Source organism: Phragmites australis, chromosome 5 (assembly GCF_958298935.1).
Source record: "Phragmites australis chromosome 5, lpPhrAust1.1, whole genome shotgun sequence".
Classification (NCBI taxonomy): Eukaryota; Viridiplantae; Streptophyta; class Magnoliopsida; order Poales; family Poaceae; genus Phragmites; species Phragmites australis.
In genome coordinates this window covers 16822830-16894657 of record NC_084925.1, presented here as the reverse complement: position 1 = coordinate 16894657, position 71828 = coordinate 16822830, and the positions used below count along the sequence as shown (strand labels likewise).

General features: G+C 46.5%; 3 protein-coding genes across 4 annotated transcripts; all 3 read left to right on the top strand.

The window, feature by feature from the left end:
• Positions 1–1269: 1269 nt before the first annotated feature.
• Positions 1270–3978, top strand: LOC133918854 (SNAP25 homologous protein SNAP32-like). The gene is made up of 6 exons (XM_062362939.1): positions 1270–1522; positions 1644–2189; positions 2759–2852; positions 2975–3102; positions 3216–3313; positions 3623–3978. The coding sequence occupies exons 2-6, from the start codon at positions 1713–1715 to the stop codon at positions 3720–3722; spliced, it is 897 nt and encodes a 298-aa protein (XP_062218923.1). The 5' UTR covers positions 1270–1522; positions 1644–1712; the 3' UTR covers positions 3723–3978.
• An 8040-nt stretch (positions 3979–12018) lies between these two features.
• On the top strand, positions 12019–13457 carry LOC133918855 (uncharacterized). The gene is made up of 2 exons (XM_062362940.1): positions 12019–12930; positions 13009–13457. The coding sequence occupies exons 1-2, from the start codon at positions 12769–12771 to the stop codon at positions 13303–13305; spliced, it is 459 nt and encodes a 152-aa protein (XP_062218924.1). The 5' UTR covers positions 12019–12768; the 3' UTR covers positions 13306–13457.
• A 29854-nt stretch (positions 13458–43311) lies between these two features.
• Positions 43312–63615, top strand: LOC133918853 (uncharacterized). Of its 2 annotated transcripts, XM_062362938.1 has the most exons (5): positions 43312–43620; positions 44027–44425; positions 46604–47021; positions 62824–62897; positions 63011–63197. In XM_062362938.1, exons 1-5 carry the CDS (start codon positions 43422–43424, stop codon positions 63046–63048), a joined length of 1128 nt encoding a protein of 375 aa, XP_062218922.1. In that variant the 5' UTR covers positions 43312–43421; the 3' UTR covers positions 63049–63197. The 2 variants fall into 2 exon arrangements, with proteins under 2 accessions (XP_062218922.1, XP_062218921.1); XM_062362937.1 differs by lacking the exon at positions 62824–62897 and having other exon boundaries at positions 43318–43620; positions 63011–63615.
• Positions 63616–71828: the final 8213 nt, after the last annotated feature.

Here is a 71828-nt window from a genome sequence, read left to right as displayed (position 1 = left end):
TACACATTTATGAAGTTCAAAGGATGTCGCTACGAGGAGGAGCTTACTTGATGAACTTTGATTATCATATTTTAGACTTAGAAGTATTTATGTTATATACCAAGAATGAATCATATTGATGATTAATATTTTGAATTTACCATAAAGCTATACCACTTTATTGTTTATAATCAAGTAGATCATTATAAAAATATCATGAACATTAATGACTATTCATGAAGAATAGAACTTCTAGAAGAGTGTATGACTGAGAAAGTTAAGTGGTGTATTTTTTTTCCTTTTGAGAGTTTTTACTTTAAGGTTTTTTACATGAGGTTTGTAATGAGGCAACATGTGCAGTGCAATTTGAGTATACTATATACTCTTTTCTACTTGTTTTTTTTCCCATTGGGTTTTGGACATAGTTTTAATGAGACATATGCATTGTGGCAAATTGATCTATCATTGTAGATCACCCCAGGGGTGTTGAATTTCTAAAAAGAAAGGATAGTGAGCCCTTCTACTAGGTATGAGCTACTTTACCTACTCTTACTCATGGAAAGGGGCTTTCCCACGGAGGAGACACCTCAATATAATATGAATTACTTATTGAAATAAAGTTAAGAAATCTCCACCATACATTGTGCTTCTAGTTTTTATTCTACTTTGGGTTTTGGGTTGTGTTAGAGAGTCGAAGAAAGAAAAGTCCTAACCACCGATAACGGTATTTAACAGTCTCAAGACTATGTGGTAATACATGAGGCGGCCTATAACACAGTGACATTGTCACATATTTGTTTTTATTTGTTGTCACATAATTTCGTGTTACAACTTGGCCGCTGCAACTTGCAAACAGAATTGCCTTGACTTTCAACATTTGACAAATGAGTCACTGAAAAAAAAATTTGACAAATGAGAAACAGGTAGAGTTCAAGAAAGAAAAATAAAGACGAACTATTTTCTAGAAGCGCAAGACTTGCACACCCAATCCCCTGTTTCCTACCATCTCTGTACAATAAAGAAAAGAAAGGAGAAAAAAACATTAGCCAAATTTCACGTTTGCTTCCGCTGACTTTCATTCCAAATCAGCCGCGATAAAGCAAAAGGCCTCAAGCGATTCCACGTTGAGGTTGAGCACAGCAAGAAAACCTTCTCAGCTGATCAGCTCTCGTGCCGTTCTACCACCCGTGCCGTGCCGTCCTTGACCCGGCCGCCGCCGCGTCGACAGCACAATGCTAAACGCACCAAATGCTAGGCCGCGTCGCCTAATAATTTTCCAACAAGAACCGCGTGTGCGCGAGCCGGATGAACCGAACAGAGCGGCCCGTGTTGTCCGGGCGCACGCGATCGAGCGACCGGGTCCTTGCTTTTACCGCTTCCTTCCGTTCGAGCGTGCATACCCGACCCCGAGGATATACTACTTGCTCCTCTTCGTCTTTGCCCCACTGTTATATTTGCCGCCGGCGCCGTGAAGTCCTCCTGTGTGCTCCAGTTCTTGCCCGATTCCCAGCCGCGGATCCCGATCTTGCCTAGCTTCGTCCAGGTGTTCGATTTCATCCTTTTAGCTTGTCGTTGTTCATTCCTTTTTCGTGTCCGTTGATTCGTTCTTCGGTGTTGGTTTTTGACTGACGATGGGTGAAATTTGGTGCCTCGGTTTTCCGCAGAAACTGGGATTTTCCAAAAGCTAACTGCCATTCCCTGTTGATTACCTGCCGCGGCATCGAGATTTCACCATGAGCGCGACGAGATCGTTCTTCTCGTCCAGGAAGAAGGCCGCCAACGGCCCGGGCGCCTCGCGGGCCAACCCGTTCGACTCCGACTCCGACGACGGCGAGAAGCATCAGCAGAGGCCAGCCAGGGCCTCTTCCGTGCCTCCCCCGGCCGGCCAGCGGGATTCCCTCTTCGGCGCTGGTGAGAGGGGCGGCCTCTTCTCCTCCTCGTCGTCGGCGATGCCGGTGTCCGCGATGAGCAGGCACTACCGTAACGACTTCCGCGACGCCGGCGGCCTGGAGAGCCAGTCGATGCAGGAGCTAGAGGGCTACGCGGCGTACAAGGCAGAGGAGACCACGCGGCGAGCGCAGGGCTGCGTCAGGATCGCCGAGGAGATGAGGGACACCGCCTCCAAGACCCTCGTCACGGTCCACCAGCAGGGACAGCAGATCCACCGCACACACATGATGGCCGTCGACATCGACCAGGATCTCTCCAGGGTAAAATTTCTGCTCAATTTGTATTCATTAATTCACCAAGATAGCTTATTTTCGTCCAAAAAAAATGACATGTGGCTTAGTCCTGCTGAAGTAGGGGATTCCCAATTGCAGACTGGAAGTAGACAGTTTCAGAAATCCTGAACTCGATGACCAACTAGTTTCAACTTTCTAGAGGGTAAAAACAACTTTAGAAATTTCTTCTTCACTTCCATTTCACTTTCATTGATTAGATTGTACTACTAGCAATCCTGCTGAAGTTGGGGATAATGACAGCACTCCCAATTGCAAACCAGAATTAGACAATTCCAGAAATCCTGAACTCAGTAGGGATTATGTCTAATAACAGGTGATAACTGATTAGTTTCTAGAGGGGACAGGATGCTTGTTACTTTGGATTATGTCTAATAACAGGTAACCCTGAACTCCTGCATGTACGAAGATGCTTGTTACTTTGGATTGTAACTGGCTAACTGCAAGTTGCAAGTCTGTGGTGCTCCTTTGCACATTGCTGACATGTTAGTGACAAGGGCTGAAGACTTAATGATGTCCTTTTTTCACACATTTTTCAGAGTGAAAAGCTACTGGGTGACCTTGGGGGCCTATTTTCCAAGAAGTGGAAGCCAAAGAAGAACGGCACAATCAGGGGTCCTATGCTAACTAGAGGTAATTTCCACTGTAGCCTTTAAACTAGACTGCAAGAACACTAGCTGACAGGAGAAACTTGTACCGTGTGGTATTTGTAATGTGCTATTTGTAACTAAAACGATGCAATGATACGGATGCAGATGATTCCTTCATAAGGAAGGGCAGTCATTTGGAGCAAAGGCAGAAATTGGGGCTGGCTGATCATCCGCCTCAATCAAATGTGCGCCAAGTCTGTTCTGAGTCCACATCAGCGCTCGAGAAAGTCGAGGTATTGCAGATGGAGCTGTGGATTATTACAATTCCTGCTCATGGTCAAGTCTGGATTTGGTAGATGTCCTGTCCTAGGTATGTGTTTTATGATAATTTGGTTGTTTTGCGTAGGTGGAGAAGGCAAAGCAGGATGATGCTCTGTCTGACTTAAGCGATATTTTGACCGAGCTGAAAGGGATGGCCGTTGACATGGGCTCTGAGATCGAAAGGTAATGTCACATTTCATCCTTTTTCCAGATTGATGTGTGGATATGTGAATTAACCTTTGCATGCTTTAGCTTTGTATGTCTAGTCAATCTATAGTCATGTAAATTACAATCTTTGGTGTATAACAATTCTAAGTTTCTTCCACTCTTTGATTTTATTAAAATTTTCTTCATATCATAATAAGGAAAGGCAACGGTTCTAAACAAAGTGTCTGCAAAGTCCATAAGAAAATTACATCTGACAGTTCCTATGGTGGTAGCCTTTATGCAGCCATGAGTGTGACATGCTCTTTGTATATTTGTTGGATTCAGGCAAACAAAGTCAATGGTTGATGCTGAGAAGGATTATGATGAGCTGAACTTCAGGGTCAAGGGAGCAAACACCCGAGCTCGGCGTCTGCTTGGGAGATAAAGAACATAATTTCTTCTCTCCGAAAGATCCATATAACATTGGCAAATCTTTGGGGTGCTCTCGACTCCTCTCTTTTGCAGCTTATAGATCATTAAGTCTGATTATTTTGTGCGTCATATTTTGATCAGTATGGTTGGTTGTGGACATGTCAGCATTTATTGTACTTGTACATATGCTATAGACTGTCATATATTCTGTATGTTTTACTCTTTTTTTGTAATCTACCAATTGTTTAGCATTGCTTGAGCTTCATTTACATGGCTTACCTGGAAACTTCACCTAATTAGAAACTCTGGCTTCTTGGGGACATAATACTGATATATAGTGATGTTGCATTTGTTATGGTCGGTATGACCTATAGCAGGCACATGTAGCAGAAGTCGGCTTGATGAAGATAAGTTAGAGACTTCAATTCGGTGGCTAGAGATAGAGTCCAGTTCGGTTATTTAGATGGAGTCCAATTCGGCTATGGTAGATAAGCTCAAATCAATTTATCTGTTAGCTAGGGTAGTTTGAATCAAGATTGATCTGTAGTGGAGTCAGTTTGGGACTCTTTAAGTTGGCCAGCTAGGGTTAGGTCCTGGTCGGCTATATAAAATCGACAATAGCCTGTATTAGGGGTTACTTAATAAGAAGTCTCTATTCCCTACCTCTCCCTCTCTTAACCTATCTCTGTCGCCGCCCCTCTCTCTGTTATCTCTCTGTCGTGGCCACCAAGAGGGTGACCACGGCCCCTGCTCGATGGCAATTCAAGCCCTAGCCTCAGGTTATGCATAGCTACAACCTCAAAAGGTCCGGCACTATCAATTTGGTATCAGAGATGCTAGGTTTCGACACCGGGAAGAGCTCCAGCTCTTAGGTCATCTAAGCTTTAACCAAGCTGGTGACTGACATGCAGAAAGACATGCAGAAGCAATTCAACAAATTAGTGCAGCAGGTGGCTGTGCTCGACAAGCGTTCCTTGGAGACTGCAAGCTAGCTGGACGCACTGTAAGTCAGCACGCTAGCTAGTGCACAGGGATGGTAATTTTACCCGTTTACCTGATTACCTGAGGGTATATACCTTAATAGGGCCAGGTTTGTTTCTTATTTATTTCACGTGGGTATGTTCGTGGGCACAAATCGCTACCCAACGGGTATACGAGTACGTGTATGGGTAAGGCATACCTATACCCATGAAACCTAATTACCCATCGATATATGACATGTGGGACCAGCTTACCCCAATACGCCAACAGTACAACTCCAACCCGCACCCCCACCCCCCGGTCGCCACTCGCACTTACAGCCCACTCTAACTCCCTCCCGAGACCTGCCCTTCCCCACTCTGCTAGGCACCGCTCCTCCCCAATCCATCACCCCAAGCCGTTCCTCCCCACTCATTTGTCGTCTGTGTCACCCCGAGCCACTCCACTGAGCACCGCCAGTGCCTAGCCTCGCACCTTCCCACCCCGAGCCGCTCCGCCAAGCGCCACATGCCAGGTCCAACCCTGCCAGAGCCACGAGCTATGATCCACCGTCCAAGAACCATCACCACCCAGCCCAACCCATCCCCGCCCTGAGCTGCGCAACGTGTCACGCCACGCCATCGTCGACGGGTAAATGGGTATACCCGCGGGCAACGGGTACCCACAGGCGACGGGTTTGGTCCCCTGTCTTCGCCCGCGGGCGCTCGCAGGTATACCCGTGAGCGAAGCAAAAATTGGCGGGTACGGGTATAGGTGAGCATTACCCGTACCAGCCATACCCGATTGCCATCCCTACTGGTGCAATTATTCCTTCCGCAACGACAACCCCACAAGCGGCCATGAGTGTCACTTCAAGCATCCTGCCATTGCTGCAACAACCCCCTCCCCAATTGCTATCCACCACCACCATCCAACATATCCAATTTCCCCACTCACCATCGCCCATCCCCACTTTTCTGCCACTCCAATTTCCACTTGTTTTGTAGGTCAGCAGCACCATGGACTATGGTCATACAAGCAACAACACCGGTGTTCCTCGTTTTCACAAGCCTGACCTTTGATGGCAAAGAGGATCCGCCTAGGTGGCTGAATCATTGTGACTTCTTCTGCAACCAATGCACATTGGAGAGCGACAAGGTCTAATTGGCGGCCTATCACCTTATCGGCATCGTCCAACATTGGCAATATATGCTGGAATGTGATAATGGCACGCCCTTCTAGGCGCGCTTCAAGGAGATGTGCCATCTTCGTTTTGGACCACTTCTTTGGAGCAACCCTTTAGGCGAGTTGGTGCGCATGTCCTTTCCTTCTATTGTTGAAGCTTACATGGAAAAGTTCGAGGCACTTCTGTGTCGCATCAACCCTCTCTCCGCAGCACAGTAGGTCCAACTGTTTAATGCAGGTTTGCTAGATCGTGTTCGCATCGATGTTGAGCTTCAGGACCCAAAGGATCTCCAGATGGCGATGAGTTTGGCATGTGTGTATGAACATCGTGCCCAGGCTACGGATGGCTCTGCTTCGACTACGCGCTCACTAGGCCTGCGGATCAAACCAACTGGTGCCACCACTACCATTGGCGCCTAAGCCACCTAGGGCACAGGTATCAGGCCCTGGCACCACGATGGCAACTTCGCTGTCGTGCCGTTTTTGTCGCCTATCTCTAGCAGAATTAGCTGAGAGGCACAAGCAGGGGTTGTGTTATAATTGCAATGAATAGTATGTGCAAGGCCATCGCCATCAATGCCTCTTCTACATCGAGGTGAATGACTACAACGTTGATGACAGACAGATGACAACCCGTCTGAGTGCGCTGACGGCCCGGTCGTCTCCCTTCACACGCTCATGGGCATCTGCATAGAGGAGACGGTGCAGCTTCATGTCATTATCATCAACCAGGAGCTTCTCGAGCTGCTCGACTCCATCTCCACCCACAACTTCATCAATGAGTTGCTAGTTCGTCGCATCAGCCTGCCGATCAGACCACGTTCCAGCCTAAGCTTTGTGATTGCCAATGGCGTCAAGATGGGTTGTGTGGGTCTATGTGCCAACCTACCTATACGCATAGACCTAGAAGACTTCACGGTGGATTGCTACACCATTCCATTGGGCGGCTACAACGTCGTCCTAGGGTTCAGTATCTGTGATCCCTCGGGCCGATCTTGTGGGACTTTGACGGCCTCTGCATGTTGTTCTAGCGTGGTGACCATCGGGTCTTGTGGAAAGGCTCGGGGTTCATCGGCAAGATATTCAGCGGATGGGAGCTGATGGCATCTGCAGCGATGACTTGGATGGGCTACTGTAGGACTTTGATAGATTATTTGTAGAACCACAAGGCCTACCTCCATAGTGCTCTTGTGGTCATAGGATTCATCTATTGCTAGACATAGATTTGGTGCATTGCGCTCATATCGCTACCCGCAACTGCTGAAGGATGAACTCGAGCGGCAATGTGATGCTATGCTATCCCAAGGTACCATCTGTCCTAGCAATTCAACGTTCTCATCTTTGGTGCTCCTTGTCAAGAAAAATGATAACACATGGAGGTTTTGTGTTGATTATCGTGCACTGAATGAGTGGACGATTAAGGACAAGTACCCTATTCTGGTGGTGGACGAGCTTGGCGAATTACACAGTGCACGCTACTTCACCAACATCGACCTTCGCTTTGGATATCACCAGGTGCTCATGCACCCCAATGACATCAAGAAGACGACTTTCTGGAAGCACCACGGCCACTTCAAGTTCTTGGTGATGTCTTTCGGTTTAACCAATGCACTGGCGATGTTTTAGGCTTTGATGAATGATGTGTTGCAGTCGTCTCTGCTCCCATTTGTAATAGTTTTTGTTGATGACATTTTGATCTACAGTTTGTCTTGGTCGGTCCATCTACAACATGTTAAGGTCGTCTTCGAGCTCCTACGTCACCACTCATTGTTGCTCAAGTGCTCCAAGTGCATGTTTGCCTCATCGCCAGTCGCTTATTTGGGCCATATTTTCTTGGCTGACAGAGTGACCATGGATGGCGAGAAGGTGCAGGCCATGGTCGCTTGGCCGCACCCTCGCTCTACTCAGGGCCTTTGCCACTTCTTGGGCCTCACTGGATACTACTGCAAGTTTATCTTGGACTTTGGCATCATCGCAGAGCCACTGCTGAAGCTCCTAAAAAAGGAGGCATTTCAATGGTCGTCAGAGGTGGACTCAAAATTTCAAGCTCTCAAGGCCTCCCTCTCTAGTGTGCCAGTTTTGCAGTTGCCAGACTTCGACAAGCTCTTCATCTTCAGTCGTTCATTCGCTAGTTGCCACGTCAAGCTCATAGCTTTTGAGCTTGAACTAATCGGCCTGGTACAAGCAGTTCATCGTTGTCGTCCCTATTGATGGGGGCGCAAGTTCTATATTCGCACTGATCATTACAACCTCAAGTTTATATTAGACTAGTACTTGTCAACCATCCCATAGAATTAGCGGATCAGCGAGCTGTTCGTGTTTGACTTCACAGTGAAGTTTCGACCTAGGCACCTCAACACTCTAGCCGATGCTCTCTCCCACCACGACACCGACCAAGGGGAGCTCTTAGCCATCTCGGGACCCATGTTTCATATTTTCAACGACATTCGTCATGACGTGAGTTCAACGTTGAGATGGTGGCTACACGCGACAAGATTAACGCTAGTGAGTTCAGCGCACCATGGCAGTTCATCGATGGTCTGATCATATATTGCCACCATGTATTCGTTCCCACGTCATCCAATTTGCTATTGATCCTACTGCAAGCAAGCCCTACACCAGCCACAAGGGGATTTAGAAGACACTTCATTGATTGCGGACTGACTTCTATGTCCCGCATAATCGACAGCTTGTCTGTGACTTCATCCGAGCATGTGTGGTCTGCCAGTGCAACAAGATGGACCCAAGGCAAAGCGCGGGTGGCTGCCATTGACAACATGATTCGTGAGCATGACAAGTTTCTAGCGGCTATCCAGAAGCATCTTCTTCAAGCTCACTAGTAAGGCAAGAAGTACTACGATGCTCAACATCGTGAGGTGGTGTTTAGTGTGGGCGACTGGGTTTGGCTCCATATTCTCCATCTCTAGGTGTAGTCCCTATCCTCACACCCACCAGGCAAGCTCGTGACCCATTTTGTTGGACCATTCTAGGTAGCCTCAAGGGTGGGTTCAGTGGCATACTGCCTTTGTCTTCCCGAAGGCGCCCGCTTGCACGATGTGTTCCATGTGGGCCTCCTCAAACGTTATCATGGCACACCACCAAAGGGTCCACCAACTCTTCCATCTATTGAAAGCAATCGGGCTATTCCAGTACCTACTCAGTTGCTTCACGCTAGTCTCTAGTGTGGCATTTGGCATTCTCTGGTGCGATGGGAAGGCATGGAGGTCGTTGATGCTACTTGGGAGCCAGTGGAGGAGTTTAGGAAGACCTACCCAGCGGTTCAGCTCAATGATGAGCTATTTGTCGAGGGGGAGTGATGTTATGGTCTGTAAGACCTCTAGCAGGCGCACGCAACAGCAGTCAGCTTGATCAAGATAAGTCAGAGAGTTCAATTTGGTTTTGCTTCAATTTGGTTGCTAGAGATAGAGTCCAATTCGCTTGTTTAGCTGGAGTCCAGTTCGGCTAGGATAGATAAGTTCAAATCAGTTTATCTATTAGCTATGGTAGTTTGAATCAGGATTGATATGTATTGGAGTCGATTTAGGATTAGGTCCTAGCCGGCTATATAATGTCAGCAATAGCATGTATTGGGAGTTAATTCATAAGAAGTCTCTATGCCCTACATCTCTCTCTCTCTCTCTCTCTCTCTCTCTCTCTCTCTCTCTCTCTCTCTCTCTCGCCGCCCCTCTGTACCAGGAGGGTGATCACGGCCCCTGCTCGCTGGCAATTCAAGCCCCAGCCTTGAGTTGTGCATAGCTGCAACCTTAGAAGGTCCGGCCCTATCAACTGGTCTGAACCTGACAGACATACTCTGCTCACCGGCAATTCATAAGAAGTCTTTGTGTACTTGGTTAGTTGCATATATAGGTGTATGTTTGTCAGGTTCAGACCAGTCGAAGCCTGAAATCGAACCTTACATGGGGGAATTGGAGAGAAATTGGGGAAAGGAAGGGAAACTAGTTCTAGGGTTCTAAAAACTAGCTTGTTACAACAAGCATTTTAGATGGTTAACAGTAAAATTCAATGAAAGCAACAGTTTAGGCGGTCCTAACGACCCTACCCTAATTATTGAACGACTTAAACACCGTCGGATCAAGCGAAGCGGTATCCTTTTCTTCCCACCATCCGATCTATATGCATGAGTTCGTTTTCTTCCGAAAGCTTCTTTGAACTTGCATCTGCTTCACTAAGCCTGACAATGTCACGTACCAATACAAAAGTGAAGAGATAGGAAAGAACAAGCGTTTGGGACAGTATGCAATCCCGCCGTGCTTGCGGTATAATTTATATATAGCACAATATTTTGAGGGCATTTACAATAGTCCACATTAGTTGTCTCGTAGCCGGCTTATAACATTAACACGTTTGATTTTTATGATGAGGAGGAGAGAGGGAAATAGTTGTTTACCAAAAAAATGGTCTTTGAGCGAGTTTTTAGTGTTAGACGATGGCGCATGCACCACTGCAGCTTTGTCATCTCTATTGAAGTCTTGGAGACTAGCAATTGGTTGGGTCCATATAAAATTGAGTAATCATGGGTCACTAAGAGACAACATATTATATAAATTGTCTATTAAGTCGTGTTAAGATTACATAAAAGCAACGGAATAACCAATGAGACAATACCATCGTAGATGGCATAAGTCATTTTTTCCTAATTTGTTCTATTTCTTCCTCCGGTAGTCTAGTGAGACTACATCTATATGTCCATATAGGAGGTAATCCATTGGCATTCTAGCGTAATAGTTAACAACATATACTTCATATATGCACCCAATTAACTGCAAATTTAAGTTTTTTTTTAAAAGATATCATAAAAAACTTACAATATTTTCCTTGTTACAGTTGACACTCTGTTTCGACTACCTCCTTTGTTCATCTGCTGCCGATCGAGATGAAGAACAACAGATGTTCTATGGGTGCAGAAGAGGACTTGGTTCTATTGTCTTAAAAACATCTGAATAATATGGGTATGCATTTTTTTTTCTAGTTGGGAGGTGGCTAGTCTTTATTGTATCTAGTTGGTGCAGATACTCTTAAGCACAAGTAGACGACGGTTTGAAAATTCTTGAGTCCTATAAATATAAATAAAAGAGGCAAGTTGAAAACTCTTGTGTTATTGTTTCCTCTTCAGAAATAGATGTCTCAACTATATTCTTGCATTGTCTTGTAATAGCAGGAGCATGTCTTTCTTAACATGGTTAGTTAGACATTGATCAAGCGTATTGTTATAGTTAGACATTGATCAAGCGTATTGTTATAGTTAGACATTGATCAAGCGTATTGTTAAATGAATTAATTTTATGTGCACTGTTGTTCTTACTGCTAATAGTGGCGACATTGTCGGTTCGTCACATGGCATCAAGTCATTCCAATGATGTTGCGTTGAGAAGACCAGGCAATCTCTCGAATGAAATACTATTTCAATGGGTCTGTTCGGAAATGCAGGTTTACTTTATAATGTAGTTCAAGTTTGTACTAAATTCTACGAATTTAATAACAAAACCTAAAACCTAAACCCTAAAACCTCCTTTCTAAGCATGCCCTAAATTGCTCAAATATTCTCAAGCAGTGCAATTTCACTGTTCTGAAGACGCACCAGGAGCTCTAATACTAACACATCATCTCTCCAGCTGCCCAAGCACATCAAAGGTCATGTTCCACATAATCAAACGGGTCCACCTGTAAGTGACCAGCTCCTCCGTCCGATTGCCAGCTCGGTCCCACCGAAAACCCTAAACCCCTTTCCTCCCAAACCAGGGGAATTTAACTATTTGCCACCGTACCGGATGGCGCACTCCAAAATGCTACCCTACTGAATTTACTCTCCCATTTGCCACCCAGGACCATATTCAGCGGTGCTGATGAACAGTACCCACTATAAATAGTACCCGAGAGCTAAAAAAAGCACTAAAAAATGTGTTGATTTTTGTACATGTTCTATATTCATAAGCAACCCATTTTAACTGGATCCACTTAAAATCTTATGTAAAATTCAAACTAAAATTCCCCAAATAGTGCTACTTTTGTAACTTTTAGCAATTTTTAAGACCTCACACAAATTCCCGAAAAATCTGGAAAAATTCACTCTATTCCTCTAATGTGATGTACTAATTTCTAAAATTATCTCCCACCCTAGGTTATAAGGTGAAAAAGTGAATTTCTTTGCAATTATAGAGCATGTAAAAAATTAGTACAATTAATAAATAGGCATTACAAAGGAACGCACTTTTTCACCTTATAAACTAGGGTGAGAGATAATTTTAAAAATTAGTACATCACATTAGAGGAATACTAGTGAATTTTTCTAGATTTTTTAAGAATTTTTGTGAGGCCTTAAAAATTGCTAGAAGTTGCAAAAGTTGCACCATTTGGGAAATTTTAGTTTGAATTCTACACAAGTTTTTTTAGGTGAATCTAGTTAAAATGAGTTTATTATGAATTATAGAGTATGTACAAAAATCGACATATTTTTTGTACTTTTTTAGCTCTCAGGTACTGTTCATAGCAGGTCACCGCTGAATATGGGCCCGGGTGGCAAATGGAAGAGTAAATCTGATAGGATGACATTTTAGAGTGCGCCATCCGGTAGGATGGCAAATAGTTAAGGAGAAATTGTTGTCATACCATCAAAACCGAACCGTGTTGCTCTTGTACCATTATTTTTTCCCCGATTTCAGTTTTAACACTCGATTTCTCTCCATGCTTGCCTTGTCTAGCACTTCGTCAAAACTGCCTCTCGCGACCTGTTTTGACTCCCCGTTCAGATCTGAGCTACTCTTCAACCTCTTGCTCCCCTTTGCTCTCCCCGCTATGCTGCTCCCACTGCTCCGTGCGTCCCAGCCTCCCTCCTGGCACCCTGCTCTGCCCCTCTGCCCTGCTCTACTGCACTACTCTGCCCTCCCATTGTATCCATGAAGCAAAGCACAAAATCTGCCAGTAGTTGTTTGCATAGGTTGGTGCTAGAGCTGCCACTCGTTCACTGCCCGTATTGTGGGATTCAGCTGCTGGAGGCCAAGTCTCGCAGCATGGAGAACTCAGGTCGGATTTACTACAAATGCAAGAACAACCAGCAGGTAAGCAGTTTTCTTTGATTTTGGTAAATTTGGTCCTCTATATATTGTCTTGAACTGTTGTTTCCTGTTCTGATTTAGGTAATTTGTAGATGTAAATTCTTCCGATGGAAGGAGGATTATGAAGAATACATCAACAAGTTGCGTTGGTCTGGAGCGATTGCAGCAACACAAGAGAAAGGATGGCTTGTTCATGAGGACAAAATTGGTTGTCTTGAACAAGCAAAACCTAAAGGAAAGGGAAAACTGAAGGAAAGCATCAACAAGAATGGCAATGCAATTGAAAGGATTGTTGTTGCACTAGAGAAGTTAGTTGTGCTGGTAGTCATATTGGTGTGTGTATTGGTGTGCAATGTGGCCGTGAATGCCAGGAGCTAATGTGAATGTAAATTGATGCATGTTTGTGCCATATGGCTATAATGAATGGAAATGCATATTTTTGTTTGAGACTTCTCAAAATTGCTAGCATTTGTATGCAGTTGACAACATACTTGATGGAAGGTTAACTTAGCACACAAAACATAATTTAAGCTAAGGTTTAATCTGAGCACAATTTGTCTTAACTGAGCTCATACCATGACATAGTCTTACATAAGATAGCACACAATAGAATAAAGTTTTACACATATGGTGTTACATAACATTGTCTTAACTAATTCATCCCTTCTTTGGGGCTAGAGATCCTATCTGTCTTCTAGTCACTGACCCTAGGCTACATGCAAGAGTAGAGCTTCTGGTTGACCTTGTAGGTATTGTAGCAGCAACAACAAAAACTTTCATCCGTTTCCTTGGTGTTTCTGGAGCAGAATTGCTCCTTTTGCTTGGTTTAGTCTTGCCCTTCTTGTTAGGCCCATGAACACAAGTTTTGGCCTTCTTTTTAGCAATTCTCCTACAAAGCATGCAATGCAAACATAATTAGTTAAGCTCTTGGTTAGTTGCACAAAAAGTATATGCCTTGAAATTTTTTAACCTTTCAGACGTATTTGTTGGCCAATAAGGCAAGGTATCAGGATGTGCCATCTTGTTCGTGCATCCTCTAGCAATGTGGTCATATTGTTTGCACCTAGAGCACACTCTTGACTTCACTGTTGATTTAGCATGTGATCTAATTCTTTTCTTCCTTGGCCTTCCTACTTATCTATCAAGTATGGGTGGCAGCATATGAAATCTAAGGTCTATCGTAGGCCAACATGACTTTTCTGTCATCAGTGTGAGAACACCTGAGTATGTTGCTCTAAAGAAATTAGTTGAGTAGTACACAGAAACAAAATCTTCAAGATTCAAACTTGAGTCGGAGAAGATGATTGCAAGTGCATGAGTGCAAGGTTTGCCACTCAGTTGCCACTGCCTGCAAATGCAAGTTGCTTCAAGCAAATTAACAACTCTCCAACCTTTATTGCCTTTGGTCATCCCTAATACTTGAGTAGCATATTGTGATGCAAATTCTACTCTGAAGTGCAATCCGTTGCTTTTCTTGTTTAGCTCCTTGATCACATGTGGTAGAATTTCTCCTTGCAGATTGATAGCAATCTTATATCTATTAGCAATCTTGATCATTATCATTGTTATAAGGGTGTATAAAAAGCTCAACTAGTGGGTAGTCCTTGATCTTTCTAATCTAACTGTTGAAGCTTTCAGCTAGGTTATTGTTCACATACTCAACTTGGCTCAAATATGAGAACATGGATCTCGACCAAAGCTGTTTGTGATTCTCTTGCAAATATTGAATAACATCAGGTCTATCTTTAGCTACCAACTCCATATACTCATTATGCTTATCCATTGGTATATGCCCATGTTGCTGGCCATATGTGTTGCAGAATAGCACACTTGAACTTTTTCTTGAAGTTAGCTAATAAATGCCTAAAGCACTCCCTATGCTCCACTCCAGTATTGAACACCTTTGGTATTGCTAACTCTAGTCCCTTATTTGCATCACTGTGAATTACTAATCCATATGGAATATTGTATTCCTTGCAAATGCACTTCTTTAATTGAAGAAGGAACCACTCCCAATTATCTCCTGTTTCCTTGTCAAAAATACCAAAGACAACAGGAAACAATCATGTATGTCCATCAAGTGTTGTTGTTGCAGCCAGTTGCCCAGCGTACCTTCCTATTAGATGAGTTGAGTACACTGTTAGATAAGACATGCATTCCATCAATACATGGCTTAAATCCACAAATAATCTCTTGAAGTACACAAGGCCTTCATCCTCATACCTTTTCCACCTCTATTTCTATTACATTGCCAGGGGACTTGGGCTCCACCTCTGCCTTGAAACTCCACAATGCCTAAAAACTATTCTCCCAGGCTCCTTGTAGCATGGAAAGAGCCCTTGATATTCCCTTCTAAACCATATTGTAGTCCAACTTAATGTTGTACTTGCCTTCTAACTCTGTCTGGAGCATCTTAGCACCAAGAGTTGGATCTTCCCTTAATATATCCATTGATCTCTCTGCAACCCAAGCTTAATTTGCCATTTTCCCTAGTTTTTTGTTTGTTGATCCACAATTATGAGCAGAAGGTAGCCTCTTTATCTGCATAGGGAGTACATGCGTTAGCATGCGGTGCAACAATATGAAATTGAACCTAGAAGCAGATCAACAAATGGAAATTGAACCTAGATGCAATCAATACTTGAAAAGTGCTTTTAGGCTTCAAACTAGAAGCATGAATCCTCCACTCACACAGCTTGTTAGTGCATTTACCTCTGAACCTATCACCATCACTATATTCTGTGTTAAATTCATACTCCTCCCTTATCGCATTTTGTCTCAAAGCTAGAACAAAAAAAATCTTTGTTTGGAAAGGTAGCCTTCAGCTTGATCACAGGGTTCTCTTTGTCATGTACAAAATGGGGAAATATTGGATTACCATTGTCATGCTCATCAGCCTCGTCCACAAGATGCTTATCCACAGGCTGGTCATCAATCTACACCTCCAAAGGCTCTGGATCAAATAACTTGTTTTATTGCCCCTCTTCATTAATGCCAATTTTATTACCGATGTAAAGAATATAGGGTCCCCCATCGGGATGGCTTGTAACGACTGGTTTTGACATTATCCGCTTTCATTCTCCAGCCTAGGCCCACCGCGACCAGTCGGCGCCAGCACGACCATGGCACTGGCCTTTGCAGGATTTCCCACAACCAACCCTTGCTGGTCGCAAGGCAGGTACTCATCTAAGCTAGTCAAACCTCATTTAATGTCGCTACTCACATCGTTTTCCTTCCCTAGGCAATTCACCCCGGCTGAGGCGGCATGGCCGACGCAGGGCTACCGTGTCCCGTCCCGCAACATTAATTCTTACAGGACGGGACCGCAGACGCAACAGGTGCCGTGACAAGCGTGCTTGTGAAACCGGCGATGGGATAATGCAGGCCGGATGACCTGGGCGCGACAAGCGAAGATGTGTCCAATGGATGGGATGGGCATTGCAGTGCTCCAGGGCAGTCACAACGCATATGTATCCTCTAATGATAACTTACATTGGCCGTCTAGGTAGGCATGGGTCTATTTGATGGGCCCACGTGTAAGACTCCTTTCCTCCTGGGCTATAAGGGGAAGGGAGTCTGCCTTGGGAGAGGGAGGCCAGAAAAAACAGAAAGGAGAAACCATACTCAATGAGAAGAATACACATAATGTAGGGCTATTACCCTAAGGGGGCCTGAACCTGAATAAACTCTGATGTTCTTAGATTAGCACAAGCACATCCCCCAGAACACAGATCACGCACCCGCCATCCAATAACCCCAGAATCACTGTCAGGGATTAACCCTCGACATTTGGCGTGCCAGGTAGGGGGACGCGTTTTTTAGTTCTGGTAATTGCTATTAATTTATTATGGGCTACCCATGTTCGAATCCTCGACGACCGATGAATCTCATCCCAAGGATTTGGGTCGCTGCGAGGTGTTATTCATGGGATACAACCCAGATAAACCTGATATGTTCCAGATTCAGGATATTGGATCAGGATCCGAAGGCTTCGGGATTCGATGAAGAGTGGTAGAGGCATCCATGTTCCCACATCGACGGGGGCTCATGGACTGTAAGCCCCGGGGGAACCAAACTCATCAACGGCAGCCCCACCCGGAAGAATGCTCACCGCGTCAGGATGGCCAACACCCAGCCCTGTGGTGCAAACTGAAACCATCAGCCAGGTATGATCCGATAGGTAAAAGAGTACCCAGAAACTAATTGGGTGTGTTGTTTCTTCAAGCAGGTTCAACCCGAGGACGAACAAAAGGGTACACACTTTGCAAGTGAGGAACCGTCCAGATAATATTCTAACTAATCACTAGAATATCATTATTCATAATCACAACCTTGATGATTAACCAGAATACCATTCCAGTAGTCGCGACATGTGTTTTGTGCTCAAGATCAGAACACATGCCTTTCCAACATATACATCACATCAAAGCTTAAGAAAGAGCAGATAATTAACATTATATTACAGTTCTTAAGCATGCAACAAGTTATTACAATTTACAGCACAAGAGAGCTAGGAGGAGACTAAAACATGCTCAACTCCTAACCAGCAAAAGAAACTAAGCAGCAGAAGACTAAAAGCTAAACAACAAAAGGAGGATGGAACCATATTCTCTTAGGCTCCATCACAAAAGCACGACAACTGAGTAGGATGCACTACTCAAGCCCACCACCACCCTCAGTAGGCGTGAAGTGGCCAAAACCATCTCTTCCTCACCTGCAAAATCTGTAGAGCAGTTGAGTACGAAGGTACTTGCAAGACTTAATCCATATAGTGTACATATAAATAAACCGACTCCAAGGATCATGCATTGAACTATTAGTAAGGAAACGGCCCCAAGGTTAAGTACATTTAATATGCTTAAGCAACCTAGACATATATGTGAGCACCTATACTTAACCAATATAAACTGAAATGAGCTCGGTTCCCATAGCTTCATGGAGGCTCCTCCAGATAGGGGTGGAAATGGATGGCAGGAAATCCGAATTATTCGATTCCGTATCTGTTAAAATACAAATATGGATATCCGTATCCGTATTCATTTCTGAAATGGATACTAAAATGGATATATCCGAATTCGTTTTCGAGATTCGGATTCAAATGTGGATATCCGAATTCGAGATATATCCGATTCGTATCCGTATCCGCCAACTAGGGAACCAAATTTTGCTAAAGTTTTAGAAATTTCAGATATGAATGAAATTCCAACCCAATCAAATTGGAACAAATTTCAGTCAAATTTCATCAAATTTCAGTTAAATTTGATCAAAAATTTAAATTTCCAACATGAATATTAAACAAAATTTCTAAAATTCTGGCCCAATCAAATTAGAACAAATTTCAGTCACATTTTATCAAATTCCAGTCAAATTTTTTCAAAAATTTAAATTTCCGACCTGAATTTCGAAGATCGAGTAGATATCCGAATGCGGATTCGTATTCGAACTATCCGATCCGTATTCGTATTTGAGGATATCCGGATCCGTATTCGCATTCGGATTAAAATGTGGTAAATCATACTATCCGAATTCGATTCCATGCGTATTCGATCCGTTTCCATCCTTACCTCCAGAAATGAGAAGTGAATTGAGTGCCTCGATCCGAAATAATCTTCTTCGGAATCCCATGGAGGCAAACAATCCGAGTGAGATACAACTCCGCATATTGCTTGACCGAATACGTGGTCTTGATAGGAAGGAAATGAGCAGACTTTGTCAATCGGTCCACGATGACCCAAATCGAGTCATAACCTTGAGAAGTCCTCGGCAATCCGGTAATGAAATCCATGCCAATCTCTTCCTACTTCTAGGAGGGAATGGGTAAAGGCTGGAGCGTACCGACCAGCTTGAGGTGTTTGTCCTTAACTCTTCGGCAGACATCACACTCAGCAACATATCGAGCGATTTCTCGCTTCATGCAAGTCCACCAAAAACATGGGCTTGAGGCCTTGATACATTTTTGTGCTTCCTCGATGGATGGATAACAAAGAGTCATGAGCTTTATCCAGAATTCTCTTTCTCAATGCCTCAACTTTCGGAACCACTAGTCAGTTCCCAAACCATATGACACCTTGATTGTCCTCTAAAAAAACACGTGGTCTTGCCTTCCTTCATCTTATCTCTAATTCAGGCCATGCCCATATCACCTCTCTGAGCTTGGTTGATTTCATCCAAAAGGGTGGACTTGATCTCCAAGTTAGCAAGAAAACCATCTGGAACCATTTCAAGTCCAAGCCGGCGGAGTTCATCACAAACTGTGGTATTTCCAGGCTTGACCACAAGGCAATTGCATCGAGCCTTCTGGCTTAAGGCATCGGCGACCACATTCGCTTTGCCAGAATGATAATGAACTTCCAGCTCGTAGTCTTTGATCAATTCGAGCCATCTTTGTTGCCTCATGTTCGGATCTGCCTGAGTAAAGGTATACTTGAGTCTTTTGTGATCTGTATAGATACGGCACAGATTCCCTGGTAGATAATGGCACCAAATCTTCAGAGCGTACACAACCACCACAAGCTCTAAGTCATGAGTTGGATAGTTCTCTTCATTCTCTTCATGACACTTCAACTGTCGTGAGGCATAAGCAACAACTCTGCCCTCCTACATGAGGACACGTCCGAGGCCTATGCGAGAAGCATCGCAATAGACGTCGAAACCTTTGCCCACATCAGGTTGAGCGAGAACGGGAGCGGTCGTGAGCAGTGTCTTCAAGGATTGAAAAGCTAACTCACATTCACTTGACCACTTGAATACACTTTCCTGCTTCAACAACTCAGTCATGGGCTTAGCGATCTTGGAGAAGTTTTTGATGAACCGACGGTAATAACCCGCAAGTCCAAGAAAACTCCGGATGTCAATGACATTTCTGGGCTGCACCCAATTGAGCACATCTTGCACCTTGCTTGGGTCAACTGCAACTCCATTCTCTGACAATACATGACCTAGGAAGGCGACCTCTTTGAGCCAGAACTCACATTAGCTAAACTTGGCATACAATTGGTGATCTCAAAGGCGGCCAAAAACAACACGGAGGTGATCTGCATTCTCTTCCTCAGTCTTGGAGTATCTAAGAATGTTGTCGATGAAAACCATGATAAACTAGTCAAGTTCCTCCATGAAAACAGTGTTCATCAAGTACATGAACAATGTCGGGGCATTCGTCAAGCTAAAGGACATGATGGTAAACTCATAAAGACCATAACGAGTCGAGAAAGCCATCTTCAGAATATTCTCCGGTCGAACCTTGATTTGCTGAGAGCCCAATCTCAAGTCAATCTTCGAGAAAACCCGAGCACCGGTCAAATGATCGAAAAGAATATCGATCCTGGGAAGTTGATACTTATTCTTGACAATGACTTCATTCAGCGGGTGGAAATCAACACACATCCACAGGGTACCATCCTTCTTTTTCACAAAGAATGCCAAGCATCCCCAAGGAGAGGAGCTCGGACGAATAAACCCCTTCTATAGTAATTCCTTCAACTGCTTCTTTAGTTCCACTAATTCCTTTGGCAGCATCTTGTAAGACCTCTTCGAAATCAGGGTTGTACCAGGCAAAAGATCAATCGAGAATTTCACTGCACGATCGGGTGGCATCCCTGTCAACTCATCTGGAAAGACTTCAAGAAATTCACAAACCATAGGGATATTCATGAGATCCGTGGTGGTGATGACTTTCAGGGCATAAAGACAAGGATCGACGTCTTCAAGCTTCAAATAAGCTCAGGTGCCAGATAAACCATTAAGGATGATAGTCCGCTGAGCACAATCTATGACTGCATTGTTCTTGGTGAGCCAATTCATTCCTAATATGATGTCTATCCCTTTGGAGTCCATCACTAACAAATTCGTACTAAAGGATGTGTCATTAATAACAACCGAGCTCTGGGCACACACTGATTAATAAGAATCTTAGCTCCAGGTGCGTCTATGAGATAAGGTGTAGGGGGTGGCGCTAACCATCAGCATGTGCCTCTGTGTATAACTTGTCACTATGAAACAGTGAGAAGCCCCAGAATCAAAAGGAACAACTGCAGGAGTGATGACAGAATTAAAACTCATAAACAACGTACCCATCAATATGTTGTCACCCTTGTGAACTCCATCAGTGGTGGTGTGGCGTGCTCGACCATGCTTGGGGACATGCTAAGCCGTGGAGGCTTGACGAACGGATGGATGAGGTAGTGGTGGCCTTGGAGCAGTCACCGCGGCTCCCGGCTTCGTATGAGGGAAATCCTGTGCATAATGCGTGATGCACCCACAATTGTAGCACGGGCCGCCGGGGCCACCAGTCACACTCGCTTGAGAGCAAAGAAGGATGGATGCCGCACCACCCACATCGGCCATGGAGTAGTCGAGGCCAACATGTGAGATAGTGGAGGCTAACCCTCCGTACGCGCACGTTGACAACTCCCGCCCACGGAAGGCGACGGAACCCTCTTGCGCTTGTTCTTCTCTTGGTGATTCTTCAACTTGAACTCCACCATGAGGGAGGTGCTCACTAGCTTATTGAAGTCAGTGAACTCATGCGCCAACAGCCAGCCTTGCATCTTGGAGTTGAGGTTGTTCACAAAGCGGTATTGCTTTCACTCGTCGGTGTTGACCTCATCCTAAGCGTACTGTGCAAGGTGGTTGAACACCTACACATACTCCATCACCGATCTGCCTCCTTGCTTGAGGTCCATAAACTCCTGCCTCTTGATCTCCATAAGGCACATAGGAATGTGGAAGTAACGGAATGCCTAGAGGAACTCTGCCCAAGACACCCGATGATTGGCGGGGTGCATGGTCAAGGAGAGTGAGCTTCTAATTTATAGTCTGGAGCCAGTGGTCACCATCCAGAGGATCCTCAGCCTGTGAGAATGTGGGGCAGCTGAGTCAGTAGAAAATCAGAGAAGTCATCTTGGCGCCCGGCCCCACCTCCTCCATGAGGGGCCGTGTTGCGCATGAGAGCCTCGAGAAGCGCCATCTGAGCTGGACGGTTCTGCTCAATTTGCATGAGCACATCCTCCATGCTCGGCGGTGGAGGCGGCGGAGGGTTGTTCTCAATCGAGGCCTCAGAAAGCTCACCCAAACTGTCGCGGGTTCTCATCCTATTTTGGCGATAAGTCGAAGAAAAGAATGGTCAAACTCCGACATAGCATATTAGCGTCAGCAGGACACCAATTCCCAACGATGCACACTAAGTCACATCAGTGAAAAAATGCACGCTCAAATGTGCGGAGAGTCTGCAAAAATGCGAAATGTCCTTAAAAATCTCTGGAATCTCCGCATTTTTGCGGAGGATCCGCAAAAATGTGCGGAGTGTCCACAGTTTAGCAAAAACTTCAGACTTAGATTTTAACAGGGAAAATGCATGCTCAAGTGTATGGTGAAAGATGAATAATGGAACATGAAAATATCCTCGATCCTTGTTTCTGTTTCTTTCCCGAATTTATCTCTCCCCAAATAATGATCACAACACATACAACACCTTTCACAAGAAAAGAATAAGTGTTCACGCGAATGGTGCTTGTGCAACTCGCCACACAAGCGACATTTCATATGTGATTGTTCACGTATTCACTTCCTATATCATCTCCATACGGGACGCACCGGGTCCCTACCTCGCACCGATTGAGCCTTCGATACTAGCCGCTATCGGGATGTGCCAATGCAACATGATCAACAATAACATGATGATAAGGAATAACACAATACAAACACAAACATCTTATGTGCAGCAACCAAGAACACATTATACTTAGGGGCATAGTATAGCAAGTTTATACCACCATTAACCTACAACGAAACTTTACGATGGTGCGCATGGACAGAAAGCATGCTCATGACCGAGAACGCGGTATTTCAAAATGTTTTTACACCCTCCAGGGGAATACTCTTTTACCCACACAACACGAGCACCATTCAGCTTGTGCCACTCGCTAAAGTGCACACAAGAGGGAACTCGTGACAACCTTTCCCAATAAGCCCCAACTATTTGATACATGCATCACTCAGCGCGGAGGTATCCATAACTACTGTCGAAGCAAACTAGATACCTCTACAAGCCCGCCCGCTCACACCGTCGATGTTTAGGCCCAAATGATCACAACTACAGAGGTATTCAGCTTACCTTACCATTACATCAGCATGTGATGAGTATGGTAAGTGGTTAAGCCAACAAAGGCCAACAGTCGGTGCTTAACCGATTCAAATCGATCTACGGTATCTGGGCTCCCTCCTGTTGGGGATGATCTCCCGCCCCCCCCCCCCCCTCTTCGGAGGGTACCTCGAAGTCTATTGGAAATATCGCGTGCTTAACACTGCAGCTTTGTTTCAAGGACTTCATCTGCAAGCGGCGAAGATCACGAAGCGCCATCGATCGAAGGGTGTAGGCACGCCCCGCATCTTCGATCTCTCGTACCGGCGAAGACGAGGGCGATCTTCGACCAAAGGGCAAAGTCCATGCCCGCGGTCCTGAACGATCGCGGCGGGCGAAGATACGAGCGGACCTTCGCTCGAGGGACGAAGGCCATCTGATGGACGTCCGAGTGGAGAAGGCTTCGGTACATATTCAGAGGCAGAGATCACTGTAGGACAGTGGGCCCATTTTTGGCCGTTCGGGTAGGGTTGTAATTATATAATTATGCTCACTTGTACCATAATGCCCCTGGATATTCCAAGAATGTAGCAGGTGAAGGGGTAGGATTTGTAAACCGCACCTGTGGTGGCCGAGTACGGGCTATAAATAGGGCCGCACTGTACCCGGAAGAGACATCGAAAAATTGTTCCACCTCTAACACGTGTCACTCCGAGGACCCTTCGATATCACTGTAACCGAAGGCCCACCTTGTCTGGGATTTCGGTCCCAACAGTTGGCACCGTCCGTGGCGATCAAACACTTCGATGACATGCCACCCAAGAAGAAATCGAAGCCAGCCGGAACAATGGAAGCATTGCCGGAACCTTCAGCCGCAGATGGGCCTTCGACCGAAAGACCCCCTTCGGCCATGCCAGGATCAAGTAATGCTTCGGCCGGTGGAGCTTCAGGCGGACGAGAGCAATGTTGTGGGGTTGAAGTAGCGCCACAAGGACCCAGTGATGGCCGCCACGGCGAAGCAGTCCGGGTTAATGCGGAGCTGATGCGGGTCATGGAACCAATTGATCGTGCACACTTCAAGCCTCCGGCAAAAGAAGGCGAAAGGGTGCGAAATGAAGAATGGGAAGACCTTGATGACTTCACAGAGTATGAAAATGAGGATGAAACAAATGAAGAGAGAACAGCCAGGCAAAAAGCCGAAGAGTTGAAAAGGCAGATAGCGCAGAAGAAGCGCATGTTAGATGGCCTGGCAGCAAGTCAAAAAGCCACAGAATATCGCAGGCGGCAGATGAAGCTAGGAAAACGTTGGAAAAAATCCAAGAGGAAATCGATATGCTGCACCAAGCGGAAGGCATCTCTCGCCAGGTGACGCCGCCGGGAGACAAGGCACGAACTTCACAGGACCTTCGGCGGAGGTCATCCACGGGAGACCCAAAGTCCCCATTGGCCATGGATCTGCAAAATCAGCCATGGCCGCCAGGGTTCAAGATGCCTAGAGTGGTTATGTTTGACGGAGAGTCAGACCCAATGGAATTTGTAATGAGCTTTGAAGTGGCTGTGAAGTCTACCGGAGGGGATGGTACAACACTGGCGAAAGCCTTTGTATTGGCCACAAAAGGGATAGCAAGATCCTAGTACTCGGCGTTGCCCCCGTGATCCATATACTCATGGGAACAATTGCGTAGTGCACTGTACAGCAATTTCTAGGGAAATCAAGCAGATAAAATTACCACTACCGACCTCTTCGCACTGAAGTAGTAACCAACAGAAACCTTGTAGAGCTACATGCGCCGCTTCGTGCACATACGTTGTCAAGCAAAGGGGCTGAGCGAAGATACAATCATCGATGAGGCAATACAGGGCATCAGAAGAGGGCTATTAGCTGGAAAGCTCACGAGAAAAGACCTGGAAGCGTACAAAAGCTGCTTAACAAGATGGAAGAATACTCAAGATCTGAGCTCGATCATCTCCGAAGGAAAAACAAAATGGCAGCCTCCAAAGTAAAACCACATACATTAGCCAGAGAGGCAGGCAGTAGCAATCCTAGAGACATATTGCACCATCCAAGAAAGCCCGAAGTTTCTGACTATTTAAGGCAAAAAGAAGTCAATCAGATTAACTCTAGCCCGTTCGAAGTCACTCAAGGGGCAAGCAAAGCTCACAGTGCGGCCAATAGAGGAGGCCGAGCCGGTAGGGGAAGAGGCCGCGGAGGCTGAGGAGGACAGGTCCCGCAGGACCTAACAACGTTTTACTGCGAGCTGCATGGCGAAGGAGCTGGCCACAGGACCAAGCAGTGCCCGCAGGTTGTGGCTATGAAAGAGAGCTTGGCGAAGCAGTCTCTTGACCACGCAAGGACCGTACACCATGCAGCAAGTTTCGGGAGAAGCGAAGCGTGGCAAAACCACAATCAGAACATGGCGTTTGCAAATCAGTGGCGACAGATTCCTGCACCGCAGTATACACCTGCAGCCTCGGCTCAGTTGGATCAAACGAGGCAAATGAATCTCCAGGGGGACCTACCTCCACCACCACCGAGACCTGTGATCGAAGCACCACCAGAGAGTAGCAAGTCCGTGAACACGGTAAATCGTGGATACAATGTGGTGTTGGCCATCTCAGGGGGATCTAACCAGCAGACAGAATCTAAGAGACAACGGAAAGAATATGTGCGAAGGGTCAACCACGTCGGAGTGGGACCAACGTACATTCATTCAAGGTGGTCAAACATTCCCATTACATTCTCGCAAGAGGACATGAGGGTCTTAGACTACCCACACACAGATGCCTTCGTTATTACAGCAAACATCTCGGGAAATGAAATGCACAGGATCTTAATAGATGGAGGAAGCTCAGCGGATATCATCTTCGCTGATGCTTTCGACAAAATGGGACTGCATTGAAGTGACTTGAAGCAAGCTGGATCACCGTTGCTAGGCTTCGGCAGAAATACAATCAACGCTCCGGGAAAGATAATAATCCCAGTGTCGTTCGGCGAAGGGACGAATTTCCACACGGAAGATATTACCTTTGATGTGGTCGACATTGATTACCCATACAATGCGATATTTGGTAGGGGAGTCCTCAATACATTTGGAGCAATACCGCACCACGCGTACTTGTGCATGAAGATGCCTGGTCCTAAAAGCGTCATAACGGTATTGGGAGACTAGCGAGTGGCCCGACAAATCAAAGTGGGAATAACTCTAGGAAGACAAAATGTCCACATGATAATAGAACCTTCGACAAATCGGGAGGAAAGTTACAACCAGTCGAAGATAAGCAAGGCAGTGAAGGCTGCACCAGAAGGAGCAACCAGAATAGTGCAGTTACATCAAGAAAAACAAGATAAAAAAGTCACCATAGGAGCGGAGGCCCGGGCGGAGGACCAACAACAATTTATAATGTTCCTCCGCAGTAATGACGATGTCTTCGCTTGGTCCCCTAAGGACCTGGAAGGAGTAAGTCGGGAAATCATCCAGCACAGCTTAAATGTGGATCCCAAAGCGAAGCCAAGGAAGCAAAAGCTTAGGAAAGCTTCAAGTGAAAGAGAAGAAGCAGCGAAGGATGAAGTGAAAAAGCTGCTCGATGCTAGAGTCATACGTGAAGTAATGCACTCAGAGTGGCTAGCTAACCCAGTGTTAGTAAAGAAAAGCAACGGAAAATGGAGAATGTGCATCGACTTCACAGACTTGAACAAGGCTTGTCCCAAGGATGACTTCCCATTGCCCAGAACTGATCAGCTGGTAGACTCCGCGGCTGGTTGCGAAATGTTAAGATTCCTAGATTCATATACAGGGTACCACCAGATATGGATGGCAAAGGAAGATGAGGACAAGACAAGTTTCAGAACCTCCTTTGGCATATACTGCTTTATGAGAATACCCTTTGGCCTCCGAAATGCTGGCACAACCTTCACCAGGTTGGTGCAGACAGTACTAAGTTCACAGCTAGGGCGAAATATCTTAGCCTATGTTGATGACATAGTGGTCAAGAGTACCAGAAGGAGCCAACATCTCGAAGACCTGCGTGAAACCTTCGGAAGCTTGCAAAGAGCAGGGCTAAGGTTGAACCCAGAAAAATGTGTCTTCGGAGTACAATCCAGAAGGCTACTAGGGTTCTTGGTGTCGAACAGAGGCATCGAAGTGGAACCCCACAAGATACAGGCGATAATAGATATGAAACCCCCACAAAACAGAAAGCAAGCTCAACGCTTGGCAGGGAGATTGGCGGCATTAAATAGGTTCATTGCAAAATTTGTCGTTCTTCAAAGTATTAAAAAGCTCTGACCCATTCAGATGGGATATGGAGCAGCAAGTAGCCTTTGATGAATTGAAAAGCTACCTAACAAAGCTTACAACACTGTCCAGCCCTGATCCAGGCGCGGATTTGTTGTTATACATAGCGGCATCCCCTTCGGCAGTCAGTGTTGTACTTGTGCAGGAAAGACCCGAAGACAACAAATTGCGCCAATTCCCAATATATTATGTATCAGAAGCTTTGGCAGGCCCAAAAAAGACGTACACAGAACTGGAAAAAGTAGCATATGCACTAGTGATGGCATCCCGCAAGCTTCTCCATTACTTCACGTCTCACAAGATTACAATACCAACTTCCTTGCCCCTTCGCGACATGTTTGAGAACAAAGAAGCCATTGGAAGAATAGCAAAGTGGGCCGCGGAGGTCGCCCCATTCATGACTGTTTTTGTGGCAAGGACATCGTTGAAATCGCAAGCATTGGCAGACTTCATGGCGGAATGGACTCCGCTAACCGAAGCCCTGGATCAAGAACTGCTAGAATCGGTCTGGATAGCATATTGCGACGGAGCCTGGGGAGCTACAAGAGCAGGAGTTGTGGCGATATTATCCTCACCTTCGGGCACAAAGCTGAGATATGCCGCCAGATTAGAGTTCCTCTCTACAAACAATACGCTGGAGTACGAAGCGGTCCTCCTCGAACTTCGCAAGGCAAAGGCTTTGGGCTTCCGAAGGGTGCTGGTTAAGACAGACTAAATGGTCATAGCAAGCCAAATTAACAAGACATTCCAGGCAAAAGACCCAGAGCTGGTTAAGTACAGAGCAGCGGTGCGAAGAATGGAAAAATACTTCCTGCGATTCACAGTTAAGAGTATATCAAGAAATGATAACTTTGAAGCAGATGAGCTAGCAAAAGCTGCTTCGCAAAACCTGCCTATACCATCAAATGTTTTCTACCAGAAGCTGAGTGAACCAGCCGCTGAGGACACTTCGAAGCAATCATGTCCTGTCGCGATGATCGAAAGCGACGATTGGCACTCTCCAATATTGGCTTATCTTCGTGGTCAAGGCAACATCGAGGACCATGTCGGGGAAAAGTGTATGGCCCAGAGAGCTAGCAACTACAAAGTTGTGGAAAACAATATGTACAAAACCGGAGTCTGTGCACCATTTTTGCGATGCATATCCCAAAACAAAGGACAGAACCTACTAAAAGAAATTCACAGCGGGTTGTGTGGTTCCCATATGGGTACAAGGGCTTTAGTCGGAAAAGCATATAGACAGGGCTTCTATTGGCCGACGGCGGTGAATGATGCGGATCACATGGTCCGAAGTTGTCAGTAGTGTCAGTTCTGGGCGAAGGGGTCAAACAGACCCTCGACGAAGACACAACTCATTCCACCGATTTGGTCGCTAAGACGGTGGGGAATCAACATTGTTGGCCAGTTGCCACCTGCTCCAGGAAATTTGCGATATGCTGTAGTTGCGGTCGAATACTTCTCCAAATGGGTGGAGGCAATGCTACTCATAAGCATAACATCAAGAAACATATAGAAATTCATATTGCAGAGTATCATATGCCGCTTCGGAGTCCCAAGCGAAGTAACAGTAGAGAATGGCACTCAGTTTGATAGTGCCGGTTTCAGGGATTTTTGCAATAGTCGTGGGATCAAAGTAATTTTCGCGTCCGTATACCACCCACAGTCTAATGGGGCAGTTGAGAGAACGAACATCATCGTCTTCGTTGGTGTCGCGAAGCATCTGCAGGGGCTGCCAAAAGGGAAATGGGTCGAAGAATTGCCTAAAGTATTATGGTCATTAAGAACAACGGTTGCAAGACCAACCGGATTCACGCCATTTCGCCTCCTTTTCGGCGAAGAGGCAATGACCCCAGAGGAATGCAAAACCAAATCATTTAGGGTCGGACACAAACCAGAGCAAGGCGAAGAGTCATCGTCAAAGGATGCCCTCGAGGAAGTGAGATTGCAAGGCGTCGAAAATCTGGGCAGGTATCAACAGGAGACAAGAAAATGGAGAGATAGGAATATATCCGGAAAAAACTTCACCCCCGGAGATTTGATGCTGCGAAGATTCAGTACAACAACATCGGTGGGAAAACTATAGAGTAAATGGGATGGTCCTTTCTTAGTCAAAAGGTCGTTAAGACCTGGCTCATATCATCTAGCTAATATGGAAGGTGAGGAGCTTCCACACACTTGGAATGCAGACAATCTCCGCAAGTTCTACGCCTGAAAGTCGGCGGCCAAGACGAAGACTTCTATGTAATTTTTCTTTATGCAATCTTTTCATGTAATCAAATTGTAAGGAAACTGCACTCTTTTCCTTACAGGGGAACCCCTTCGCTAGGGGGTGAGGTTTTTAACGAGGCAGGAACCCATGTAAACATATTGATATAGTAATACCCCCAGAAAATACTGCTTGTTTCGAGTACTAGTAATTTATCATCGAAGTGTGCCAACCTAAGGGTGGAATGGCGCACCAATCGACGACTGGAGGGCCGCACGTGGACGATGCAAAATGAGGTGCAAAGTGTCAACAAAAAAAGACGTACACTTTCGACCTTAGGAAAAACAAACCTTCAAAAAAAAAAGGAGAAAAAACAGTCGGGGGCTAAGTGCCTGCCCCGCACCGAAGGAAAAACAAACCTTCGGAAGATAAGCCGAAATGTCATCCGACCTAAGAAAAGGTGACGCACTTCGAGCAGAAGTCGGGGGCTAAGAGTGCCTACCCCCGTACCGAAGGAAAAACAAACCTTCGTAAGATAAGCCGAAGTGTCGTCCGACCTAAGCAAAGGCGATGCACTTCGAGCAGAAGTTGGGGCCTAAGAGTGCCTGCCCCCGCACCGAAGGAAAAATAAACCTTCAGAAGATAAGCTGAAGTGTCGTCCGACCTAAGAAAAGGTGATGCACTCCGAGCAGAAGTCGGGGGCTAAGAGTGCCTGCCCCCGCACCGAAGGAAAAATAAACCTTCGGAAGATAAGCCAAGTGTCGTCCAACCTAAGAAAAGGCGACGCACTTCGAGTAAAAGCTGGGGGCTAAGAGTGCATGCCCCCGCACCGAAGGATAAACAAACCTTTGCAAGATAAGTCAAAGAGTCGTTTGACCTAAGAAAAGGCAATGCATATAAAAAAAGGAAGGAAAACAAATGACTAACGCAAAAGCATCTGATCAACAACATAAATTTCTATCAACCGAAGTTACCTGCGACCAAAAATCGGGGGGGGGGGGGGGGGGGGACGGCGTTTGAGAAACTATTCCTGTGCAATCGCAGGTACCTGCGGTGAAAAATCGAGAGGACGATGTTATTCGGTACATCGTGGCTGACGCGATGCCCCATATGAATAATGGAGAATGCCATTCGCCAAAGATAACACCGCGCGAATAATCGATGAGGCGTTCCTAAAATCTGGAAACATCGTAAATCGCAAACATCACTTCGAGCGCGGTGCTGCCGAAGTGCCCCAAAAGGAAACAAGTGATAACGTAAATACAAAATTTATTCCGCAAAGCGGTCAACATCAGGATTAACAAAATCCTTATACCATTGACTGAAAGCAAACTGAAAAGCAATGCCTTCGCTTGCGTGAAAACGCATGGTTGGGGCCAGTGGGGCCCCACATGAGTCGAATATGATGGAGGTGCTCGAAGACCATCTTCGCCGCCGTCGTGTTCTATTACTTGCGAAGAAGGGCCGCGGCAATAGCAAAGCTACGGCCGATGCAGGAGGGGCTCGTCGTCTTGAGGCTCAACTTTTGGCTCAAGGAGCATAGACGAACCTTCGATGTTTCGCCTCGTGGTACGGCGCAAGTCGTGCTCAGCTCGGTGATTAACTAGCGTCGAAGGGCTAAGAGATTTCCAAAACACCTTCGTCCTAGTATTCATAGCATCATACGCTTTACACTTCGCATGCCAATACCGCTCGAGCTCGACATTGGCATGACAGCGGTGAAAAGACTCCCAGCAAGACCAAGACACATAAAAATTGTCCCTCGTCATGGTAAGGGGGACAACCTCTTCGGCTACCTGCGCAGTGTCTGAAGGGAGGACCTGCGCAGGGAGTGCAACAAGTCAAAAACACTTCATAACAAATGTAAAATATATTACGTCACCAATGTGCATTACATTGCCCGATCACAAAAGGAAAACTAAAAAACAAAAGGATGCTTCGCGCTGAATCATCCCACCTTTCCAGTATCTTCAGCCATCGCAGTTGTTGCTTTAGACGAGGGATCATCCCTCGCCTTGGCCTGCAAAAGAGATATTTTATTACAAAACAATAATAATTATGTGGTACAACCAAATAAGAGAACAAGCAAAGTAAATCAACGCACCCGCTGCCGGTTCATCTTCGCTTCTCGAAGAACGAGCTCGCGACCCTGTTTGCACCAGTAGTTGGTGGTAAACGATCGGGCGGTGCTCTTCGACGCCCTCGTAACGGCCGAAGTTGACAAGTCCATGGGATACTGGAAGGTAGGTTTTTGAAGAGCAGTATGATGGTCACAGCCCATCATTTCAATCGATTGCACAAGACTCCGGGCAGCGACCATCGCGCTAAAGTCGTCGTAAAGCTGAGCAGCAGGGAGAAGGCTTCCGCTGGTTTCACTGATCCAACCTATAAGTCCTCCCAGCCCGACGAGATCAATTGTTGGGGGAGTCGCCGATGCACCAATACCTTCGAAGGTATGGCTAATAGCTTCGCATGCGGGGACTGCCTTCAGCTTGAGCTCCCTAATCACGTTCAGAGCATCTTCGGAGAAAGCCTTCGCCTTCGCCTTGCAGCTGCTGCGCCTTAGCTCTCTCCGAGGCACAAAGCGCTTGCAGGTCACATACTTGCACCTCGAAAGATTATAGGTTTTGGTGCAAGCATTTCACTTCATCTTCAGCGACTTGCTTCTCCGAGCGAAGGGTGTTGAGTTCCTTTTCAAGCTGTTCCAAGCGCGACTCAGCATCCCTCGCTCGACGCGATAACTCGTGCTTCTGGCCTTCGGCTTTTTCGGCGCACTTTTGCAGCATATCAATATGCGCGTGTGCGCTCCAGGCACGGGCTTCGAATTTCTCTGCTTGCTTGCGCTGAGCCCGCGATAAAAGCAAAGCCTGGAATGTCACACATATGTGAGCAAAATACCAAGTACAGCAATAATATCAGAAAAAATTGGTATACCTTCGCAATCGCCACGTCGGAAGCGTCGAGGAGCTCGTTGGCAGGTTTCTGGCCGAGCAGGATTTCAAGCTCGGGGAGGACGAAGGTGCTGAAAATCTTCTTCGCATCATCGACCTCCCCGGCGCTTGGTTCGAAGGAGGAAGGCTTGAACGCCTCGGGCGCTATGGCCTTCACGTCAAGCAGCCTGCCAAGGCCCATCAATCCCTTTCCGCCACGGCGAGGTGCGCTCGGGGTCAACGCCTCAATCCCAGAAGAGGAACTCAAGGGAGAAGACGGCGAAGAATATGCTACCACTTCAACATTATCGGTTCCTTCAACTTCGGTTTCCCGAGTGGTAGCCTCAGGGATTGTTCCCATCTCTGTCATCTCCTCGTCATCACTCAGGATTAGCGTTGGAAGGTCCACGCGCGAACAAAACAATGACTTCGAAGGCCGGCCCTCCTGGGTGCCTTCGGGAGTTTCCCGCCTGGGCACATCACGCGACGCGGCGGAACCCTCCGGAGATGTTTCCGCATGGGCAACATCGGGAGCAGCTTCGTGTGGCCTCTTCTGGAGGGCAAGGGCCTTCTACGTCCAACCACCCTGCGGTGATCGCTCAGGATGTTTCCTTTTCATTGAAGGACCACCAGCAACCTCTTCACATGCATCTGCTGCCGAAGACCCTTCCCTAGCCCCCTCAGCCGGTGGAGGCCTTCGGCCTTTCAAGATAAGAAAGGCCTCGGTATTCCAAGACTCGATTGAGTCTTCGAACGAGGCCTTGTTCGGCGCACAACTGTGCTTCACCCGGTGTAAACTTGCCGACAAGCATCACAGCTCTGGCCTCCACTTCGGCCACCGACAAATCTGGAAAATATCAAAACCAATAAGCAAATAAGGCTGAAGATATAAATTATATATGAATGTTTTACAGGCAATAGCATACCCGTGAAGCCGTGCACAGGAGGGTGGGGCCGGCAAAGCCCCTCGGGCCCTTTTTCCCCAAATTCCGGGATAATCCAATCCCGGTTGTGGGGCCAAACCCCAGCAGCTATAAACTCTTCCACCAGGTCGCAAGTAGATAGATATTTCGCGCACCTAGTGAAGGCCTCGAGAGCTGTCTGTTGCGACGCTTTCAATCGCACGGCTGGCGCGCAGTTTCTCTTAACCTCTTCGCATTTCAACACGAGACATTCTTAGGCATCCACCTTGTGGTAGAACCACCATTGAGTCCAATCACTGGGCCATTTATTCTTGTACACGATGACAGGCGTAGTTAGCCCAGCGCGGTATGCGAAGTTCAAACAATCGTAGTGAGCCTCGCTCTGAACTCCGCGGGTGAAAACCGGTTTGGGTTGATGGTGAAGCCAATGTGCGGTAGCGAAGGCCCTAGCGGATGCCTTCACTCCTTTTGACCGAGCGGGCCAGGCAAAGAGCCCCATCCTCACTATTGCATTAGGTGTCAACTAGTGGAGATATACTTCGAATAACTTCAGTACTTTAATAACCATGTCATCGCATGGTAGGCGAAGACCTGCTCGGAAGTAATGGACAAACACAACCGCTTCGTCATCAGCAGGCTCCGGTGTCTCCTGCCGACCGGGGAGCCAAACCTTCGAAACATCACCAATCAACCCTTCCTTCACAAGGCTGGCTAGCACTTCGTTATCCACCTTGGACTCCCCGATCCAGTATGTCTTCGGGCAAGAAGATCGGAGCTTCAGCGCCATTCGGATCAAAGAGGGTGACTCGAACAGCAAATTACACAAAGAGCTAAAAAACGGGGCTTCCTCCGAGAAAGGCTCGAAAAACCATAGGAGGCTTCGTATGAGAGCGACAGCTTCAGCAAAGGCAAGGTAAAAACAATTGACCGCGGCATGATATTTATAGTGTAGGGCGATGGCGGTTAGAACTGCGCGTCGAAAATTGAACCGGCGGGAAAACTATGCTTCGGTGTACATCAAGAACATTAAATGCATGCAGTTACCAAGGAACCGTTTGGCAGTTACCAAGGAACCGTTTGGCAACCTATGACAAAAATAATAATAATAATAACAATAATACTAATAATAATAATTTTCAATGACATGTATTTGCTCCATTAGACTTCGACAGGCCGAAGGGGACGGCATTGAGACATCTTGCAGACTACAGGTTCGGCCTATCGAAGATAAACCTTACCAATATGGGGCTACTATTGGGGATGATCTCCCCCCCCTCTTTGGAGGGTACCTCGACGTCTACTGGAAATATCACGTGCTTGCCACTGCAGCTTTGTTTCAGGGACTTCATCTGCAAGCGACAAAGATCACAAAGCGCCATCGATCGAAGGGTGCAGGCGCGCCCGCATCTTCGATCTCTCGTACTAGCGAAGACGAGGGTGATCTTCGACCGAAGGGCGAAGTCCATGCCCGCGATCCTGAGCTATCGCGACGGGCGAAGATACGAGCAGACCTTCGCTTGAGGGACGAAGGCCATCTGACGGACATCCGAATGGAGAAGGCTTCGATACATCTTCGGAGGCAGAGATCTCTGCGGGACAGTGGGCCCGTTGTTGGCCGTTCGGGGCAGGGTTGTAATTATATAATTATGCTCACTTGTACCATAATGCCATCGGATATTCCGAGAATGTAGCAGTTGAAGGGGTAGGATTTTTAAACCGCACCTGTGGTGGTCGAGTACGAGCTATGAATAGGACCACACTGTACCCGGAAGAGACATCGCAAAACTGTTCCACCTCTAACACGTGTCACTCCGAGGACCCTTCGATATCCCTGTAACCGAAGGCCCACCTTGTCTGGGATTTCGGTCCCAACACCTCCCCAACTACCCCGGGAACCTCCTCCAAGGTAGATGATATCCCTAACACTGCCCACATCTCGTCTCATCCTTACCACGCATCCAACCATCATCAATATTTGCAGTATGAACAATAAGTAAACCTATAGCTCGTGAGCGATGGAACAGTCCACCACTCGACTTCTACTGGTGACCTATGAATTGCTAAGCATCTCGTATCACTTTTATATTAACATTATATGAAGCCCAGGTTACAAGGATATGGATTCATCAATAAGCCAAGGTAGAGATCATGTATCAACATAGATTCTACCCACATGGACCCGACATTGACTCACTAAACATGTGAACATGAATAAAGCATAATTTATCAATTTAGACTCCACAATTCATTCAAAGGGTGCAATATACTTAGATGCTTGCCTTGCTGCTCAGGTGACCGCCTGATACTCCCTGCACAACACTCACAGAACTCGGAAAGGTTGGCGTCGCCTTCAACCACAGTCGGGTCATACGCCGGTTCTTCGTTCACTAAACAAGAACACGTGCAATGATGAGCATGAATAAAGTGCAACAATGTATGCCACCATATGCATATGAAGAAAAGTCACAAAAAGTATGCTTTATAATGCATGAACATTTTTCCTAGTTAGAACAAGTTATAAGAAGATTGGCAAAATTAGATTCACCAATTTTGGACTTGTAAAGAATTCATGATGAATTAATGAAGCCTTAATCTTATTAATTCATCCCAAAACGTTAATTAATTATTTAACAGCTAGGGACATTTTTAATAGGTAGAGGAGGTTATTATGAAACCAACAAAATTAGTTTTATAATTTTTGGATCTGTGAAGAATTTACTATGAGTTTTGCAAGCCTCACTTCGCTTGATGAACAATAACTACGGAGCCTCTGCGGATTTTTGCAGAGACTTGGCATTTTTGCGGAGATCCGCGAATTTTTGTAGAGTCTCCAGAAATTTTTTTGGAGTCTCTAGACTTTCCAGAACAGCTGTTCTTCGCGGGAAAAATAGCCAATTTGATTTGCGAGCTTCTCCAATCCAAAGGGAGAAATGTTTGAGATAGTTTAGAGGGTATAGAATTCACTCATCAACCTAGCAACATGATTTCTAACTCAAATCTCCCCCAAATCCTTTAATTTATCCAAAACCTCAAGAACTCCTGAACTTCACAACCGTAACTCCAAATTCGAAATCTATCCAACCAAAACATGGATTCTTGCCATGGATGCCTACGGGACTCACCCAATATGCTTTGCCGAGCTTGAGGACTGTCGGTTGAAGAAAGAAAGCTCGGGAAGAGGAAGAACACTGGTGCTTCTTGTGCTTCAACCATGAACACCAAAAGATATCAAAACCGGCTCGAATCCTTCGAGAAAATGAATGAATTGGAGGGATGGATAGTTTACAAGCTAGTGATCGTGTAGACACCACATGCGCACCTCGATTCCTTCTCTTGAGGAGGGATTTTGAGGGACAAGGAGAGAGTGCTTGAGAGAGAGGGAGAGGGGAGGGGAGGGCCTGCTGCACGTGGAGGAAAAGGGTGGGGAGTGGTTGGCTAGCTCATGTGAGCCCCATGTGTTAGAGAGAAATCTGTTTCGACTGCTACAGTGTCTCTGGACTTCTATGGAGTCTCCACATTTCTTTGGAGTGTTCGCATTTCTCCGGAGTCTCTGGACTTCCTCCCTCTTCTAAATTTCTTTCTCTCATCCAATTAACTCAAAACGAATTGCTCTAGCGTTCCAATTCAAAATTATGCAAAATTAAACATAATGCTTAATTACGTGATTATGGATTTAGGACGTGCACTGCACTTCTAACATGGGTAACATCCACTTCTTGTTGGATACCATGATTTCAGAAAGGTAACCATCTCCTCCCCTGGTACTGACCACCCATCGATAGGAAGAGGGAATCCTTATCCTACCTTGCAGAATTTCAAGGAACCATGGGGCGCGGTACTGGTCGCTAAGCGAGTCATGCTTCCTTTGATCAAGAATGAACGAGCACAGGACCCTGCATCATAAGGTACATGGTTCAATTATGTTTTTCCAATTATTAAATGCATAGCGGAGTATGAGGGCTTCTTAACTGCAATACGAGCACCACCCGTGCAAGGAAAAAATGCTTACTAGCGATGAGGGACTTTGCTACTAGGTGTAACCCAAATGCCAAGGGGTTTTTAGTGCTCGGACCAGAAGATGGTGGCATACCACTCCGAAGTGAGAAAGCGAGAGCGATGCACCATCAATCAGGAAGTCACGCACGTCCCGCGCAAGGACTACCTCCTTGGCCAATGGGCTGGTCCGTCTGGCTTCTTCTTGCGAACCTACCTCGGTCAGAGTCTTTGAAAATAGATTCACACGACCACCCACCGCAGTCTCGGGCCAACGTAGAAGGGATTCTCCACTTGGAAACAGAACACCAAAGGAAACACCTTTGGAGGCAACGCCTCCCTCAGTGCCGTCAACCTCGGTTTCTGTCGATGTAAGGAATATAGGGGCCCCCACCAGGATGGCCCGCAACAGTCAGCTTGGGGCAGTACCCACTTTCATTCTTTAACTCATAACCCCCGCGCAACTAGTCGATGCCAGCGCGATTATGACCAGGGCCTCTGCAGGGTTCCTCGCGACGGACTGGTCGCAGGGCAGGTACTCGTCTAGGCTAGTCAAACCTCATTTAATGCCGCTACTCAAGCCGTTTTCCTTCCCTAGGCAGTCCACTCTGGCTGAGGTGGCATGGTCAGCGTAGAGTTACCTTATCCCATCCCGCAAATATTAATTGTTGCGGGATGGTTTAATATTTGCGGGATGGGCGCGCAGACGTGACAAGGGGCGCAACAGGTGCGTGTGGGAAGCCTGCGATAGGACAGGGTTGGCTGTGCGCTTCGGGTGCGATAAACGGGGGTGCGACCGAAGGATTGGACAGCCACCGTAGGGACCTAGGGTAGGCACATCGAATGTAGGCTTGTAATGATTGCTTATATCGTTTCTCTAGGACAGGCACGGGTCTTCTGGTTGGGCCCACTTGTAAGACTTCTCCCCCTGGAATATAAAGTGGAATAAAGAAGAATACATAGGATGTACGGCTATTACCTCACGAGGGGCCTGAACCTGGATAACTCTGGGGTTCTGAGCAACAAACACACACACATTCCATATGCACACCCAGAACACCGATCACGCACCCACTGTTCAGCATACCCCGAAATCATTGTCAAGGATTTACCCTCGATAGTTTCTAAGGCAGCGGGACCTAGCCGATCTTACAAATCGAAAGGCAAAACCCCGGAAACCCCTTCGCACTCGAAGCTTCTACGCCAAAGCCCATCGCCTCCAACCACATCTCGTCTTTCCTGCGAAAACCACCGTTGATCTCCCATGGCGCCGCGCACCGGAAAGGAGCCTGACTTCCCCAAGTCAAAGTGCACCGCCGCAAAACTGAAGTAGATGTACGAGAATCGCCTGCTTCCGCGCCGCCTATCTTCGGGATATTGCCCGGGGGGATGAGCCTGGTATGTTTAGCATTTTTTCAAAATTTCCTTCTTGAGCCTTTTCCTATGTCATGGTCTCATGGCTCGAATTATTTCCAGCATCTTCCCGAGGTAGATATCCTGCAGCCGATAGTCGATGAGGTCGAGGAGGCCTTCCGGGAGATTGAGCATGAGGGCCGCCAGCCCTCGCCGTCGCCTATTGCTGGCTCAGACGCCCACCAACCTGGTCACGACCCCAACCCGTTAGGTCGAGGAAGCGACCCATCTACTCGGGGTCAGGCGGCGATTGCAGGTAGCAACTCTGCAAGTGGTGCCGGTCAGCAGGAGGCTGACCTACAGTGCCCCAACCCGACCCGCCAAGACCCAGCGCCCCGCGACTAGACCCGAACAGGCCAGGCCTGCCCCGACCTGGCTAGGTCCGACCAGAGACCTCGTGACCAAACCATCGCGGACCAAGCGTCTGAGTAGAAGAGGCCAGTGGAGGACTCGTCCATAGCGGAGGCGTCCAAAAGTGCTCGTGGAACCCCAAGTACTGGTGGACCCCTAGCGGGGTTGTCTTCCCCAGTCAGTCGGTCCGGCAGTTTTGTGAGGATCAGCGTTGTGCTTAGCTCCCCGCCACTGCGATATGTTTCTTAAGTATAGATGCTTTGGATTTCCATTCCTTCCTGATTCAGTAACTTCGTTGTATGCCGTAGGCCCGTGGTAGCCCTCGTGGCTCCCGTCATGGACCCTCCGACGGCGCCCCCGCAGGACGTCCCAACGCCTCCGCCAGCCCTGGCTCTGCCCTCTAGAGCATCGGCAGTGGTTCCGGTCCCCGTGGCACCGGTCAAGGAGTCCGTGGCGGCCCCTGACTTACTTGCTCTAGTCAGCCGCCTCCCCGCTTCTATTTGCAGGCTGGTCGAAGAGAAGGAAGCGGTGCCCAGTAGGTGTGCCGAGCTGGAAAAGCAGCTGGCCCTAGAATGGAGGCTGGGTGCCTGCTACAGCAAAGGTGTGACAAGCTCCAGCGGGAGAGGCCGTGCTTTCCGTCGAACACTCAGTGCTTTCCACTGAGCACTCCCAGCTCAAGGAGGACGAACGCACTACCCTCCACATTCTCCAAGACATCCTCAAGGAGCTGGCGGATCCCTTGGGGAGCCTTGGGCTGCGAGCCACCGAGCTAAAGGACAACCGCACAACCTAGGCGTGGGCCTACCCTATCAGGCTCCTAGCGGAAAATTTTTCTGAGCTCCCAGCCACCCTGGCGATGAGGGGTGCTGAGGACATGGCATAGGTGGTGAGGTCGACTGCGGAGTTCATTTTTCAATGCTACCGCAGTCCCGACCCCCATTTCAACATAGACCTTATCCGGGAGGGAGCCGTGGTCGCCGGGCCCGAAGCTAAGTAGAGGCTACAACGGGAGTGTCAAGGAGCGGTGGACCATGTGACTTTTGTCTTCCAGGTGGAGGCCACCAAGGAGTAAAAACTTGATTGTAACTTTTATCTTGTAATATATTCGAATGAAGCCTCCTGTTTTTGTTCTCTGATGAGTTTGTGTTGTGGTCGTAGAGTTCCTGGAGTGTCTGAACCGTCTATCCGTACCGAGTCCCCACCAACGCCGACCAGCCCCCAAGCTCCTGGCGAGCCCTTGATCAATCCTCCCAACGATCCCGCCCACCGGCGTATTTTAGAGGCGCCGACCGAACATGAGCTGGGGCTTGTGGTCGAGTGAGCGAGTACGCCAAGCGACCGTCAAGGTGTGTTATTCTGACCACTTGAGCCACGTGCTGATCCCAGGTTACCCATGCAAGGCTCGACCAGCCGACTCCTGTGTGACTTACGACATGTTTCTTGACCAGCCTACCAGGAGGAGCTACTTGTGGTGCAGAGGGAACTAGAGCGGGTGATCCGGGAATACGTCCTGAAAAGAGAGGACTTCTGCGACTGCCTTTGCCTTTGTCGGGAGGATCTATCGGCGGTGCAGAAAGACCTAAAGCACCTGAGCAAGGAGAGTGATGAGCGACGAGCAACAAGTGAGATTCTATGACCATCTTAACCGGGCTTTTACCCCCTTCGACTCCCTACTTCTGTCCACCGGTGTTCAGGTTTACTCGACACCTGGGAACACCGTGATCGGTCATATTAAGTGGTTTCTAGCGGCCTCCGAGGAGGCAAGTGGCCTCAAGAAAAGGATTCGCGAGGCTGTCGACGACCACCTTTTTTAGGTCAGGGTCTCCGGCGCATGCCTTGCCCTCGCCTGCATCTGCGCGCCGTTTCCCCGACCTGGACCTCTTGCCGGTAGTCGGTGCCGGTTTTGAAGGCACTCGGATCACCACGGAGGAGCTCAACGCCTATGCTGATTCATTTTTGTATGATGTTCGTTCTTGCCTTTGGACTGTCCAGTTTGACCCACTTAGGGGTATTTTTGGGTCCTAGGAGTATTGTCTAGAGGTCGTCTAGAGCCAGTCCCCAGGTCTCATTCGAGTGGTCACTTTGTAATGAAGGATACTTGTCTTTATGTGGATTTTTTCTTATGCTTGGACGGCGAGTAGCCTCAGAGTGCTCGTAATGCCTAGGGAGGACCGCGTCGACCCGCTCGCTAGCTAGGTCCTGGTACTAAGGATGACCTTTAGCCCGGCAAACCTTTCGGTGGCGACTAGCGCTCGACCCGAGTTAGGGCTTGTGGTAGTTAATCCTCGGACACCATCCCCCTAGCAATGTGCGATCGGTCAATTTTGGATCTCGTCCCATCAATCATGAGCGAGTGGGCTAAACAGACCTGTCTGCAAGAAAACAAACACACATATCCTAATAGTTCTAGCCCCCGACTGTCTAGTTGGCAGAAGAAGCTGCCGACCAGGCGGTCTAGTTCTTGAAACGAAAATGCTTACAATTTGGTGGGAGGTTGCATTTTTCCGTGAAGTCTTGCAACACAGAAAACTTGGTTTCTTGGATTTGAAAACACTTACAAGTCTCATCCACGCTCGTCCGGATGGGGCTGTCGTTGATGAGGCTGGTTCCCCTGGGACTTGCGATCCCTAAGCCCCCGTCGGCGCCTTAGATATGGATGGCTCTGCTACTCTTTGTTGAACCCCGAGGCCTTTGGATCCTGGTCCAATGTGCTGACTTTTGAACATATCGGGTTTGTCTGGGTTGTATCCCATGAAGAATACCTCGTAGCGACTCGAATCCTCCGAGCGGGACTCGTCGGTCGTCAGGGATTCAAACATGGATAGCCCACAAGAAATTAATGGCACTTACCAGAACTCGAAAACACGCCCCCTACCCGTCGCACCAAATGTCGAGGGTAAATCCCTGAAAATGATTCCGGGGTATACTGGATAGTGGGTGCGTGAATGATGTTCCGGGTGTGCCTATACAATGTGTGTATGTTTATTGCTCAGGAACACCAGAGTTATCCAGGTTCAAGCCTCTCGTGAGGTAATAGCCCTACATCCTATGTATTCTTCTTCATCCCTCCTCTTTACAGAAGATATCCCCCTTTATATTCCAGGGGGAGAAGTCTTACAAGTGGGCCCAACCAAAAGACACATGCCTGTCCTAGAGAAACGATATAAACAATCATTATAAGTCTACATTTGTTGCGTCTGTCCTGGGTCCTTGAGATGGCCGTCCCGTCCATCGGTCGCACCCTCGTTTGCCCGCCCGAAGTGCCCGACCTGTCCTGTCCTGTTGCAAGCTTCCCATGGGCGTCTGTTGCGCCCCCTATCACGTCTGCGCACCCTTCCCACAACAATTAATATATGTGGGACAGGATAAGGTAACTCTGTGCCGACCAAGCCACCTCAGCCAGAGTGGACCGCCTAGGGAAGGAAAACGGCGCGAGTAGCGGTATTAAATGAGGTTTGACTAGCCTAGACGAGTACCTGCCCTGCGACCAATAAGGACTGGTCGCGGGGAACCCTACGGAGGCCCTAGTCGTGGTCGCGCTGGCGTCAACTGGTCACGCGGGGGTTATGGGTCAAAGAACAAAAGTGGATAATGTTCCAAGCTAACCGTTACATCGACAATATCTAAGTTACTCATTGTAAGTATGCATGGAATCACAGACCAATCCCAAGTTCTGCTCCTAACATACTTTTTCCTTCCATTGCAATACACAAATGAGGACTCCGCGAATAAAATGACACGTAATACTGTTCCTTTTCTGAAACAGTAGGGTTAGCTCGTGTTAGGGCCTTACATGAGTTAATTGTAGTTAGGGATTCACTAATTGTTGTTAGGGCCTTACAAATGCAAAGAACCATCACCATAGTCCATAATCTAGATCTGCATAAGAAAACGAAAAATTACAAGAGAAAAAGAAAGAGAATTAACATACTTATAATGCTGCTGCACGTTAGGATTATCTTCTCATCCGATTTGAACTCTAATCAGGGAAGGGGCGGTTACAGCTAGCAGATCAGTAGCGGACGTGTCGCCTAAGGAGAGAGCAACGAAGAGGGGTAATAAGGAACGATGAAAGAAGGGGATCGCGATGGGGTGTTAGACTGAAGGCAACAGAATACTAGACGAGGTAAGTATGGAGAGAAATCGATGATAAAACCAAAATTGGAAAAAAAAATAATGGTACAAGACGGTTCGGATTTAATGTATGACAATAATTTCACCAATACTTAAATTCCCCAAACCCCAAAGCCACGCCCGCTCCGATCCACGGGTCTCCCTCCTCCCTGCCTCCCGGGCGCCGGCGCGATGAGGCGCTTCCTCGCCCACCTCCACCGCCACTCCCACCATCTCCTCCCGCCCGTGCCCCCTGTCCCGCCTCGCAAACCCTCCGCCACCACCAACCTCCCCTTCCTCCTCTCCCGCCGCCTCCTCTCCGACGACGCCTCGCCCCCAGCCGCCGCTTCGCCGCTTCCTCCTCCACCGGCTGCAGACGTCCCAAACGAAGGTAGTTACTTCATCATCCGCACCCTCTTGATCGAATCGGCGAAGGAACACCTGGTACTCCAAAGAACATACATTACGCTTTGTCCAGACTCGGACAGCACCTTTGTACTAGAGAAATCGAAGTGTCGACACCCCCATGCGCACCACCTGCTCCACAAAATGCGCCACCCGGAGAAACGCCCTTGCCGCTAGCATTTCGTGCTTTCCCCTGTGAAATGCAAACTTTTGGAAGGGCACTGCCGCGCGCATGCCACCTATTCGACCAAATGCTCTTCCCAAAAACCGCTTGCCACATTATGCCACATTCGTGCACAATGCCTTCTCTTGCAATGTTATAGCATACAAATCAAGAAATGTCGTGCATAAATGATCTTGTTGATCTGTCCTTACGGTGCCTCTGATTGCAGAGTTGAAGAAGAGGTTGGAAACTTACTATAAGGTGGATGAAGAGGCAGAGCTGCCGTTCGTCGCCGAGGCTGTTCTTGAGCGGAAGCTCACAGATGACCATAGTGAGACTGATGATGACCTTATTGAGGAGCTGCGCAATAAGTCACTCCCTGATGTCCGTGACCTGGACTTTGAGTCCGACTTCGAGGAGATGCATGATACAGATGAGGAGCTGAATGATCTGTACAACGCGAGGCAGTATGTTGAGAAAAAGGTGAAGAGCGATGAGTTCTTTAACATGGATGGCACCAAGTGGGACGTGATGATCAAGGAGGCCACGGATAAAGGGCACCTGAGTAACATGAAGCAGTTCGAGGATATCCTCGAGGACATGCTCCACTGGGACAAGCTACTGCCTGGTAAGTTGTGTTGAATCTTTATCTCTATCTGGTTCCATTGCTAGGAATACAATGAACCTTTTGCAAATGCAATGATTAATTATCTTGAGTAGAAGTTAATGGGTAGGACGTCGGAGATAAAGGATGAAATGGATTCCATTTTTTACAAAATAAAGAGGCATCATATGATTGACTTGGCCAATTAGTTATGTGATTGTTAGCCTCTGAAGAATCCCTTTTCTTCATCTATGCTTCAAATTCTTGCGGGTGTTGTATTTCCTGAAACTGGGGAAATTGCAACAACATAATTTTTTTTCTAGAATACACAGGAGAACTGTGTATCTTTGTGTTAAGAAGAAAAATGCAACAAAATAGTTGAGTGACTATTGTTTTGTGAGGTCAGTATGTCACCTTGTAATTTCATGGAGGTTAGGATTATTCTTAGACTGCTGGATATACATCATAGATGGGCTTGGCCACCTGAATTTCTTAGTAACTTAAACTGCTTTGCAGGAAAAGTATACCAATACCACTAACAATTTCCAGTTCATGTTTCTTGTGCCATAGATGTAGCTATACCCAAGTTTGAGAAATATTACTCTAAGAGTACAAGGCAAACAAAGTTGAAGTGATGCTTCCTTTTGTTTCTGTTGGCCTGTTGAGTGCTCTGTTTCCGTATTATTTTCTTGCTTACAAATAAAAAATTTGAATGGCTTAATGGTCTGGTAGAGCCATTGAGAAGATTTGGGCCTGCTTTGTTTTCCAGGGAAGAGTCAGGATGTCGTTTGCTATTTCCCTGACCTCTTCCAAGATATGTTGGTGCATCTATGAACTATATACACACCTCTCATCGTTCCACCATATTGTTGCTGCATAATTTTTATGCCAGGAATTATGCTGGGCTCTGTTTTCTTTCCTTTTTTTTGAGCTGACTGTTGAGTGATGGTCATCTGGTTAGGGCTCTTGTTATATAAGTGGACAACTAGTTATAGAGGCAAGTCTTTGTGCAATTACCATGGAGTACTGCCTTTAGTCTATCAAATTCTTACAGAATTAATTCATACAAGGGTATTGTTAGTGTACATGCAGAACATTGTGATTTGTTTATTAGGTAGTTGTCAGTGTTTGATTTATTTTACATCAGAGATGTGGTCAACTATTTGTGGAAACCTATCTTGTTACATGATATTAAACCTATGTCTACAGGATTCTATTTGTTAGCTCATTTTGGTGTCTGTCCTTGATGAGTTGAACATAACATATAATATAATGACCTTTATATATTGAACTTTGCATCAGTAGTCAGTACTCAACCCAAATAAGGGAGCCTTATGGTGTAACTTCAAAGAGGGTAGTGTTGCCGTCTTTTTCTGTGCCTAGCAAACAAAAAGGGAGCCTTATGGTGTAACTTCAAAGAGGGTAGTGTTGCCATCTTTTTCTGTGCCTAGTTGGGCTAAACATGAGTTCGTTTTGCATCTCCTTCGAGGCGTTGTACATTGTTCATGACATTTCATGTGTGAGTAGAACAGTAGGTCGATGCGATGTTGGGGTGGCCATCCAAGCCAGCATCTGCAGCACTGCCATGGCCATACCATCCTACCCTTCAATTGTGCTCGGATGGCTGCAAATAGATCACAGGCATCTATGTATGGTAGATCCAAGAATGCATCTCGGAGTGCAAACACATGAATCGGCAATGTGTAGATACAAGGGAAGATAGTAATTATAGTTGCAAGCATTTAAAAGTTTATACTGATCTTAAATTTTTTTAGCTAGAAGCAAATTGAGGATTTGAACCTTTAGCTAGGTGGGGACCAAAGAATCAAGCCCATCGCCATGAGATAGTATGTTGGGCTCGCTATCATAGAATTCAACATTCGTACAGGTTGTACTTTCTGTCAATAGAATATACATCGTTGACTGAAAAGTGTTTTTTCTGTTTACATGCTATCTTGTTTCTTTCCATTAGGGATGATATGCTACCATACAAACAGTCTAGTTGTCTTTGTGCGCATGTTGAGCATCTAGGTGTGAAATTCTTTGGTTTTTATGTTGTTCATATTAAAATACAGTTATGTAATTCCTTGTAATTATTTGTGTAGAATACTTACGGCAGTGTTTTTCTCATTTTTCCTATATTGTAATCGTTATATTACTTGTATTGTGTTCTTTTAATAAAACGTCACATATTCCATTCAGATGAGATTAAGCAAAAGGTGGAGGCCAAATTTAATGAGTTGGGAGATATGTGCGAGAGGGGAGATCTTGAACCTGAGCAGGCATATGAATTATTCAAAGAATTTGAGGATAAGATGGTAGCCGAGTGCACAGAACTAGTGGAATTAGAGATCCCAACTGACGCAGATGAAGTTACTGAAACAGGAAGTAAGAAAGTTGAGTTGGATGATCCACCTGGCGATGGACCTGCTCTAAGGTGGGAATCACGCATTGTTTTTGCTCCTGGTGGCAATGCGTGGCATCCCAAAAACAGGAAAGTCAAACTCAGTGTTACTGTGAAGGAGCTGGGACTTTCACGACATGCATTCCGCCGATTACGTGAGGTTGTTGGAGAGAGGTATAATCCTGGGAAAGATGAGCTCGCAATAACCGGTGAAAGGTATAGTAAAATTTCCTGTTTACATGTTCAAGTTAAGATTATTAAATTAAGTGATATATGAGATCCATCACTAAAATTGTTGATTAAATGTTGCTCCTATTACCAGAACTGGAATTTTTTTCTAGGTGTAATAGTTCATGTGCCTTAATTCAAATGCATTGTAGTCCATCCAAGAAATGTGGGGTGGATCCAAATCCAGGTTGGAAGTAAAACATTCATCTAGAATCTAGATGAAGGCTTTAACTATACTTTTCATTATCAAATCATAAAATGAAATATAGAAAATTAGATTTTGGTTTTTTGTTGCTGTGTCAGATGCTTGGCTTTGTCTTGGTATAAATAGAACTCATTGAACGACCTTTTTCTTGACCTTTTTCTTGCTCTACATGCTATACTTGATTCTAAGGATTGCCAAAAGTTGTTGACACAATTATTCAAGCTGCTTGTTTAGTTTAGGTATGCTTACAGTTTGTGTTTCAATGAGCTATATTTATCAGTTACTGCAGCATTACTGTTCAACCACATGCGGTAGGCCACGATGGGGCTTAGGAAGGCTTCATCTTCCGCTACAACAATATCTATTTTCGTAAAATAATTAATTAGTTTCCTAGGCTAATGATTAGTTATTTTGTACCTTTTCTAACAGTTAGCTAGGTTATTGTTTAAATTGTTCATATCCATAATGCTAGGAGAGTTCTACGGTGTAAGGAGGCTTATTGCAATTGTTATTCTCAATCAAGAATAAAAAGGAAGTTCTCTAGTCTCAGTCTATCTTCTCCTATCGGCTTTGGTGGAGGATAACACTTGTATTGTATTGATTAGCCCCATGGGCAATATATAGAGTACATGAGTGCGTAAAGGACTTTATGAATATGTAAATGATTCTATGCTCGTAACACCCTCTCAAATGCAAGATGTATGTAATAGCGTTACATTTGAAAGAGTGGACACTAAGTACTAAGCTTAGACACAAATAAAACTAATACATCCAAAGTCTTTCTCTTCAAAGCCGTCGTAGAGTGGAGTGTTGGTAACATGTCGAATCAAGCCGTAGAAATGCAAAAAGAAGCACATGAGTGGAGACGTGGTGATGAGAACAAAAATGTCCTTAGTCAAAATCGCAACAAAGTCACGAGTAGCAAGACGACAAACAAAGTCGCCTTTAGAGCTACGAAAATATCAAGACGACAAAAGAATGCCTTAGATCAAGAATCGCAAACAAAGCGATGACGAGTAGCAAAACGACAAACGAAATTGTTACTAAAGCTGCATAAAGACCTAGATAGTATTGTTGCATGAATAATGACGGGAAACATTAGCCGAACAAAGATGTAATTTGGCTAACCGTAAAAGAAATTAGCTGATTAAATGAAGGAATAGATGAACTTAAAGAGAGATTGGAATATGGACACAATGGAAGTGAAGACTTAAAGAGAGACTGGAATATGGACACAATGGAAGTGAAGACTCTAAAGAAAAATAGAGACGCTAGCAACGAAGGTGCAAGCAACAAGACTTGCAAGAGCAGCGGAAGAAAAATGAAGCTAGTCAAACTCCCATAAACACTGTGAATTACGGCAGTGAGGGCAAATACAACCATAATCCCCTTGCAGCAAGCCTGAAGTAGAAGTGGAAGGTAGCAGAGTAGCCAAACTAGCAGAACCCATTGAGGCAGATCCAGCAGATGTGCAGGTCCGCGATGGCAGGACCTCGCGGGCGCACGACGATGAGGGCTTGCGTGCGCTGCGGTGGGTCCAAGACGATAGTCCGTGACGGCGGACAGGTGGTCATTGCCCTAATCAACGAAAATGGATCCTGCGAGCACAGATTTGATCGACATGGTGATGACGATCCTCCAGCGACGAAGATCCTCAACGAAGATCTGGCAACACGGATCCGATCGGCACAGTGGCTTCGATCTAGCCAACCAGACGTGTCTGTGCCCATTCCTGTTGACGATGATGAGTCGGTAGAGAGAACCAACGAGGGAGTTAACAAGATAGGCAACGACGAGAATGAAGGCAAACTGGCTACAAGTAGCAGCTCAAGATGAAGAGCAGATGCTCAACGATGATGGTGACATGCGCAAGTGCAATGCACAGGGAGAGAAAATCTTAACCTGGTTCTGGTACCATGTTATGAATAGCACTTGGTATTGTATTGAATAGCTCTGTCGACGATTCGTAAATCGCCGATCTTATGAACTTGTAGAAGTAGGGGATACTCTTTATAGACGAATCACACGGCACACATAGAGGTTTATACAGGTTTAGACCTCCTTTAGGATAGTAGCTCTACGTGCTATTGGTCTTGTATTGACCTTTGAGACTGTTTACAAGGGGATTCATGGCTAGCCTATATGGATTTAAACCAAGTCGAGGGGTTTCTTGTGCGTAGTCGAGGAGGGTTACTGATGTAGATCTAAAATACAGAAGGCTTGGGGCGTTAAAGCTCCTTTGGGCTTGAATAGATTTGTCCTTCGCAGGGTCCTCTGGCTCCGTATATAAAGGGGTCGTTGTATGGTGTCTGGACTCTTGGCTTATCATCCTTAAAAATAAACTTTCCTGTTTACGAGATATCTCGGATCCCTGCAGGTAGTTCCCATACGTCTAGGGATTCCTTTCCCAAGTATAGAGATATACACTAAGGATATGGATACGGTAGTTTTATACTACCCATTATCAAGCCCCCCAATCAGTACGTGAAATGAGGCTTCGACGGATTAAAAACCTAGTCAGCAAAGATAAATATTTTGACCGACTGCATCTTTGAGTGGAACTTGGGTCCCCAGATAGGATAGTACATCTAACTGGGATCTGAAAGTCATAGGGTCATCTAGTCAGGATTTTGAATACCTCTGAGTACTCAAGCGAGTCTCCGAGAATGTTTTTCATCCGAATAGGAATTCCGAGTCATAAAAAAAAATCATCCCAATCTTTTTGAAAAGACGGGGAGAAAGACATCGCTGACTGGGTTTGAATTTGTCACAACAGAGATTTTGCATAGTGGTGAAAATAATCTTTACCTGGCAAGAGATCATGACGACGTTTGGAAACTGTGCGAGTATGGTGGAGAAGTGCGCCGTTCTCCCTGGTGTACTGTTCCAATTACACCGCGTGCGTCGAACAAAATTTTGGGCATTGAATGTGACGAGATATTGGCGCAAGATATCACAACTCTCAGTGGTACTCGAAACTGTTATCGCGCTAGTCAGAAACTCGTCTAGCACCCCTTTGTCTGCGCGTGCCTGTTGAGTAGATGTGATTTGACAGGTGGTAGATGCTTGGTTTACTGTGAATCATTATGTGGCCAAACCTGTCATACTTTGTTCGAAGATGAAGAGTCACGACGGCCCCACGACCCAGAGGCCTTTTCAACCCCCGGGTGGTGAGCTCTTGTTACCTCAAGTAAACCACCTTAGCCTCCAAACCTAGTCATGGAGTCTTCATCATAATCCAACTCATGAGAGGTTAGGATTAGGGTTTTATCACCATCAGGTCCTCTGCCTTTGTTACCAAGGTCTCCCCCTTCAGCGCCATCGCCTTCCCCAGCTGAGTCCAACTCCGTTATGGAGGTTTTTAACATCTCTTCTAACGAGGAGATGAAAGAGGAAGTGGCCACCTGCTTCATCGTCATCGAGGTCAATCAACACGGCGAGGCCCCGATTGCCGAACAATCGTCCCCAAGCCAGGAGGACGTGGACTGGGATCTCTTGGAGGGAGAGATACAGGAGAAGGGGGCGGCTCAGGAGAAGGAGGAGGCCAAGGCTTCCACTTCGTCCTCATGCCCAAGTGATGATGACGACACAACAGAGCAGCCAACTACTACATCAGTTGCTCTAGGGGAGGAACCTTAGGTGTAGGCTCTTCTATTAGGGCCTTCTGATCTTCTCTTTCTTCCTCTATGCGTACGACAGCGAGCTAGAACTTAGGGCTTCTTTTGGATGTATAATCTTTCCAGCATATCTGTAAAAAGAAAATCAAAATCTCGTTAATGAAATCTCTACTTTCTACTGCACTTGCTTGTGTATGAATATGGAACTTCACGAACATAGGATACAAAAAGCATGCATCAGCCTATCGTGTTTAGTCTTTGGGGTGTTTTCTTCCGATTAGTTCAGGAAATTCATAGCCACTTGTTGGGATGTACAATGTTGATTGCCTTAGGTTTGACTTTAGTGAAAAGTGTCATAGCCTTCAGGTACTCAAGGACTTGATAAGGACTTCATGATCCATGTAGATGTGACTTTTAAAGCATCATCCCTTCTCGTTAGAAATCGTTTGAGGTGCGCATGACATGTTTTTGCAGCTTTTAGCACCGATTACCTGTTAAGCCCTCGACTAGCTATCGGGGAAGGGTTCCCGGATAGACAGTTTATAACGTCGAGCGCGCACGTGGGTATAGTTACCCGAATAGCGGCTTGTTTTGGTGTCAGGCATTGAGTTTCAACTTCATGGGTAATATGACAACTATTATTACAATATATATATATATATATATATATATATATATATATATATATATATATATATATATATGTTGTCGTACGTCCTCTGGAGTCCTTCACGTTCTTAGAGATAAGTCTTTCTGTTTACGGGATGCCCTGAGTATCTACAGGTAATTTTTTTTCATCTAGGGATCCCTTTGCCCCGAGAATTGGAGGAAACCCTGAGGTGTTTGGATATAGTAACTATCTAGTATTCATCGTCATCGTCAGGTGAAGTCGAAGAAGTCACTCAAACCTTTTGACAAACTAGAAGACACTCGAACCTGAGGAAGGAAGTCGTCGACTAGGTTTGGATCCATCTAGGCCAGCCGCATACCCCTTTTAACAAGTTTAAATCAAAACAAGATAAATATGATGTAGGGTTATTATCGTCACAGAGGCCCGTACCTGTATAAAAACCCTCGTGTGTTCGTCTACTCAAAGCATCCTCTACCTCTTCAACAAGATACGTTAGCTGGCGCTGTCTGTGGGGATCATGAAAATAGGTGTTGAAGAATCTACATAAAACATACCGTTGGTGTCACCCAAGTCTCCTTGGAGACCCGATTTTTCGGATGAGGGGTTTTACGACAATTTTACCCCTCTTCTTAGCGAGTCGATGATCGGTCAGGTGAATTTTGACGACGAACTTTCCGACGATGATTCATGCGATGAGGTAAGTTGATTTATGGATCAATGTAGCAAAGATTTTGGCATCGAGTTTGAACCATTCGGCTGCCAAGACAACTGTGATTGTTCGATTCACAGCAAGTTGGGACATTGATCTATAATCTTGAGAAGACCCTGCAACTTCTGACAACACGAATTGTCAAAGACACCAATCCGGAGCAATCCGATGAAACATTCATGATGGACTTAGACACTTCCTCCAACAGAGGTTACCTTTGAGAAGTTTTCGCTGTCGGAGACAGGGGTGACGGTCTAGGTAATCTTGACGACGACCTTACAAATGGACACGACCCTTCGGCTTCGGGTGCGAGTGATGGTCAGCACCAGATGAGCACACCTCCTTAGATCCTTAACGAAGCACTGGTCTTACCGTCTCCTGACTATCAGCAGGGGCTAAACACTTTAGATATGTAACCGCTAAGAGGATTCTAGTTCTGCAAGAGACCCTCATATGTCCTCCGAGCACAGATCTGGCAACCCCAGCTGGTAAGGATTGGATGAAACCCGGCGATTGACTTAACGAAGGAGGTCATCATCCAGGTCGAGAACTCTCATCTGGCCCTGGCCGGAAACAATACTAATCGGGGTAGACCACGTAATCCTCTGTCACGAGACGTATCAAACTCGAAGAGACGTAACCCCCAGAACAAAGCTTCCTAGGATGACAATCGGGCAAATAATCGCTGCCGAGCCTCGCTAATCAAAGGTCTTTCAATCAGTAACTTGCGCTAGGTCATTGACAACCGACGAAGGCGCCTGAGGGCTTCTGAAGGGGCTTCATTTACCCTCTCCCCCAACGATCTAATTGGGGGACGTCCTGACATTGATCAAATCGGGACTAATCTCAGTGGGAAAAATTCCTGAGGCTGCTGGAACCAAGTAGGACGCCATCAACGGATGCCTGCCTTCATCTCTAGATTTACGGAACGTAACTTGGCCGGCAAGGTTCCACCCTGGGACAATCGAAAAATACAACGGAAGCACATACCAAGTTGTGTTTCTCCAGATCTATACCACGACCATCTAAACGCCTTGTGAGGACAAGAAGATAATGACGAATTACCTCCGTACCGCCTTTGAATGGGCAGCCAGGACATGGCTGACCAACCTATCATCAGGAATAATCTACTTGTAGGAGCAGCTTTGCAATGCATTTTGAGCCAACTTCCATGGTACATACGTTCACCCCGATACGAAAAATGATCTCTACCGTTGCGAGCAGACGGGGAACAAAACCTTGCGCGAGTTCGTACGTCGCTTCCACAACATTCGAAACATCCCCAAGGTCAGCGACTACAACGTCATACAAGCGTTCACTCGCAGATGCGTTGAAGACATCGCCATCCAGGAGTCTGAGACGGTCAAAGAGCTCATGAAGATCGTCGATGAGTCCGCTAAGGCAGAAGACGCACTTCTCTTCGTGCAGGAGAAAACTCAGGGCATTAAGTGCCTGTAACTTGGGCTCGAGGGCGACAGGGCAAATGCTAAGCGCAAGAAGAACGTTAAGGAAGGCAAGGGCAGGGAAAATAATTATGAGGAAGCTTTTGCACATTTGCCTGACACCTATCCTGACAAGTGTTTCGGTTCTTCCTAGGGCAAAAGCTCTATACCAGGCTCCGGCGAATGTGACGGTAAATCTTGGTACGACCTCCATCAGACTGACAACCACAACCTCCATGAGTGCTGCCTCTGGAAGAAGATGGTCAAAGTGGAAGTCGAGAAAGCGACCAAAGGAAAGAAGACTCAGGTCGCGGTCCAGTGTAGGGATTTTAGCTCCAACGGCAATGAGGATGACATAGATTCGATATCTTTTTAGCCGGATGAGTACAATCGACCACATGTTGATGGTTCTGCATCCTACGAGTCCAAAAGGCAGTACAAGATGGTGGTTCGAGAAGTCTTAGCTACCATACTAAGGGTTGTCAGGCCGTTAAGTGGTCAAACATTTAGATCTCCTAAAAAGATTGTCCTGATAACTTCGTACGGTTAGGCTGCTTTCTGATAATAGTTGAGCCTACGATCTCCCGATTAGCTATCAAGCCGGTTACTCAAGCCTTCCACGATATAGTACCTGGATTTTTGGCCACCCTCATCGACTAGATATCGCTCCTCGTTACCTTCGGGAAGCATGACAACTTTCGAACAGAAAATATTCTGTTCAACATGGTCAACTTCGAGACGGTATATAATGCCATCTTAGGAAGACCTACTCACTAAATTCATGGCAGCTACGCATTACGCTTATCAGCGCGTGAAGATCCCAGGACTTGAGAGAGTCATCACCGTCTGGGGTTGTCCCAACCAGGTCTCTGTTGTGACAAAAGGAGTCTTGACATGGCAGTTCAACACCAACCAAGCGAGGAACCCAAGAGCTCAAGGATCAAGGTGGATAAGAAACCTCAATCGTGACACCGATCACAGCATCTCGAGACGCAAACTCAGAAACCCGGGGGTTTGTTTCCACGACTAGTTTGGAGCCCATGAAATACATGAAATAGCGCCTCCGCTACCCTGAAGTAATAATGGTTACTGCTTATTGGTTTAATCTAGTATGTGTCGTTTATGTTTAAGATAATAGGTCTACATAGCTTGTTGCTTGTCAATAAATTCTATAAGTCCTGTTGGGGGTTGTTGTTAAGGACCCCCGACGACCCTATGGCTTCGTTGGCCCATGCCCATGGGCCCACGCCTCCCGAAGGCCGCTTTCTGACTTCTAGGCTTCGGAGTAACTACCTCCCGGAGCCATGACTTCGGAAGCCTCCATCTCCTGGAGCCATACCTCTCGAAGCCTCCATCTCTCGAAGCCTTCATCTCCCGGAGCTATGCCTCTCGAAGTCTTCATCTCCTCGAGCCCCCGTCTTCGGGGCTCGGGCAGGCTTCCCAATGGCTACGGGGTAAGCCATCGGGCCCCTAGAAAGATCTGCTAGGAAAGGAACGTCGGTCATCCTTTGCCTATAAGGAAGTGACCGGCATTAATTACCTAGGCTAGTGGACGCCGTCCTAACACCTCAGTACAATAGAGGTTATCCTGACACCCCTGACATCACGGCGTCGGGCCACAATTGGCAACGGACTCACCCCTCTAGGTACAGGCACCCCAATAGTTACCATGGTAGATATTTATCTCTTATGTAGGATAAAAAGTAATTATCCAGGATAAGACAATGTAACTCGACCTGATCTTGGATATTTTGCACATAGCGATAACTTGTACGCTAAGTTACACCCAACCCTATAAATAAGGGGCCATGGTCGTCTGAGCATAAGGACATGCTCAACACAGCACGGCGGAGTACAATCACAAGTCTTCATGTGATACTCCCCTTAGTCCAGTCCATATTTTGACCATCAATACATTTGTGGTGTTTCTTCCTCTCAAACTTCGTCTCAAAGCTTGAGTCTCCTTCTTAGAAGAAACTCTTGTCGTACTTGCTGGGGCAAGACGATCTTTTACTCCAACAAATCCCAAGTGTAACTAATAACTTTTCTTAATAATAAAGATTATATTGCCTAGGAAGTTGATCAAATTCTTTTTCTGCCTTACTCCTCTTTCTACGCATCATCATGCCCGATAAGCAGGGTAAGTCGCTTCTCAGGTCCTTCATACCAAACGCGCACCCGAGGTGGTGAAATTTTTTCTCGACTTAAAGGCAATATGAGTTCTCTTTGCGTTATTACATGTTTACTATTTAAATTGCCTATCCAGAATCCTTCTTTCTGAGTAGATAGTCAAGGGCTTAAGTACTAGGCGCTGGAAACTGAAAAAAACATATCATGTACCTTTTGAAAGTAGATTTTAACGAGAAGAGAAGGATCGTTGTGTTGCGAACTTGGGGTTGCGAAAAGGCTCCTTATCGCGTTCCACGAGTGATTGGGGCTACGACGCCTTCCACTCAAGCGGATCTAAGGCTAGTCATAATAAGCGCTCTGTCTAGTGATCAACATGTCTCGAACTAATCGAAGGAAAAAGACGGTAATAGGATCACAATATGTTGTTGAAAGAGTCTAGCACAAAGTACTCCCTTCAAACATAAAAAACGTTTAAATTCCCAACCAAACTGACAAAAGCTATCAAGTGTTTTTACGGACTGCAGGTAAAGAAAAAGGGAAAAGACTACTACGAGGATGCGACCCCGAAGTCCATCTCATCGACGAAGGCTTTAGCAGCCCCTGTCGCCCCTTCCACCTTCTGCACCGAGTTCTCCTCCGACTCATCCCTGAAGCCCTCCTGGAGAACGTTGACATTGATCTCCGGGTAATGTGCCTTCAGGATAGCCAAGGCAAAGGCCACCGCTTGCTCTGCACTCTACCGAAACTGGCTCGAGACGTACTCAGCCACCTTCCCTCGGAGTCCCTCGAATGCCTCGGCAAGCTTGGTTGCATGGGTGGCCAGTTCGGTTGCGTCACCGTCAGCCTTCGCTGGATCCCGACCCTGGCAAGCGCCTCCTAGAAGACGTTCAGGGTTGCGACGAGTTGTTGGAGGGTGGCCGACATCTTGGCCTCCTCCTAGGCTATAGCTTCTCGTGCCGCGGAGAGTTCTATAGAACGACATGTTAGGGCGGCAGGGTGGAGATGGCAAGTCAAGAATACTAAAGATGTATCCTTGGTTAGGTCGTCTAGTTCGGCGATCGCTCTTTCCTTCTCGACAGTCGCTTGAGAGACTTGATGGCGTAACACGGTGGCGTCTTCTTCAAGCGTGGTCACCCAGGTGGTCGCTCGCTAGGCCTCCTGCGGACTCTCTTCAGTTGCACCGTGTACACCTTTGAAACCTCAGGTCAGTACCCCTTATTACACGAACTAAGTAATTGTTTTGGAGGAAAGCTCTCACCGTGTAGAAGGATGAGAAGATGCTATCCAGATCGCAACTGGGAGGACCTTCAACGATCTGCTTCCAAGTTCCTAGGTAGTCTGTGTACCTGGTTCGAGAGGAAAGCGTGTGAAGCCGGAGGATCATCTTCTCGGTTGTCGGCAACCGTCGTTGAGGGCTCGCTGAGCTTTCCCACATCTCCCTCAGAGGAGGTCACAATCGGGGCCTAGGAAAGCTGAGGCTTGGGGTTTGCAGGTGGCGCTCCGTGTAGATTGCAAAAAGAAATTGAATAATGTGCTCCTATCGACATAGGAAAGAGGTCTACAATACATATATGGATTGTTTCTTAGCCAGGGAGGGCTTCACCAGGATCAAGAAGGACGTTGACATCTTCTGGGTCTTCTCGATAGGAGTATCATGTGGTCAGTACTATCAAAGCCTAAGATCAAGGGAACAAGGATGATCCTGATGCCACAACTAATCCGACCATAGAGGAAATGTCGGAGGGAACAGTACGACTATAGCTGGAGGGGCTGGCCACCCGATCATCTTGGCTCTCCCAGTCGACCCCTAACAGCTATGGGTAACACCACAGGTCAGGGTGTCATGATCCCATTGGCCCCCCGAAACATCGGTTCCCGAACCTATCAGGGCTGGAGGAGCACCGCTCGACGAACTCGTGTGGACGATGGCCTTCCCACGGTCATGGGCTGAAGGCTAAACGCACCAAAGCCAAGAATAAACTGGCTGCAAACGCTTCGGGTAAAAGCTCAACTTATCAGACTCAGGGCCGCCGCTCTGAGTGCTTGCGTCACGACTGGATCCGCGGAAATCATCACCAGGGTCAGGTCCCCAGTTGGCGGGGTTGGTGCCGGGCCGACGAGAACTAAGGGGGTTGGGCTTTTGGTGTCGGCGGCCTAGAATCGCCCACCAGTGAGTCGGCTCCCACATCGTCATCCCCATCCAGCTTTGCTCCCCTGGCAAAGGATGGGGCTTACAATGATGCGTCGTCGTCTCTGAACCCGCTTGGGCCCACACTACCCGTGATGACAACGTCATTCGAGCTTGCAGTAGGGGCCTATGTTCTTGGCCTCCGGATCATGCAACCTTCGCCCGGGAAGATGTTCAAGTCCGCAACAACCACTTGGATACAACTACTTGGAAAGAAAACAAAATTAAAAAAACGAGAAAGCTCATGAGACTTACCGACATGATCCTCTGCACATCGAAGTCCACCTCAATGTTGGAAACCAGGACATTCGAGTGGCCGGGGGAAGGGATTGCCTCAAGTAGAATTTTGGCCCTCGTCAGCAACCTCTGGTAGAAGCACTACGAGCAGAGGCGATTGACTATAAGGACTAACTTTGTAGTTCCTTTTAAAAACGACTGCTCGGGATTGAGGAGTACCTGTCTCATCTTCTCAGGTTAGATCCAACTCGGTTGGAACTTGTCAAGCGTCGATAATCCTCGACTTCAAAGGACTCAGGTTGTGCCTGATGAAGTCCCTGGTAGCATCGTAGGCCGTTAGATTCCTCTCCTTCAGATGCCGGATCTCTGTGATAAGGTTCCGACGAAGGGCAGTCATCACCAGCTCTTTCGTCCAGGAAGGCCTCGACAATGGCGGTAAGGCCTGATAAGAAAGTAAGAAAGCCCTGGTGGGTTGGGCTGGTAGTAGAATCACTTCTTGTGCCAACCCGATTATGAGGACTTGGTGGTGAAGTTGATGTACTATGCCGACTTGCCCTCCTGAAGCTGGAATCCCGTGCTGCCGATGACTTTGTTCTGGAGCCTCTTCAGTACGTAGAAGTACCTGAAGAGGTAGAGGGACGAGCGGAAACCATGGAAGGCCTCGCACAAATGTATGAAGACGCTCAACATGATGATTGAGGGGTTGAGATGGATGAGTTCTAAGTCATAGAGGCGCAACACCTAGAGAAGAAAACTAGAAAGGGGGAAGCGGAAGCCGCAACGTAAGAAATCAAGAAAATCACCGTGCTATGGGTGTTTGGGCTTGGGATCGTTTGCCCTACCGCCGACTTGCTGAGAATCAGAGCCTGGGAGGGGGGGGGGTATCACCTCATCAATCTCCACCTTCTCCAAGACCTCCTTTGTAATGTTGGACTCTTGCCACTCCAGGACTGCGCTTGGCATCTCATCGATAGAGATCTCTTTCTCGATCTTCTTGCCCATGGTGTCGAAGAGATCGGGGGAGTAGGGTTTTGGGGGTTTTTGGAGGTAGGGCGCAAGGAGAACGAAGAATGTGACGGAAAGCAATTGATGACGGTATGATGAACATTGAAGTGGGCTCTCCCTTTGCGAAGGCTCTCAGAAACGACGCTTCGGTTGATGCCGTGACACGACTCGAGGCCATGATCTCCAGCTTTATTATCACATTACATTTAATGCCCGGCTCATGTGGGGCAGTTGGTATCGTATCTCGAGGAGTTCGGCTCCTTACGCTCCTGCCATAATCATGACACTTCAGCGGGAAAAAGATTCTCACCACTACTTGAAATTTCTGCTGCGACTGTCCTACTTTCAAACTCACCCATTGCCAAGTTTTTTTTCCTTCCAAAGTCGAAGCAAATAGAAAACCTACTCGAATGGAATATCTTATCAAGTACTCGCTTGAAAACTAGAGGCGTTTGGAATCTCGAGTAGGTAATTTGAGAACCCAGAAAATCCAGTTAGATGCTTCATTGTTGGCCATGTACTCGACCCATCAAAGCCTCATTTCACGTACTAATGTGGGGCTTGACGATGAATACTGGATAGTTACCATATCTGGGCACCATAGAGTTTCACGCAATTCTCGAGACATATCTCTATCTCCAGGAAGGGGATCTCTAGATGAAAGAAAATTACCTATATGTGCGCAGGACATCTTGTAAACAGGAAGGTTTATCTGCAAGAATAGGAAGAGTGACTCCAGAGGACGTACGACATCACATATATATATATAGAGCCAGGGGCCCTACGGAGGACAAGTCGAACAAGAGCCAATAGAAGTTGCTTAAACCTTTCGACAAACCAGAAGACACCTGAAGCCGAGGAAGGAAGTCGTCGACTAGGTTTAGATCTATTTAGGCTAACCACATACCCCCTTATAACAAGCTCAGATCAATACAAGACAAACATGCCACATGGTTATTATTCTCAAGGAGACATGAACCTTATAAAAGCTTTCGTGTGTTCTCTTGTGATTCGTCTACTTAAAACATTTCCTACCTCTTCAACAAGATTTGTTAGATCGGCGATTTACAAATCGTCGACATGACCATTTTCCATTGCTAATCTATACGATCCTGGACGATTGGATTCAAGCTCTTTATAAGGACCCTCCTACTTCGGAGATAGCTTGTTAGTATTTTTCTGGTTATGGACGAGTCATAGAACCAGATCTCAGGGTTGGAAGGATCTTTTTCGGACATTCTGGTCGTAGTAGTGCTGGAGAGCTTATTGGTCCCTTGCCGATCACATCAACACTTGAGTCCATTTTTCTTCGATAATATTTTGGTCGTCTTGTCTTCTTGGGATTTCATCTTTGTCGGTGCATAGCTTGACATGGGGAGATTTGATCTTTAGTTCATAGGGTAGCATGGTTGTAGCCCGTAGACTAGAAAGAAAGACGTTTCACCCGTCGCCTTACTGAAAGTTGCCTGGAGTGCCTAGAGTACATTAAGCAACTTAGACGCCCAGGTTTTAGTATAGGAAGATAAGCGGTTGAAGGTGTGGATCTTGATTCCTTGTAGTACCAGAACCATTAGCTTGCTCGACTTGTCCATTTCTTTGTGGATGAGCCATTGACGCAAAGCAGACTATAGTGTCTAGCCCCTCACAGTAATCAATGAAGGCCGTGCTTGAGGATTGAGGTTTGTTATCGGTGATGATTCTACTTGGAACGTTGAATCTAGTCATGACGCTTTTCATGATGAACTTCTTAGCTACTGCTAAGGTGATCTTGCCGACTGGCTTAGCTTCAATCTTCTTGGTGAAGGTATCAATTGCGACGAAGAGGAACTTGAAGCTCTCGGGTGCTACCAGGAATTGCTCTAGAATATCTAACCCCCAAGTCGCGAATGACCACGATAAGGGGATCGTCTGTAAGGCTTGGGCGGGCTGATATACGTGCCTGTTGTGGAATTGACAGCTAGCACATATTTTTACCATCTCGCTCACATCATGGAGAGTTGTAGGCTAGTAAAAATCTAGTCTGGATGATTTCACGAGTTTCCTCGCGATTCTTGTTGGGGCGTCGATTCTTTGCGAGCCCCTGAGTTGGTTATAGGTCTCGTAGACCATCATTCCTTCAGTCGTATCATCTGATGATTTTACGGATGATTTCGAGAGTTTCTCTATGAAAATCCCGATTTGTTCTGGAGATTATGAGGCGGCTAGGCGAGCAAGACTATCAGCGAGGCAATTATCCTTTGTAGGGATATAATTGACCTCGAGTCTGATGAATTTCTTTTCCAACTTCCTCATCTCCACTAGGTAATCTGGCATGGTCTTGTTTAAGGTTTGATAGTCCTTACTGACTTGCTTTCCCACCAATTGTGAATCTCCTTTCAAGAGAATGTGGCTGATACAAAGAGCAGAAGCTACTCGAAGACTGACGAGCAAATTCTCATACTCGGCTACGTTATTTGTAGCTAGAAAGTCAACTGCAAAGCGTATTGTAACATTTCTCATGTGGGTGAGATGAGTATAATTCCAGCCCCTGAGCCTTGGAGCGTAAGCGGCCCATCGAAGAAGAGAGTCCGCACTTTAGACGTGTTGATTCGGCTGTCCTAGGGTTGATCAAGCTCTTTCCATTCGGTGACGAAGTCAGCGAGTACTTGTGATTTGATCGTTGTCAGAGGTACGAAGCGAATATCAAATTCCCCAAGCTCGACAGCCCATTTAGCGATTCATCCAATGACATCTCTGTTGTGGAGGATCACTCCGAGTCGGAATATTGACGGTATGGTGATCTTATGAGCTTGAAAATAGTGCTTTAGTTTGCGAGAGACCATCAACACCGTGTATAGCAGCTTCTGTACTTGAAGGTAGCGTTCCTTTGGACCATGGAGTACTCCCTGTAGACAAACTTGTAGAAGAAGTAGGGAATACTCCCTGTAGATAAATCACACGGTACACACAGAGTTTATACATGTTCAGGCATCCCTTAGGATAATAGCTCTATGTTCTATTGGTCTTGTATTGATCACTGATATTGTTTACACAGGGGTTTCTGGCTAGCCTAGATGTATTTAAACCTAGTCGGGGGTTTCTTGTGCATAGTCGAGGAGGGTTGCTGATTTAGATCTAAAATACAGAGGGCTTGGGGGCATCAAAGCTCCTCTAGGTTTGAATGGACTTGTCCTCTGTATGGTTCTCTGGCTCCGTATATATACAGGGGTCGTCGTATGGTCTCTGGACTCTTGTCTTGTCTTGCTTAGAGATAAATTTTTCTATTTACAAGATATCTTAGATTCCTGCGAGCAGTTTTTATACATCTAGGGATTACTTTCCCAAGTATAAAGATATACCTAAGAATATGGGAAACCCTAGGAGATCTGGATTCGGTGGTTTTATTTTACCCATCGTTAAGCTCTATTAGCAATATATATATACACACACATCGTTAAGCTCTAGGGGACCTAGATACGGTGGTTTTATTTTACTCATCGTTAAGCTCTATTAGCAATATATATAGTACATGAGTGCATATAGGAAAATGACTCTACTAACGAATATGAGAAGAGCTCCTAGTTGGCCCATCCAGGGTGAGCACAGTACCTCCAATACTCAAACCCTTTTCTAATCTACAATTTCAGTATTTCAATCACTTTCTTTGTTTGGATGCTTCAATGTGTAGGCGAGGATAGTGAGCCCCCGTTAATGGCAATAGGTGTGTATTTCTAAAAGTATGCTATATTATTCTTTGGCTCCGATTCATACTCATATAACCACCTTGTCCTCCAGGATTATAGCCTTACTACTGCAGATTAATTACTTTTGCAGGTTTGAGCATCGGGAAGAGAACAGAAAAGATTGCTTAAGGACACTGTGTGCTCTAATAAAAGAAGCAATGAAAGCCGATGAGCTTGCCGATAACGCCAGAAATGCTTATGCTAAAGGAAGACTTAAAGCTAATCCTCACTTCATGGAACGGTTGAAGAGAAAGACAGAGAAATTGAGGGCAGCTGCATAAGGCGCGTTATGGAGCTCCTCATTTCATGGAACAATTCCTCTTTCATCAGTATGGTTACCGTTCTGCTTTCTCAATTTTATTGTTTGATACAGCACAGAGGGAGAAGAATATGTTGCTTGTGCTTTACCTTTGCTGCCTTTAATTGCTTGGACTGTTTTGTAGGGTTGCTCGTAGTCAAAACTATATTTTTGTGAACTTACCATGCCCATGCAGATCGGTTTGCATGAGAGTTTAGTGAACAGATTATATATCTTGATTACCCCGAATAACAAAGTCAACAAAAAATTTCCAGTCCACGCTTCTTGTAAAACTTATTTTGCTGCGCCCTGAATTGAAGACGGTTTAATTTCTTGAGTGATAGATCAGATATGGTAGCAGGATGTCTGTCACTCCCATGGCACCCTGTGTTTGTAAAGCAGCGAATGATTCAATTGAGCGACTGCCACCTTTCTTTGTATTCAAATTCTCTGATGAAGTTACAGAGAATTTCGTTTTGGCACGACTGGAATCTGATCTTGAACTTATGATCTTTACAATGAATTACTCTTGGAGATTTTTCTTTTAAGAAATTCATTCCTCCATGGATTCTTTAAATGATATTTGTACCTTTTAAATACACCTTACCACTTCAGTTTCTATATTTTCCCTCCAATAATTTTCCTGTCATCGTAGCTATATAGATTTTGCAGGTAATCAAACTAATAATTCCCCTGTAATTTCGGTATCCCCTTTTACTGTGTTCTATTACTCTCTGACTGGTCATATAGGCTGTAGCTTACCTTAATTTCTTAGAACCGCTTTTCTGTAAAATTTATCCTAGTTTGTGTAAAAGAAAAAAAAACTGAGTTTGGTTGGGTCAGTAGAATGTGTCAAAAAGTTCCAGCGCTAGGATTCGTCTTGAAAGCACATATATATTCTGCAAGTACATGCATGCATAATACTACATGCATGCATAATACGCAAAGACTAAGCATGTGCTGGACCAAGTAGTCAACTAGTCTCTGATGTGTGCGCCACCTGTGCCCCGATTACGCTCTCACCCACCAACCCTACAGGTTTACTAAAAACCGAGCAATGATTGTAACTAATTACAAATTTATGCATAAAGGAGTTATCACTATAAGCTTAGGATGATCGTAACTATACGTATAGAATATAGTCCCATCTACCGACCTCGTGGGCCTATTGGATTACCGAGTGGGTTCCCATCTTATGAATAGCGATTGTAACTAGTTACAATTATGTGTATAGAGGAGTTACAACATGTAGTATATAGTGATTGTAACTATTAGTTGTCACTATAGACAAAGTGGTTACAAGTATATGCATATTGTATTGTTCAGCATGTTGTAATCGGTAATATTACAACTGTATTATTCAACATGTTATAACTAGATTATTTACCATATTATGATTATAGTGTTCAAAATATTGTAACTAGAGTCTATCATATTGTAACTAATCTGCACTAAAAAATACATGTGATAACTAGTGTCTATCATATTGTAACTAGAGTGTCTATCATATTGTAACTAGAGTGTCTCCCATTTGTAACTATAGTGTTCATCATGGTGTAACTGTAATGTTAACCATATTGTAACTAGAGTGTCTACTATATTGTAATTAGTAAGGAGGCTCTGACGTACATACAGGCGAAGGAGGCTTCGACGCCCTTTGGAGGGATGAACCACCTCGGCACAGTGGGCCCGACTTTGGTCGCCTAGGGTACTGCTGTAATTATGCAATTATGCTCATTTGTACCATAATGCCCCCGGATATTCTGGGAATGTAGCAGGTAAAGGGGTAGGATTTGTAAACGGCACCTGTGGTTGCCGGGTACAGACTATAAATAGAGCCACAGTGTAACCGGAACGGGTATCAAAGGACTGTTCCACCTCCAACACGTGTCACTCTGAGAGCCCTCCGATACCTCCACATTCGAAGGTTCTCCTTGTCTGGGAACTTGGTCCCAACAGTTGGCGCTGACCGCGGGATCGAACCCACGAAGACATGCCACCCAAGAAGAAATCGAAGCCAGCCGGAGCAGCGGAGTCGTTACCGGAACCTCCAGCCGCGGTCGGGCCTTCGGCTGATAGACCCACTTCGACCATACCAGGATCAAGTAATGCTTCGGCCGGGGGAGCTTCGGCCAGATAAGAACGGCACTGCGAAGTTGAAATAGGACCACAACAAACCAGTGATGGCCGCCAGGGCGAAGCAGTCCGGGTCGGCATAGGGCAAATGCCAGTCATGGGACCAATAGATCGCACGCACTTTGATCCTCCAGAAAAAGAAGGCGAAAGTGAGCGAAATGAAGAATGGGAGGAACTCGACGACTTCGCAGAGTTTGAGCACAAGGAAGAAACAAATGAAGAAAGAACAGCAAGGCTAGAAGCCGAAGAGTTGGAAAGGCAGCTAGCGCAAAAGAAACGCATGTTGGATGGCCTAGCGGCAAGTCGAAAAGCGGCAGAGTACCGCAGACGGGCGGATGAAGCTAGAAAAACATTGAAAAAAATCTAGGAAGAAATCGATATGCTCCACCAAGCGGAGGGCATGTCTCGTTGGCCAACGCCGCCGGGAGACTTGTTACGAGCTTCACAGGAGATTTGGCGAAGGTCATCCACGGGAGATCCGGAGTCCCCTCTGGCCATGGATCTACAAAATCAGTCATGGCCGCCAGGATTCAAGATGCCCAGAGTGGTTATGTTTGATGGAGTTAGACCCAAGAGAATTTGTCATGAGTTTCGAAGCAGCTGTGGAGTCTACCGGAGGGGATGGTACAACCTTGGCAAAGGCCTTCGTATTGGCCATAAAGGGGATAGCAAGGTCCTGGTACTCCGCGTTGCCCTCGAGATCCATATATTCATGGGAGCAGCTACGTAGTGCACTATAAAGCAACTTCCAGGGGAATCGGGCAGACAAAATCACCTCAACCGACCTCTTTGCGCTGAAACAGCAACCAACAGAAACCTTGCAGAGCTATATTCGCCGCTTCGTACACATACGTTGTCAGGCGAAGGGGTTGAGTGAGGATACAATCATCGATGCCGCAATATAGGGCATCAGAGGCGGGCTATTGGCAGGAAAGCTCACTAGAAAAAGACCTGGAAGCGTCTAAGAGCTGCTCAACAAGATGGAAGAATACTCAAGATCTGAGCTCGATCATCTCCGAAGGAAAAACGAAATGACAGCTTCCAAAGTAAAACATGCACCAGTTAGAGAGGCAGGCAGTAGCAATCCTAGAGACATACCGCACCATCCAAGAAAGCCCGAAGGCTTCGATTACACAAGGCAAAAAGAAGTCAATCAGATCAATCCCAGCCCGCTTGAAGCCGTTCAAGGATCAGGCAAAGCCTACAGCTTATCCAATAGGGGAGGTCGAGTGGGCAGGGGAAGAGCCCGCGGAGGCCGAGGAGGATGGGTTCCGCAAGACTCAACAACCTTTTACTGCGATCTGCATGGCAAACGAAGGAGCAGGTCATCGGACCAAACAGTGCCCACAGGTCGTGGCTATGAAAGAAAGCTTGGCGAAGCAGTCTATTGATCACGGAAGGACAGTACACCATGCAACAAGCTTCGGAAGAAGCGAAGGGTGGCAGAACCACAATCAGAACATGGCGTTTCCGAACTAATGGCAGCAAATTCCAACGCCACAGTATGCACCTGCAACTTTAGCTCAGTTTGATCAAACTAGGCAAATGAACCTTCAGGGGGAGCTCCCTCCGCCACCACCAAGACCCGCAATCGAAGCACCACCAGAAAGTAGCAAATCAGTCAACACGATAAATCGTGGGTACAACATGGTGTTGGCCATCTCAGGGGGATCAAACCCAGCAGACAGAATCTAAGAGACAACGAAAAGAATATGTGCGAAGGGTCAACCACGTCGGAGTGGGACCAACGTACATCAATTCAAGATGGTCAAACATTCCCATTACATTCTCGCAAGAGGATATGAGGGTCTTAGACTACCCACACACAGATGCCTTCGTCATTACTGCAAACATCTCGAGAAATGAAGTACACAGGATCTTGATCGATGGAGGAAGCTCAGCGGACATTATCTTCGCTAAAGCCTTCAACAAAATGGGGCTGCGACGAAGTAACTTAAAGCACGCTGGATCACCATTGCTAGGTTTCAGCGGAAACACAATCAATGCTCTGGGAAAAATAACAATCCCAGTGTCGTTTGGCGAAGAGATGAATTTCCGCATAGAAGACATTACCTTCGATGTGGTGGACATTGGTTACCCGTACAATACGATATTTGGAAGGGGAGTTCTCAATACATTCGGAGCAATACCGCACCATGCATACTTGTGCATGAAGATGCCTGGCCCGGAAGGAGTCATAAAGGTGTTGGGAGATCAGCAAGTGGCTAGACGAATCGAAGTGGGAATAGCTCCAGGAAGAAGAAATGTCCACGTGATAACAGACCCTTCGATGGATCGGGAAGAAAGTTGCAACCAGCTGAAGATAGAAAAGGCAGCGAAGACTGCACCAGAAGGAGCGACTAGAATAGTACAACTAAATCGGGAAAAATAAGATAAAAAGGTCACTATAGGAGCGGAGGCTTCGGTAGAGGATCAACAACAACTTGTAATGTTCCTCCGCGACAACGACGATGTCTTCGCTTGGTCTCTCGGAGACCTGCAAGGAGTAAATCAGAAAATCATTCAGCACAACCTAAATGTGGACCCCAAGGCGAAGCCAAGAAAGCAAAAGCTTAGGAAAGCTTCGGGCGAAAGAGAAGAAGCAGCAAAGGCCGAAGTGGAAAAACTGCTCCATGCTGGAGTCATACGCGAAGTAATGCACTCAGAGTGGTTGGCCAACCCAGTGTTAGTAAGGAAAAGCAATGGAAAATGGAGAATGTGCATTGACTTCACAGACTTAAACAAAGCTTGCCCTAAGGATGACTTCCCATTGCCCAGAATTGATCAGCTGGTAGACTCTACGGCTGGCTGCGAGATGCTAAGCTTCCTAGATGCTTATGCTGGGTACCATCAGATATGGATGGCGGAGGAAGACGAGGACAAAACGAGTTTCAGGACCTCCTTCGGCACATACTGCTTCATGAGGATGCCCTTCGGACTCTGAAACGCTGGTGCCACCTTCACCAGATTGGTGTAGACAGTATTAAAACCATAGCTAGGACGAAATGTCTTGGCATATGTTGATGACATAGTGGTCAAAAGCACCAAAAGGAGCCAACACCTCGAAGACCTGTGGGAAACCTTCGACAATCTGCGAAGAGCAGGCTTAAAGCTAAACCCAGAAAAATGCATCTTCGAAGTACAATCCGGAAGACTACTAGGGTTTTTGGTGTCGAAGAGGGGCATCGAAGTGGATCCCCAGAAGATACAAGAAATTTTAGATATGAAACCCCCACAGAACAGAAAGCAAGCTCAATGCTTGGCAGGAAGGTTAGCGGCACTGAACAAATTCATTGCAAAATCTGTAGAGCGAAGTTTACCATTTTTCAAAGTGTTAAAAAGCTCCGACCCTTTCAAATGGGATGTAGAGCAGCAAGCAGCCTTCGATGAGTTAAAAAGCTACTTGACGAAGCTTACAGCACTAACCAGCCCGGATCCAGGCTCGGATTTGCTGTTATACATAGCGGCATCCCCTTCGGTAGTCAGCGCTGTACTCGTGCAGAAAAAACCCGAAGACAACAGACTGCGCCAAGTACCAGTATATTATGTATCCGAAGCTCTAGCAGGCCCAAAAAAGTCGTACACAGAGTTGGAAAAAATAGCGTATGCACTGGTAATGGCATCCCGCAAGCTTCGCTACTACTTCACATCTCACAAGATTACAGTACCAACTTCCTTACCCCTTCACGACATGTTTGAAAACAAAGAAGCTATGGGAAGAATAGCGAAGTGGGAAACGGTGATCGCTCCATGATCGTTTTTGTGGCAAGAACATCATTAAAATCGCAAGTACTGGCAGACGTCGTGGCGGAATGGACACCCTTAACCGAAGCCTCGGATGATGAACCGCCAGAACCTGTCTGGATCGCATATTGCGACGGAGGTTGGGGAGCTACGGGAGGAGGAGTTTCGGCAGTATTGTTTTCACCTTTGGGGACGAAGCTAAGATACGCCGCCAGGATAGAGTTCTGCTCCACAAACAATACGGCAGAGTACAAAGCAGTCCTCCTGGCACTTCGCACGGTGAAGGCTTTGGGCGCCCGGAGAGTGCTTGTTAAGACAGACTCCAAGGTCATAGCAAGTCAAATTGACAAGACATTCCAGGTGAAAGAACCAGAGCTGATTAAGTATAGAGCAGCAGTGCAAAGAATGGAAACATGCTTCCTCGGATTCACAGTCAAGAGTATATCAAGAAATGATAACTCCGAAGCAGATGAACTAGTGAAAGCGGCTTCGCAGAATATGCCTATGCCTTTAGACGTTTTCTATCAAAAACTGAGTGAACCAGCCCTCGAAGACAATTTGAAACAAACACATCCCGTTGCAACAGTCGAAAGCGAAGACTGGCGTTCTCCGATACTGGCTTATCTTCACGATCAGGGAGACATCGAAGATCAGGTCGGGGCAAAGCGTATGGCCCAGAGGGCCAGAAATTACAAAGTTATGGAAAATAATTTGTACAAAGCTTGGGTCTATGCATCGTTCTTGCGATGCATATCCCTGCATATCCCAGAAAGGAGGCCAGAACCTGCTAAAAGAAATTCACAGCGGGTTGTGTGGTTCTCATATCGGAACAAGGTCGGAAAAGCATACAGGCAAGGCTTCTATTGGCCAACGGCCATAAACAATGTGGATCAACTGGTCTGAAGTTGCCAGCAGTGTCAATTCTGGGCGAAGGGGTCAAACAGACCGACGTCGAAGACACAACTCATTCCGCCGATTTGGCCACTAAGGTGGTGGGGGGATCGACATTGTTGGACAGCTGCTGCCAGCTCTGGGAAATTTGCGGTACGCGGTGGTGGCGGTAGAGTAGTTCTCAAAATGGGTGGAGGCAATGCCACTCGTGAGCATAACATCAAGAAACATACATAAATTCATATGGCAGAATATTGTATGCCGCTTCGGAGTCCCAAGCGAAGTAACTGTGGACAATGACACTCAATTCGATAGTGCGGGATTCAGGGATTTCTACAATGGTCTGGGGATAAAAGTAATTTTTGCATCAGTATACCACCACAATCTAATGGGGCAGTTGAGAGAGTGAATGGCATCATCTTCGCTGGTGTCGCGAAGTGTCTTCAAGGATTGCCAAAAGGGAAGTGGGTTGAAGAATTACCCAAGGTACTATGGTCATTAAGAACAACGGTTGCAAGACCAACCGGGTACACGCCATTTCGCCTCCTCTTCGGCGAAGAGTCCATGACCCCAGAGAAATGCAAAACTAAATCATTCAGGGTCGGGAATGAACCAGAGCAATGTGAAGAATTATCATCGAAAGATGCCCTTGAAGAAATAAGATTGCAAGCCTCAGAAAATCTGGCCAATTATCAACAAGAGATAAGAAAATGGAGAGATAGAAACATATCCGAAAAGACCTTCGTCCTTGGATACTTGGTGCTGTGAAGGTTCGGTACAACAACATCGGTTAGAAAGCTTCAGAGTAAATGGGAGTCGCCATAAAGTTGCGCGACAGGCAGGAGGCTTCCACTGGTTTTGTTGGTCCAACTTATAAGTCCCCCCATCCCAACAAGTTCTATTGATGGGGAGTCGCCGAGGCGCCAATACCTTCGAAGGTATGGCTGATGGCTTCACACGCAGCAACTGCCCTCGGCTCGAGCTCCCCAATAACATTAAGGGCATCATCAGTAAAAGCCTTCGCCTCGCTTAATTTAGATTGCAGCCGTTGTGTTTTTTCCTTCTCTAATGCACAAAGTGCTTGCAAGTCGCACACTTGCGCCTCAGAGGACTGTAAGTTCTGGCGAAGGTAGCTTACTTCGCTTTCTGCAATCTGCTTCTTCGAGCGAAGGGTGCTGAGCTCTTTTTCATGCTGTTCCAGGCGCGATTCAGCATCCTTTGTTTGGCGCGACAACTCGCGCTTTTGGCCTTCAGCTTTCTCTGCCCATTTTTGCAGCATGTCAATCTGCGCGTGTGCGCTCCGAGCCCGGGCTTCAGATTTCTCAGCCTGCTTGCACTGAGCCCGCGATAGAAGTAGAGCCTACAACGTCGAACACAAGTCAGCAAAATACTAAGTATAGTAGTATAAGAAAATGAACAATATACCTTCACATTAACCACGTCAGAGGCATCGAGCAGCTCGTTGGTGGACTTCTGGGCGAGAGGAATTTTGAGTTCGGGGAGGACGAAGGTACCAAAAATCTTCTTCGCGTCACTGACCTCCCCGGCACTTGGCTCCAAAGCGACAGGCTGCAACGCCTCAGGCGCAATCGCCTTCGCGTCGAGCAGCCCGCTGAGGCCCATTAATCCCTTCCTGCCGCGGCAGGGCGCACTTGGCATCGATGTTTCGGTCTCAGAGGATGAGCTCCAAGGCGAAGAGGGCGAGGTGTACACCACCACTTCTACGTTATTGTTACCCTCGGTTTCGGGCTCCTGACTTGTAGCCTCGGGTACCGTCCCCGCCTCTGTCAACTCCTCGTCATCGCTCAGTATCAGTGTCGGAAGATCGACACGGGAGCAG

Coding starts and splice junctions, on each gene's coding strand:
- LOC133918855 (XM_062362940.1), top strand. CDS start 12,769: ATGAAGCAAAGCACAAAATCTGCCAGTAGTTGTTTGCATAGGTTGGTG. Junction 12,931..13,008: donor AATGCAAGAACAACCAGCAG/GTAAGCAGTTTT, acceptor GTTCTGATTTAG/GTAATTTGTAGATGTAAATT.
- LOC133918853 (XM_062362937.1), top strand. CDS start 43,422: ATGAGGCGCTTCCTCGCCCACCTCCACCGCCACTCCCACCATCTCCTC. Junction 43,621..44,026: donor TGCAGACGTCCCAAACGAAG/GTAGTTACTTCA, acceptor CTCTGATTGCAG/AGTTGAAGAAGAGGTTGGAA. Junction 44,426..46,603: donor CTGGGACAAGCTACTGCCTG/GTAAGTTGTGTT, acceptor TATTCCATTCAG/ATGAGATTAAGCAAAAGGTG.
- LOC133918854 (XM_062362939.1), top strand. CDS start 1,713: ATGAGCGCGACGAGATCGTTCTTCTCGTCCAGGAAGAAGGCCGCCAAC. Junction 2,190..2,758: donor TCGACCAGGATCTCTCCAGG/GTAAAATTTCTG, acceptor CACATTTTTCAG/AGTGAAAAGCTACTGGGTGA. Junction 2,853..2,974: donor GGGTCCTATGCTAACTAGAG/GTAATTTCCACT, acceptor ATACGGATGCAG/ATGATTCCTTCATAAGGAAG.